Below are 72,089 nucleotides of genomic sequence, written 5' to 3'. Positions count from 1 at the left end.
AAAGCGATTTCTACAGACCAAAAAGAAGATGATTTGGCTCAAATCCATAACAGCTGATATCCAAAACTCCAATTTGGCTATCCTTACATCTGCGACAGAACCAGGATGCTTTTTTCAATATCTATTTTATTATTGCCCTTTCCCATATCATGAAGTTCTATTTTGTTTTTTGAGCTCATACAGACCTAAGTTAATGTTTTGCTGATCAGTTCTATTTTTTTTTTTGACTATAGAGTTTTTAAACATTGCAATGGAGATTTCACCTGTAAAAAGTTATAAGGCGTTTACTATTATGTTATGTGTTGTATGTATTATATTATGTGTGCACACTTGTGTTTTGTGTTATATGTTTGAATATACGTATGTCCATATATCATATATGATGAGCGCTCATGAAAAAATGGATCCAAATAGTTTTTTTATTCACATGATTTAAATGGTTTAATTTAAATTGGGTAAATAACTGTTAAGGATTGTTTTAATATGTAAACAAAAAAGGAGGTTAACAGATCTGTTTGTTTACTTTCACCTTTCCTTTTCATTATATTTAATAATTCTCACCTTTCCTTTTCATTATATTTAATAATACTCTTCAAGATAATGTAAATTGTTAAGAAAATTGTTTTCTTTTAGTGCCTTCTGGAATGTTACATAATTTTTTCTTTAGCCATTATTGCCAGAATTCCTATCTTCATCCCAGTGCCGGTGAAGACAAAGATAAAACTAATCTACAGTTTCTGCAATAGCCATCACTGAACTGCTTGCAGAACTTGCCTAAACTATGTGTCACTTGTATGCATTGTGAACTCACTTGTATGCATTGTGAACTATCTGTTGGTGCAGCGACTTGTGGTAGTGTTGGGGTATTTTTGCTGATGATGTCATTGGTGGTACAATTTTTCCAACAAGAGACATCAATTGGCTTGGTGTATCTTCCTCCCTTCTGCTTGTCATGACAAAGACCTCTCCACAGGTGTGGCTGTATATACTGGACCGGTAGTCAATGACGGGTAAGATCCAATTACAATGGTACCAACCTAAGACAGGAGGCTGACGCCCTGAGGTCAGCTCATCCGAAGACGGGTAAGGACCATATGTAGTATTGGACAACCTAAGGCAGGCAGGGTCCCCAAGCCACATGCTTGTTGTTTAAACAGAGAGGGGGAGATGTTGAGAGCCACAGCCAAAGGGGCCCCAGCAAACTTCCAGCTGCCAGCAAACTTCCAGCTGCCGGCTGATGATTGGTTCACAGCGGCCCCAGCAACATCTAGCTGATTGGCTCCTCCACGGAGCTGCTCATTGGGGGACTTCTTTGGCTCTGCCCACGCAACCCAGCCAATCGGCCTCAAGAGCAGGAGGATTGTGGGAGGTGGAGAGGCTGGTGTGGGGGTGAGAGGCTTGTGGGAAGCCGGTGGTGGCAGTTGGGCTCTGAGGGTTTTTTCCTGAGGAGCTGTTTTGTTTGGCATTTGTAGTTCTAAAAATAAAGTTAGTTTCTTTTGACAAGTGGCTTCTGAATTGTGCCCAGCCAGACTGCGGCACTAATGTCCCCTTTTGCTTTTTCTTTCTGTAGCTATAGGCCTCTCCTTAGGGGTAATCATCATGATCCATTCAGTCTGTGTCTATTGAGATGATTTTTGTGCACTCACATGTGTATTTATGTGCTGTAATATATTTACATAAATTGAGTCAAACTATACATATTATTTTGCAGCTTGCTCTCTTCCTTAATAACAATCGTGGGGATTGTTCCATGTTAACACATATAGATATCTCACATTCTTGAAGTTATGCATAATATTTTATTAGGGATGTTATACAATTTCATAAAAGATAAAATAGAAAATTTATTAAACTCAGCATACTTTCTGCTGCTTTCCAAATATAGTTGTGTAATTTGAATACTATGCAATGTTAGTGATTGGGAATTTAACTACCTCAATATAAAATTTAGACTTCTGAAAGGCATTACAGAGAAAGAAAGATTTTAAAACTCTTTCCATGTGAATTGTTCCAAATATTCAAATTAATCACTAAAGTCAGATTATTTGACTCTACTACAAACTATTCTGTGTTTTGTCTACATTGTTAACTTTGCAGAAATAGGAAAAGTCCACTGAAGAATGAGAATTAGCATAGAAATTGGCAGATTTTTCAGAATGTTTAATAAATGAAATGTACATCAACAATAATGCAAAGTATCCATGTTGAAATATAAATAGAATGCTAAAAAACAGGCTATATGAATATAACCAAAACTATTACACCACAACTGAATACCTGTTATTCAGTTTTGACATGGTGATGCCTAGCATTTTCATGATTATTCATGAACGTGAGTAGGATAATGAGAATTGCCTTCTTTTGGCAAAAAATTGATAATACTTTGCTGGCCTTTTATACAGAAATCAAATTTAACACCAAATGATATCCCACATTATTTGGAAACATTTTTTAAAAGTCATTGAAATTGTAGCACATGTGGTAACTAAAACTATTTTGGTAAAAGTAAGAAATGCTGTTACTAAATTTTTCTTTATTTTTATGTACACAACATGATGTTTTGATATACTCTGCAGGTCAAAGTATATTAAATCTCTGTACAACAGAGCTGTAGATTTATTCATCTTACACAACTCCATGTTTGTATGCTTTGACATATATCTCCCCATTTTCTCCTTATTCCTATTCCTGGTAACCACTATTCTACTCTGGTTTATATGCATTGATTTTATTTTATTTAAAATTTTTTTTTCATGTGGATCAGTATTTCATGCCTTTTGATATGTTACATTTTCTTTACTTTTTATCTTTTATTGATTTTATTTTTTTAATGAATGACAGCAGAATGCATTACAATTCTTACTACACATATACAGCACAATTTTTCATATCTCTGGTTGTATATAAAGTATGTTCATACCAATTTGTGTCTTCATACATGTACTTTGAATAATAATGTCCATCACATTCCACCATCCTTGCTAACCCCCAGCTCCCTCCTTTCCCCTCCTGCTCCTCTGCTCTATTAGAGTTCATCTATTCCTCCCATGCTTTCCCTTCTTACCCAACTATGAATCAACCTCCTTATATCAGAGAAAACATTCGTCATTTGTTTTTTTGGGATTGGCTAACTTCACTTAGTATTATCTCCTCCAAAGCCATCCATTTACCTGCAAATGCAATGATTTTATTCACTTTTAATGCTGAGTAAAATTCCATTGTGTATATATGCCACATTTTTTTGTACCCATTCATCTACTGAAGGGCATCTAGGTTGGCTCCACAGTTTAGCTATTGTGAATTGTGCTGCTATAAACATTGATGTGCCTGTGTCCCTGTAGTATGCTGTTTTTTAAGTCCTTTGGGTATAGTCCAAGGAGAGGGATAGTTGGGTCAAATGGTGGTGCCATTCCTTGTTTTCCAAGGAATCTCCATACTGCTTTCCATATTGTCTGCACCAATTTGTAGTCCCACCAGCAATATATGAGTGTGCCTTTTCCCCCCACATCCTCACCAACACTTATCATTGTTTGTGTTCATAATAGCTGCCATTCTGACTGGAGTGAGATGCTATTTATAGTAGTTTTGATTTTCATTTCTCTGATTGCTAGGCATGATGAGCATTTTTTTCATATATTTGTTGATTGATTGTATATCCTCTTCTGAGAAGTGTCTGTTCAGGTCCTTGGCCCATTTATTGATTGGGTTATTTGTTTTTTTAGTGCTTAGATTTTTGAGTTCTTTATATACCCTAGAGATTAGTGCTCTATATGATGTGGGAGGGGTAAAAATTTGCTCCCAAGATGTAGGCTCTCTATTCACCTCACAGATGGTTTCTTTTGCTTAGGGAAACTTTTTAGTTTGATTCCATTGATTCTTGGTTTTAATTCTTGCGCCATAGGAGTCTTGTTAAGGAAGCTGGGCCTTAATCCCACATGATGAAGATTAGGGTATATGCATTAATTTTTTTAAAAAGTTTACATATATAAAGGAGATCATGCAGTATTTTAAAGTAGCAAGATAAAAAAAATCAACATACAAAAAATCAGTTGTCTTTCTTTGTAGCAATAATGACCTGTATGAAAAAGAATTCAAGAAAATAACCCCATTTAAAATAGCACCAAACAGCTGGGGTTGTGGCTCAGTGGTACAGCGCTTGTCTAACACGAACGAGGCCCTGGGTTCGATTCTCAGCACCACATAAAAATAAATAAATAAAATAAGGTATTTTGTCCATCTACAACTAAAAAACTAAATAAATATTAAAAAATAAAATAAAATCGCACCAAAAGGAATTATGTATTTAGGAAGACAAATTAAGCAAGAGAATAGATATCGTCACACTGAAAGCTAAAGAGCATTGCTAAAGAAAATTGAAGAAGACAAATACATGGGAAAAGATCCATGTTTGTAGATTGGAAGAATTAATATTGTTAAAATGTCCATACTATTCAAAGCAGAAGCACAAACTCAATGCAATCTGTCAATATGCCAATCATATTTTTCAAAGAAATAGAAAAAAAAAGTTCTAAAATTTATATTGAATCCCAAATAGCCAAAGCAATTTTTGAGAAACAAAAACAAAGTTGGAGACATTATATTTACTGATTTCAAATTATATTATAAAACCATACTAATCAAAACAGAATGGCACTGATATAAATAGAGACCCATAGACTAATGTAATGTAATAAATATTTAAATAAAAAACTGAAAAATAAACCCAATCATTTATGGTCAACAAATTTTCAACAAGGTCACCAAGAAAACACAATGGATTGAAAGGATATTTAAAAAAATGATATTGGGAAAACTACATATCCAGAAACAAGAGAATCAAATTGGATGTCTGTTTTACACCATTCCATAATAAATGAGATCCTGCACAAAAAATTAACCTGAAGTGGATTGAAGACCTAAACATAAGAACTACAAGAATAAAATTCCTGAAAGAAAACATAAGGGGAAAGTTTCTTGATTTTGGCCTTGGCAATGACTCTTTTAGATATCATAACAAAATCTCAGGCAACAAAAGCAAATGTAAACCCCAAGGGAGCTATACTAAAAGTTTTCTGCAATCAACAAACAACAATCAACAAAATGAAAAATCATTCTATGGATCAGGAGAAAATACCGACAAATAATATATCTAAGGAAGGGTTTACAATCAAAATATGTAAGTAACTCAACTTAGTAGCAGTTAAATAAATAAAACAAATAAACAGAAAAGAAAATAACCTAATTTAAAAATGGGCAATGACCTAAATAGACATTTTTCTATTATGGGCAATAGTTACATGATGATGTGCCCAGCATCACTAATCATCAAGAAAATGCAGTCCAAAATCATACAGAAAAGAGCATTGTTATAGATTGTTAGTGGGAATGTAAATTGTTGCAGCCACATATACATCATTCTGCTGAGCATATACCCAAAGGAAATGAAATCTGGACCTTATACCAATATTTTCACTGCCATGTTCATTGCAACATCATTCACAGTAGCCAAAACATGAAAATAACGTAAGTGTCCATCAAGTGAATGGATAAATAAACATGGTCCATATATACAAAGGAATTTTTTTTCAGTATTTCAAAAGAGATGCTGCCATTTGTGACAACATAAACGAAACTGAAGGACATTATGCTCAGTGGATGTCCTTTAATTCTTCAACTCTTTTCCTACTAAATAGCCAACATTTTAGTTTTGTCTCAATTTCATTACATCAAATATTTTTGTATTACATATGTTTGAGTACAAAAAGGAGTGGGGTGAGATCGTTTCTCGAAGGAGAATCATGCTACTGATAACTGCAGAAAGGTTTGATAGATGAGTTAGTGGATGAGCAAAAACAGGCAGAAACTCAAGATTTGAGAACTTACTGGTTTAAATAAAATGTGTGCTTGCTTCTGTAATTTGAATGATGAGAATACTGATAGTGTGCTTTGGGTATTAGATATATGTTGAGAATAATTTTTCTAAGTCATGGTCTTTTTAGGGGTAAATTGAGACTGAGCTAAAGTTCACATACACACGTGTATCAGTGAGCAGTAAAATAAAATTATGTGCTATGCTGATATTATTCTACATGAAAGGGACAGTTGGCAGCTCTTTAAGCCAGTCTAGATGACTGAAGAATACTGATTAGTCAGGCTTTACTGTGGAATAGCTATAATAATTTTTTAGTGTCAAACTACAAAACTTGATATTTTTCCAGTGGATTGTTAATTCTACCCTCGACTCTGAGCTTTGTTGATTCAGCCCCAGTTACTCAATACTTTAGATTCAATGCAAGGTTTGAAAATTTTCTGTCCAAGATTTTTACCTTTACTTACTCTTTCCTTTGGATCCTACTGGCTTGACTAAATTGCCAATGTAGTAACGCGGCCTGCAAAGCTGGGCCCTTCTATCTCTGAATGGGGTGACAGTCCCATCATTCCTTAGCTCATGGAGAATGTCTTGCAGCTGTCCGGGGAACACAGATCATTAGTGATTTTGGCAGGATTTTGTTGGAAGCACAATGCTAAAGATGAAAGGTCAGTTTTATTTAACTGATGAAAACAATGAGTAGCAGATTAAGCTAGTTTTCTGGTAAACAGTGCCATTACGTTCCAGTAAATAGTGTCAAGATGCCTTGATGAATAACATACATGGAGATAAAGAAGAACATCTCTCAGTGATGGAAAATTAGGTATCTCCATAAACTCAAAAATGCCTCTAGTTTTCTTCTTGCGATGATCTGTTCCCTAAAACATTCACCAACAGGTCATTTGGTCGTCCTCATGGAAAAAATGAAGTATGTTCTGTTGAAGACACTGTCTACAGAGATGGGCCAGTTCAAGGACTATTCTTTTCATCCTCCTTAAGTGTTAAGACACCAAAACAAAGAAGTGTGTTCGTGCTGCTCCTGCATTGTCCACCCATCTGTTGGAGCTCAGTGATAATCTGGAATGCAGGAAGAGAAGGGCTGGTCTAATAAAAATCTAATGCAGCATACCAACCCATGAGCATCCTTCACTGCAAGATGGCAGACATAGTTTTGGCTTGTTTACGTGAATTTTTTTTTTTTTTTTAAGTACACCTTGACAGCAACAAGGCAAAGCCTCTGAATTTGAAGCAAGCAGCTACAGAATGGAGGGGTAGATTCTTTCAGTGCCCAAGTTTCTCAGTGTTTTAGGTAGGTACATAAAAAAAGACATTCTTCTAAGGTGTACCAGTTAGATTGTCTGTTGTGGTACCACTGACAAGAAAGAAAATAACAGCCACCATTCATTGAATGCTTATGTTTTTGGCATTGCTGTCAATACTTTCCAGGGATAATTATATTAAGTTCTCACAATAACTCTACCAGGTGGAAAAAAATGGCACAGAGGGGTTAATCATGGAAGTTGTGTGGCTAATTTGGAAATCAGAATCTGAACCCCGGAGGTATATAACTCACAGACCACACTGTAATCATTACATCTAACAGAACTAAATGATCTCCTAGAGGCATGAAGCAGCAACCTTGAAACTATTGTGATATTTGTGGTGGCTGATTTTTTTTTCTTTTAACCCATCCTGTCTTCCCCTAAAGGGTTCTGTATGGTATAAATAAATTAAAGGAAAAAACTTGAACCAATTAAATATGTTTTTTTCCATTTATTTTTAGTATTTTGCAACACCCCTGGAGATATTTAGAGACACCCTGCTGAGTGGTGAAGCAGATAGGAGTGCACTGGCCCGTGACCCCAAGTGAATGAATTTCCTGAACATGCAAAATGGCTTTCCCACTTTAAACATTTTGAAAGATCTTGGTGCCTGAGCTGGCCGAGGTGTGGGTGATCCAGCTGCTTACACGTGTCTGCATTATTGCCTCAGATGTGAAAGGAAAAAAGTCTTTTGAAACTATTACTTTAAAATGGAGCCCTTTGGACACTGATTCAGAACTATTTTTGATCTTTTGGCCTTGTTTTTGTTGAAACGATATATTGTTTTACAAGCAGTACTGAGCTCCAACCCCACATTCCTGCTGACATAACTGTTATTATTTCATGGTTTCCACATCTCCTCTGGTAACTCTCTGCTATAATTAAAAAAAATAGCCAGATAAACGTGTGCACACGTGTGAACATGTATGTGTGTGTTGGGTGTGGGTTGGGGTCACGTCTGGCTTTAGAAGAGCAATGCTGTATCCTTGGGTGAGAATTTTTTTCCCTCTTGTAATGTTCCTATAGGACTTTCCCAACTTGTTCTTTTTCTTCTATTTTCCAAATGGAAATAACAATGGAGATGGGAATTTGATTGCCTCTTAGCTGTCTGAGACCCCAAGTGATTTTGCTCAACTTAACTGACCAATTTTTTCTTGACTAGTAAACAAATCTAATACTTCAGCAATACTTCTTGCATTGTAACTATAGCATTACTGCATACTTCTTAACATTATCCAAAGTACAGGCTGGATGAGCACTTTCAAATAATCTTATCATTTGCTTTCCTCTCCCCCAATTCAGGAAAACCAAGGTAAGCAGTATTATTCCCATTGAACAAAAGAGAAAAATAAGACTCAGACAAGCTAAGAGATATGGTGACCAGCACTCAGCTAATAAGCACTGGATCTGGGCCAGACCCAGGTCTTATGATTCTCACGTTGACTCTTTTAGTATACCAGAATTCCTCCACTCCTTTATATATGACATTTATAGTTCTGTGGTTAGAATATAAAGTTATTATAGAAAAACCTAGAAAATATCAGAAAGCAAAACTATCAATAATCATGCCTACCAGAGGCACTTAATATTAATTTTCTTTAAGTTTTATGTATGTATAAGTTAGTGTACTCACATGGTTCAAATTTCAAAAAGTGTATAGAGTACTCTTTCTCCTATCATTATCTCTAGTGTTACAATTTCCCTTTCCACGTGTCAAAATATTAGTTTCTTGAATTGTTCTCTGGACCTATGTTATCCATTTATTCTATCCATTTAAGATAAACATCTATATACATGTATATATACACATATCTATTTAATATATCTGTCATCTGTATATGTGTGTGTGCATGTATGTGTATATACATATACCTGTGTATATACACATACATGCACAAGTATATGTGTGTGTGTTTTATATATATATATATATATATATATGTATATATACATATACATATATATATATATATATATATATATTTTATTTTTGGCCAATATGTATAGCTATATTTTCATCTCTATACCCATTCACACACATATGGAAAAAATCTATGGCAACTACTGTGTTCTTTGTCATTTGCCAGGAAGATCAAATATCTTTTTTTTTTCACTTGAAAATTAGATGAATTCTAGATAGGGCAGAGGGGTGGGAGGGGAAGGGAGGGGACATGGGGTTATTAATGATGGTGGAATGTAATGATCATTATTATCCAAAGTAAGAAGACATGAATTGGTGTGAATATACTATGTATATAACAAGAGATATGAAAAATTATGCGTAATAAGAATTGTAATACATTCCACTGTCATATATAAATAAAAAATTGATCTTGGATAATTTTCCATCTAATAAGAATTTCTTACTTTTTAAAAAGAATTTCTGTATGGATGCATATTAACTTGTCCCATATTGGTGGACATTGAAGTTGACTTCAAACTTTATTTCACATTGTGTAACTACTCACATTGTGTGAAGTTATTATAAAAGCCATTTGGAATACAGGATCAAATTTGAGAAGTTATTTATAAGGTCAAGAGGTGTATGGATGTCTTACTTTAAAACATGTTGACAAATTGGCCTCCACAGAAGTTGAGCCAACGAGCTTGTTCACCAGCAGTGTACCCACATCTATACCAATACACTACATTTTTGATATTTGTAATCTGATACATAAAACATGGTTTCTAGTGTATTTTTAATTTACAAATCTCTTAACTGTGAGTAGTGTTGAACATTTCTTTATGCTATTTGAAAACAAGTTAGTTGTATTTTTTAAATGAACTGTCCCTTTGTCCATTTTAAAAACTCTGTGTATTGGTCCTTTTTTCTTATTGATTTATGGGAGTTCTTTATATTTTAGAGAAATTAATCTCCAATATGTAATATAAATTGACAGTATTTTTTTCCAATTTGTATTTTTCTGAAAAAGAACTTGCTCATGATAGTTTTCGTTTTGCAATTAAAATTTTTTGGTAGCCAAATCCACCAACTTCTTTTATAGCCAGAAGTCTTTCTCATACTGTAAAAGAATTTCCTCTATCATAGAATTTTTATGGTTCAATATTTATATTTAAAACATTTGATCTTTCTGAAAATCTATCTTGAACAATACAAATGATGAGAATCCACTGTTCTTTTTAGTTTTCAGATAAGTACCTCTTAGTTTCTTTACCATTTAATACTATTTTTCTTACATATTTGAGATACAATCTCTACCCCAAAACTAAAGTTTCTGCTACATTTGCATGTGTTTCTTTGCTTTCTATTGTGGTGCAATACTGTGTCTATTTAAGTGTGAGTATCACATTGTTTTAATTCTTGAGTCTATCATAATATAAAATTTATTGTCACAGTGTTTTTTTTCTCTCAAGTATATCCTCACTACTTTTCTTTTTCAGAATTTTTCTGTCTATCCTTGCTTATTTATTTCTCTGTATAAGCTTTAGAATTAGTTCCAGAAAAAAATGTGCTGCTACTTTTATTGGGATTATGTTGTATTTATAGGTTAATTTAGCAGAAAATGTCATTTTTATGGTGTTTAGTCTTCCTATCCAAGAACATGGTATGACTTTCCATGTGTACAACTCTTCTTTCTGTCCCTTAGGAGTATTTAAAATATTTATTCAAACAAAGAACTTGCATGCTTTTTCTAGTACTTTTTTCACTATTATTATAAGTAAACTCTTATCTTTCTTGTCTGTATTAAATCTATTATCTAGATATTGGTTTTCATTGAGCCATCAGCAAAATGTGATAGTTTAACTTCTTTGTTTCTAATTTTATGCTTTTTAATTTTTTTTGTCAAAATGACTTTGAATAATACCAAAAGAAGACAATATTACAGTAAACATTGGTGTCAGAGCAGAAATCTTATTTTTCACATTTTAATGGCAATATTTCTTATTTGGTGAGAGAAATATTTTTATTCTGTTGGGAATATTTTTATCTCTTCTATTTAATTAGCCAAATCTGCAATTATTTTTTAAGATCAAGAATAGACATTGAGGCCTGGCATGGTGGTCCATGCCTATAATCCCAGCAGCTTAGAGGCTGAGGCAGTAGGACATTGAATTCAAAGCCAGCCTCAGTAAAAGCAAGGCACTAAGCAATTCAGTGAGACCCAGTCTCTAAATAAAATACAAAATAGGGCTGGGGATGAGGCTCAGGGGCCAAGTGCCCCTGATCTCAATCCCCGGTACACTCGCCCCCCACAAAAAAGAATAAATATTGAATTTAAGCAAATCCCTTTTCAAAATCCATCAAGGTAATCATAACATTGATTTATTTACATGTATTAATGTAATGAACTATAATAATATTTTAATTCCTCACAAGGCATTTTTATATTGTTGAAATACACTATTGGATATTGTATCATTTTAAAATGAGCAGTACAAGTCTGATAATGAAAATTTCTTTTATATTTGCATCAATAATCATAAGTAATATCGTTTTTGTAGATTTTTGGTGCCATCTTTGTTGAATTTTATCAAATTATTCTTGGTGCATAAAAACATGAGGGCTTTCTTTTATATGTGCTTTGGAACAAGTTAACTAGCTCAAGAATTATTATTATTACTATTACTGCTAACATTATTTAGGACAGGTAAAATCTCCTAGTATTGTTTCAGGATAGGCAAAGAGAGTCCCAGTATAAGCATCCAGGTTTGGTGGTTTGGAAGGAAGCTGTTTATTTCCTTCCTCCATTCCTGCTATAGCAATTGTTTATTTTTCCCTTCCATAATTAGTTACCTTGGTAAATTCTCCCCTCCCCGCAAATTATCCATTTCATGTTAATCTAGTTGAGAATGTCATTGAATATGATACTTTGGGGGGTTTTATGTGTTTGTAATTATTTTTTCTTTGCATGTCTTGTCTCTGAGTTTATTTCTTCTTTCATTTTTTTTTTCTGATCAGGTTACTAAGTAGTTCATTTATTTTATTGGTTTTTCTCTAAGATTCAGCCTTTGAATTTGTGTATCAATTTAAAAATTTGTATGTTTTCAAATAATTTATGTTTTAACTTCAGCAATTTTTCTAATTTCATTTTTAACTTCTAAAGTTGGATACTTACTCCATTTAAAACTCTTCTTGTTAATGTAAGTTCTGTAGACTATATATTTTCCAATGAACACTGGAATGTGACAACACATTTTTGTTGTTAGTTTCCCAATACTCTTCAGAGTTTATTTGGATTTTCTTCTCCTCCTCCACATTTTTTTTTTTTACTCAAATGCATCCTATAGGCCTTGGTCTCTTTCATTTAAAAAAAATTGACACTTCTTTCATATTCTTTTAGTCTGGGGGTTGGCCTGGTATCCCTTTCTTCTCCCCACAGGGTAATCTGTTGAAGAATTGGATGACATGACTTACAGAGTTTCCTACAGTTTAGTTTTGCCAATTGTACATTTGTTTTGCAATTCAACTTGAGCTTTTTTGGACCCTTGTATTTTCTCCAGATTCATAATTGGATCACACCTGTGTTCTGTCCCTTTGACAAGACCATGAGAGACGGTGTGCTCATTCATCAGGAGGCACAGGGTCTGGTCATCTCCTTTAGTGGTGTTGGCAGCCATTGATGCTCTCTGTTTAGATCCATGAACTTATTGTGGGGGGGGGGGATTCAAAATGGTGATCAAATAATTTCATCTTTTTTAAAAATTTATTACTTGTATTTCTCTTATAATGAGATGTTTTTCCTTGCCTGCCAGCCATATAGGAAAGACAGGATAAATCCAGGCCTTTCCCTTTCCATTATTTACCACTATGATCTGAGAATGAACAACTTGTTTTTAAGAGAAAAATATAACATTTCATGGTTTTAAACATATTTTGTGGGTTTTAATCAACTGCAGTTATGATCTATGTGAAGCTCAAGCTCTATTTTTGGCCAATGAGCATCTCTTCATTTTGGGCCCTGGGTCCCGTGGATACAGCTCTAGGAGACTTTGATAGTTTCTCTGCTTTCTGGTGTGCTGGGATGTTCTAGTTTCACCTTGTATATTTCCTTCTCCAGACCTAGACCAGCTATTCCTCCAACAAGTCCTTTAGTGAGAAATTATATCTTTCCCGGTGCTGCACAAGCCTGTAATCCCAGCCACTTGGAATGCTGAAGCAGGAGGATTGCAAGTTCAAAACCAGCCTCAGCAACCTAAGCGAGACCCTGTCTCGGAAAGAAAGGAAGGAAGGAAGGAAGGAAGGAAGGAAGGAAGGAAGGAAGGAAGGAAGGAAGGAAGGAAGGAAGGAAGGAAGGAAGGAAGGAAGGAAGATATATTTTAAGATCACCAAGTGAGTGCTAGGAATACTCATTATTAATGGGGCTGTCTTTTCAGTGGACAGAACTCATGCACATTCTAATTCTAATTCAAAGTTAGTATCATTTTTCCCCCTAAAACTTTTCAGTATTATATCTACTCACCTCCTTTTTCTCACACTGAAAATCCTAATTCTCAAGGACACAGAGGATAATAGAATTAGAATATTCCATAATTACTCATTTATTTTGGCTAACATTATATGCATAACATCTCAGAATCACTATAATACCATGCCAATAAGATTACTAAAAGAAGTCTAAAAATCTTTTTCCATATGTTCTCCCAATTCTCTTATTTTCGATAGTTGTATTATGTATGTTATCTGAGGATGTAGCTATTATATACAGGATTCTTCTCCTTTTAAGCCCTTTTTTATTCCAGTTATAAGCCACTAGGTTTAATATTTGCTACCAGTCTTTGTGATGTCTCCTTATTCATTTTAATTCCTGAAACTATTTTTTCTATTAAATTCATAAGGAAGTGTTCACAGAACAGTTCTCTTTTGTGGTTCTTTCATACTGATGATAGCTGAATGTGTGCAAAAGTAAGTTTTTCTGAATGTAAAATGTTTGATTTTCATTTTTGTTGCAAGGAAATCCTGAACATGTTACTCCTTCTTGGAGTGACGCAAAAAGTGCTGCTGTCAAAAAAAAAAAAAAAAAAAAAAAACAAAACTGTTGATAATTTGCTCTTTCTTGTGTCTTTGTAAGTCACTTGCTATTTTTGCCTAAAAGTCCAAAGGAGTTTTTTTGCCTTCTTTCTCTAAACTCCAGTAATTTAACTAGAATACATTTCCACACTGGTCATTCTGCATTATTCTTAGACACCTGATGTGTTCTTTTAGTATTTGGTATTAAATGTTTTAACTTTTTTAATTCCAGCAAATTGTATTGAATTACAGAATTTAATGTTCATTCTGTTCTCCTGTGGTAGTTTTCTTTTTCAAGCCACACATTTATTTTTTTCTAAAATCTTTTTTGTCCACCCATTCTTTTCTATTTAAAAAAATTTCCTCCTTTACCATAACCTTTTTTCTCTTGAAGCGTTATTCATTATGCTCATTTGTTCTTATATTCCTTCCAGTTTAGTCTTTATTTCTGAAATAAGACTTCCTTTTATTTTTACCTTATTTTCTGAAGTCTATCATCTCATTTCTGATATTTTGTAATTATAATTGGTGTTGATTTTGTCTAGTCCTGTTTATGCCATTGTTATTTTTATCACCGTTATTAAAGGTTATTTGGCATCATATTTTATTTATACAGTGTTATATCTTGTGCAATAACTTTCACATTCTTGTTTTGAAAGAGTACATTTACACATGCCCCAGTTTTTAGTGTATCCTTTTGCTATAGGGTGACATTTCACCTTCTGTCTCTCCCACTCTTCCTTCCTCAGTCCTGATTTTAATATCTTCTATTGTTCATTATTATGTGAAATTCATTTTGCAGAAGAAGGCATGGTTCAGGGTAACTTTTGAAGTTTCACAGAAGCTTAAGCTTCTTTTGTTGTTGTTGTTGTTTGTTAATTGTTTCTTTTAAAACTTTCTTTTTTTAAGTACTAGACATGGAACCCAGGATCTCAGGCATGCTAGCCAAGTGCTGCAACACTGAGTCACACTCCAGCCCTTATTTTTTTTTATTTGTTTTGTCCTTTTTTTTCTCCTCTCTATTTTTCATTCATTCATTCATGTTGGACAGTGTGTTGATGTAGTGCTAAGAAACATGGCGGCTTGCTCTGAGGTTGCCTGGCTCTGTTCTTCCCACTTTTATCTAACCCTATCTTGCCTTGGGCTCTGTGGTCCCTTCTCTCCCCAATTTTGATTCCACTTTCCACAGTTTTTCCTCAGTGTAAATCTCCCTCCCGGAAGGAAGCTCTAGGAAGTCAGTGTTGGCAGTTTACAGACTTTGCCCTCAGCACACCACTTCATATCTTCCTGTGGGCCCCGGGGCCTTCATCTTCTGTGGAGTGCAGCAAAGTCCTCTCTGGCTCAGCAGCTATTCTTCTTTTGGTCTGAGAGGCTTTGCCCTTACTTGACTGCATTTGGGAATTCAGGAATACTTTGCCCTCCAGTTTTTAATATAAATTATGCCCATGGGAATTGGGTTTTGTTGTCTAGTTGCTCTGTGGAGATTTAGAAAGATTAAAATAACCACTAAAATTATTAAAATGATTAAATTTTAAAGTTAAAACACTTGATACCAAATAATAACCATTAAAAAACAAATAATAACCATTAAAATATCCACGGGGACCATGTTATCATCTTCCCAGAATCCCCTCTGGATTTCTTTCTCTTTTCTTTTCTCCTCTCCCTCTTTCTTTCTTCCTTCCTTCCTAATTCTTTCTTTCTTTTTAAAAAAATATTTGTTTTTAATTTGCAGAAAGAATGAACCTTTAATTTTCAGGTGTTAGCATTAAATTTCTACATTTATTATTAGCTCTCTAGTTTTTCTGTATTCAGGGATGGTTTTTGGTGCAAAGGTATTATGACTCTCTTATTTTCATCATGGAAATGTACTACTATAGTATTTTAAAGTTTCCTTTTTGGGTTTTATTTAAATAATTGTGAATCTAAATAGTTTACATTTTGTTTGTATTTCCCACAACATTAAAAAAAATTTAAATTTGAATAGTAATTGTCTTTTAATAGGATTAAAACTGTAAATTTTTTCATTTATATTTCTGGTAGGCAGAATAATGGCCTCCAAAGCTGTCCCTATCCTAAACCTCAGAACCTATTTGTGCAAAGACGGGGAAATTAAGGTTTAGGGTTTGGTTGATGTTTCTAGCCAGCTGTCCTCAAATTAGAGAAGGTATCCTAGATCATAAGGAGAGGAGGTACTACCATCATCAGCATCCTAAATGGAGAAGACAGAGGCAGGAATGTCCGAATTAAAGAGAAAGTACAAGAAAGGCACCCTCATATTGTTGGCCGTGGAGATGGAAGGGGCCATGACCCAAAGAAGTTGGGCAACTTTAAGAAGCAAGAAAAGGCAAGAGAACTGTTTCTCTGCTAGGGTTTCCACAAAGGAATGAGGCTTGCCAACACCTTGATTTCAGGCTCATTTGGCCTATTTCAAAGTTCTGACCTCCAGAACCATAAGAGAATGAATCCATTGTTTTAAGTCACTAAGTTTGTGATAACTTTCATGGATACAATACCATTCACCTAGGCACCATTTCTGGACCTCTGCATTCCTTTGTATAATTCCAGATTTCTATTTGGCATCCCTCTATTTCTGCCCTGAAGAGCTTCCTAGAAATTTTTTTTTTGTGGGCAAGTTCTAATATCTGAAAAAATCTTTGTATCACTCTCAATTTTGAAAGATATTTTCATTTGGTGTAGAATTTGTGTTGAGTATTTGTTTTCCTTTAAGTATTTTGTAAATGCCAACTCCTGGTCATGTGGTGTATATATTTCTAACAAGAAATATGATGTCATTCATATTTTTGTTTCTTGATATCTAATGTGTTCCCATTCTTGCTTTGTTTAAAAATTTTCTTTATCATTGGTTTTGAGAAATCTTACTACGTGTCTTGGTTTAGGTTCTGATATGTTTACATCATGTATCCATTGACCTTTTTGGTTCTATAGCTTTGTAGTTTTCTTCAAATTTGAAAACATTTCAGCCATTTTTTTTCAAATATTTTTATTCTTCTTTCCTCTTCAAAGATTTTTTTTTCATACCAAAATTAAACCATTTGCTATTGTCCTGAATGTCACAGAATGCTCTCTTGTTTTTTTCTGTTTGTGTTTTATTTAGATAAGATCTATATCAATTCGTTCAATTTTATTAATCTTTTCTTCCTCAGTATCTAATCTATAAATCTCCTTGTAGTACATTTTTATTCAGAGACTTTATGTTTCTTCTCTACATGTTCCACTTGAATATTTTTTAAAAATCCATCTTTTGAGTGGTAGGCACCTGTAATCCCAGCAGCTCAGGAGGCTGACAGGAGGATCGCAAGTTCAAAGCCAGCCTCAGCAATGGTGAGGCACTAAGCAACTCAGTGAGACCCTGTCTCTAAATAAAATACAAAATAGGGCTGGGGATATGGCTCAGTGATTGAGTGCCCCTGAGTTCAATTCCTAGTAGTCCCCCCACACAAAAAAAACAAAACAATACATTTTCTGTTTCTTTCCTAATAATATTAATGCTTCCCTTTATGTCCTTAAGAATATTTGTCATATTTATAAAAACTTTTCAAAGTTGCTATACACTAATCTATCTCCTCCACCCTATCTGGATCTATTCACAGTGAATGGAATTTCTCTTAATTATAGTTTATCTTTTCTTGCTTCTTTGCATGTTTGTTAATATCTTATTGGATGCTGAACATTGTAAGTTTTACATTGTGACATGATTTGTTGTATCCTTTTATGAGCTGGACTTTATTCTGGAGTACAACTTTATTCTGGAGTACAAAACTGTTATTTCGAACCAGTTTGATCCATTTGCAGCTTGCTTTTAATTTGTTAAGTCAGGTCCAGAGAATCCTTTATACTAAGAGTAATTTTTTTTATAAAGGTGAAAGTCATTTGAGGACCATATCAAATTCCACGTGAATTACAAGATCTATACACACCAGCTCTCCTTTGGGAGCTACAGAGATTGCTTGGCCTACATATTCCAGTATTTCTTTTCCTGGCCTCTGGGGATTTCCACTCATGCATGTGCCTCTGGCTACCTAACCAAGATTGAAGGGGACTCTGCATGTTTTTCAGAGTTCTCACTCTGTGCATCTCCTTCTTTTCTAGTACTGTCCTCTGTGATGCCTAGACATGAGAGCTTCTTGGAATGACACTCTCTGATCTTTTGTTCAGCAAGGCTGGTTGGCTCTGGGTTAACACTCTTTGAGCTGAATCCTAGAAACTGCCCCCCAGGATGTAAGCTGTTGAAATTGTAGGGCTCACCAGATTTGCTTCCTTTTTTCTCAGGAATCAGTGCTATGCTGATTTTTAGCCAATGCATGAAAACAGTAATTTTATCTATTTTGTCTACTTCTCTATGAGAAAGACTATTTCCATAGCAATTAATCCTTTGAGTGGAAAAACAAGTATACCCTACTCACTCCTTTAAGGACAAATTTTCATAGCCTAAATAATGGGACAAAACTCCTGCTACAGTATGTTCTGGTAGTTTATTAAAAGTATGTGCTCTTCTATGCACACATGTGGATGGGGGTGGAGGGGAGAGAGAGAGAGAGAGAGAGAGAGAGAGACTTTTGGCTTAGTATGAGTTGTTTGGCTTTTCCTAAAATCTGATGATGAGTCTAGGATTTGGGTACAGATACTTTATTTGGAAAGTAATTCCATGGAATGATAGGAGGTAGTGGGGAGAGTGAGACAAATCAGGAGGAAAAAATCCACCATACACAATGAAGTTTCATTCTGCTGTGATGTCTCAGAAATATATGGAACTATGCAGCAAAAGGATTGGGAGCTGGATTTTCTCTGGGAGCATCAACTTCTGTGTACTCCCTGACTGCATTTGCTCTTGTTCTGATCAAACTCCTGTGGCAGTGGCAAAGGCCCTGGGGTTAGAACATGTAAAGAAATCAGGCACAATCTTGAAGTGGGTGCTAGCAGTGCATGGGGAATTGCAGATTCTCACTAAAGCTGCAGCTGAATCAAAGTGAGCCAAGGAGCTGTGTACAGACACAAGAAATGTGTGCTACATGGTAATTTGGGGATCAGAACATGGTGTGACCTCAGGACAAGACCATGAAAGCAAATCAGAGTAGGCCATATCCAAGGCTTGGTTTTAACAGAGTTTTCTGTTGAAATGCGTAACCTTGGAGATGAAGGGATCCTATAGCAAGGCTGTAAGTTTAATCATTTACACATCTGCCACCAGAGGACAACAAATAAAAAATATAGCAGAGCAAACGTCTGGTGGAGGGTGGAGCACTCATTTGATATGGTAGGCCAGGACTCTCTTAGGGAATAGACTTCCTTTGGCTTGGATTCTGAAGCCTCTTTTCCAACCATTTAATATTCTACATCTCTTCCCCTCACTCCTCGAGTTCCGGTATCTTTTTGTCCCACAAAACAGCACCCGTAAGTATAGTTCCTATGAGAGTAACCTTAAGCCCTCAGATTTATCCTGGCCAACCAGATGCTGATCTGCTGTTATCATTGAAGAATACTTTTTAAAAGACTCGAAGCTTGTTTAAAAGCTACAGAACATGAAAAAAAAATGATTTAACAACCTAAGCCCAAATTCTTTTTTTTTTCAGATTAAGTAAATTCTTTTTTTTTATTGATTGTTCAAAACATTACAGAGCTCATGATATATCATCTTTCATACATTAGACTCAATTGGGTTTTGAACTCCCATTTTTACCCCAAATACAGATTGCAGAATCACATCTGTTACATACTCACATTATTACATAATGGCATATTAGTGACTGTTGTATTCTGCTACCTTTCCTATCCCCTACTATCCCCCCTCCCCTCCCCTCCCCTCCCATCTTCCCTCTCTACCTCCTCTGCTGTTGTTCAATTCTCTCCCCTTTTTTCCCCCTCCCCCTTGCCCCTCATAACCTCTTATAATTTTGTATATCATTGAAGGTCTCCTACCATTTCCATATGCTTTCCCTTCTCTCTCACTTTCTCTCCCCCCATTTGTCTTTGTTTACTGTTAGTCTTTTCCTCATGCTCTTCCTTCCTGTTCTGTTCTTAGTTGCTCTCTTTATATCAAAGAAGACATTTGGCATTTGTTTTTTAGGGCTTGGCTAGCTTCACTTAGCATAATCTGCTCTAATGCCATCCATTTCCCTGCAAATTCTAGGATTTTGTCATTTCATAGTGCTGCATAATACTCCATTGTGTATAGATGCCACATTTTTTAATCCATTCATCTATTGAAGGGCATCTAGGTTGGTTCCACAGTCTAGCTATTGTGAATTGTGCCGCTATAATCATTGATGTGGCCGTATCCCTATAGTGCGCTCTTTCTTAACCTCCATTTCTTCCACGTAGGCAGAGGCATTTCCCCTGTGTGTCCTGATTCTAATACCAGGTCAGACTGGATAGCCTCTCCTCCTTGAAACTCAGCTTCTTTCCCCTAGAATTCAAGTTCTTATCATAAAGTCTTCTCTGGATCAAAATCATCAACCTTGAATTCTTGATTTCATAGTTAATAGAAGAAAGAGTAACCAATGAAACAGAGATGAATGTCATGCTGAAATAACGGGGAGACCAGAAAATGTATCAGAGTATCTTGACATTGTTTGTTGAAATCTTGATCTGTCTATAATGACAAGTTGGTACCTATGCCAAAAAAAGGAAGTTAGTTATGGTTTTAGGAAACATTTACACATGGAAACTATGATCTGGTCTCCTGACAGGGTCCTCTCTCATTCTAGAGCTTCATTATATCAGTATGCTGGTGGAATAGACTCAATTGATTATGCTCATCCTCATCCCTCTGTGATTGACCTTAACTTCTGAAGAAACCAGTGAGAATCCCCACGGCACCTTGTGAATGTACACAATTTTCAGTATGGATTGGGTAATGACATTAACCAAATTAGCCTGTATTAGGGTGGAGTCTGAGGGCATGAACTGAATTATGTCAGGATATTACACAGAATATTCAAGTTCTACATCTTTTAACTCTAGGTAATCATCATATTTAAGGGTGGAACCAACAGCTGGCCCCAGAAGAGATTGTGAAGCCATTCAAGACGAGATCTAGTGCTGAAAACTCAAAAGTGTTAGAAACAATGAAATATTGATAAGTCTGGGGTAGTAAGTTCAGGTCAATAGTTTGAGAGGGCAAGGAATTTCTTGATGGATGGTGGTCACCTGGGGGTGAGGAGTAGAAAGAAAGGGTAATTTTGATTGGTTGGTGTAGCTAAAAGTGAGCTGGTATGAACAGCTTCTCATACTCTGCTTTATATTACGGTGGGAATGCCCCATCCAGATGCTAAGCACTTTAGGGGATAATGTAGTGTTGTGTAATTTTCTTTAACCATCATGCCACCCAGAACAGTTTTTTGCTCATAGCATGTTTCCTAGCTGGCTGCAAACCCTCCATACATATCTGCCATTTCATTCGGTCTGGCATAAATAATGCTAAGTGCTAGTTCATGTAAACTACATTTGACAAATCGGTGTTAAATGTTTTATGATTTATTATACCTGGCAATATTTACTAAACCCATTTTACTCTTTAAAAAGTAAATCAAGAACATATTTGCAGGAGGTGTGTGAATTTTAAATCACTTTCACCCACATTAAATGGTCTCATTTAATTTAATGAGAATAGTCTCATTTCCATTAGGAAGTTCTCTTGTGTTTTACTACCTCAATGCCCCAAAGAGGGAGTCAAGTTTATACCCCAGCAAAGGGGCAGAGTTCCATCAAACGTGCGCTGCCCACGTTATATTGAAAATTCCGTCCTACATTGATTACTGGTCTCAATAAACACACTATGAAGGTTTTTATGGCTACCAGTGCTTGAGAATTATTAGAAAATATAATGAAAAAAATATTGAATATTGCCATGTGATCGCTCCTTACATTTTTTTTTCCTGTTTTAAAGAGTTGGTTAAAATAGTAATGTTCACCTCTAATATCCCAATACACTACAGTTTATTGTAAAACTAAGAGACACACAACTTTAAAGAGCAGCCAGACAGCTCAGGTTTGATGCTTTCCAGATGACTCGGTGTCAGGCAAAGTGATCTCTCAATCTCAAGGCCATCAGTGCACAGGGGGGACAGTGAGGACAGGCACACTCACTTCACACGGGACATCCCTGCCAAGATCTGACATTTACTGAATATTGAAAATACATGAAACTTGAAACTATACAACTATGCTAATGGACTGCAAATTAGTATGCGTTGGTGAGCACGTGCACATGTGCAGGACAGAGGGGTGTTGATAAAATCGATTGACTCCTATGCCCCTGGAAATGGTCTTTCTTCTTAAGAATTCAATAGAGATTTCTGGATAATCAAATTACTTTTGAAGTTAATAGTTATTTTTAGTTTGTGAATAATATGATGAGGTAAGGAGTCTTTATTCTAATGGACTTTTCAATCATCCTATATTGGAAAATGCATTCTCTGAAGAGGATTTACACAGAGGTGGGCAGCAGAGGGTCTGCTAGGCATTGGTTTCATGGTGTCAGCGTGGCTGATACTACATTGGCCAGAATTCCCATTCCTGTATGTTTCCAGGAATGGTGGGCCACAGGAGGGAGTGTGGGATTCACAGGGTGGCAGTGAGCAGTCATTTTGTACATTGTCCTGCTGTTGCTGTTCTATGAACGCCCCTCAGTGGTGTGGGGGCATAGACTTTACCTTCTGGAATCCTCCTTTAGCTTCTCCAGGTGAATGTACCTAGCTCTATAATGAAGGGCTCTAGAAGTTCTATCTCATTGATGTCAGAGGCAAGAAGAACTGACACAGGGGTCAGTCTGTCCTTGTGGGGCTCAGGCTTGTGGATTCTTTTACACATTGCATCCATCTTTCCTCCTAACTGTCTGACCTGTGGAATTCGTGCTCCAGGGAATTGCTGTAACAAGTGTAAGTGTGTGTGTGTGTGTGTGTGTGTGTGTGTGTGTGAGAGAGAGAGAGAGAGAGAGAGAGAGAGAGAGAGAGAGAGAGAAGAATTCACACAAGGGAGCAGAATTCACACAAGGAAGCAGAACCATAGGGTATTCTTATGCATTGACTCTCCATGTCAGTGGGTTCTGCACTGACAGATTCCACCAATTTTGAATAGGAAATATTCAGAGAAAAAAAAACAAGAAAGAAATTGCATGTATATTGAACATGTAGAAATTTTTTTTCTTGTTTTTCCCTAAACAATACAGTATAATTACTATGTATATTGCATGTATGTTATATTAAGTGTTATAAAAAATCTAGAGATGACTTAAAGTATAGGGGGAGGCAAGCATAGGTTATATGCTGAATATTGAAAATACTTGAAACTGTACAATACTATGCTATTTTATATTATGGATTTCAGTATCCACAGATTGTGTCTGCAGGGGAGTCCTGGAACCAATGTCCTATGGATACCAGGAGATGACATGTATATGTCTACATACACATGTACACATGTATGTGTATGCACATGTATATACATATGTATGCACAGTTACTTGCCTCTGTGAGTGACTTCCAATTAATATACCATCTCTATATGTCACACTGGCATTGAGGCTTGACTTGAAGGCTCAGACTTGTTATTGTTTATGTTATTGAAATACATTGTTCATTTCATTTTGGGTGATCTGTACTGGTGAAAGAGTTCTTGTAGTGGTTTTCCAGTTCCTCCCTTAAGGGACTACTTTAAAAAAGCTACAGTTGTGAAATCTGGGAAGATTTCCAAGACTCTTTTCTTAACCTCTCCTTGCTCCTCTTCTCGACTGGTGTTTCTCTACTGAAATGTCTACTTTATGTCTACAAAAAGGAGATTATGTTTAAGAGAGTGGGTGTGGAAACAACATAATTATTTATTCTATGATTTATAAATCAGACTTTAGAGAAGAAAATGCCAAAAAAAAAAAAAAAGTTCCAGTGGTCAATCCTGAGAACTTGGTCTGAAATTTGAAAATCAAATTATGTGTAGTGTTGCACATGGAAAGTTGCCTGAATTCTCTCTTGGTTTCTTTTTCACTATGATATGATATCTGGGATACAGGACACAGTTGGATACAGGATTCTAGACCTGATGACCTGGACTGTCAACTCCTTTGTTACTTCATCACTCAAAAGAGGGGACATTTGGAGTTTTGTTGATAGATTGGCTTGTATATGAACAAACTTAAGCGTGATCCAGCTTTCTCGTCCAAATCAACATTGGCTTGGCGATGCTGACAGTAGCAAAAATTGCTTGTGATTGCAACAGTGATTACCTTGAGCCGTACAGAGCAGATCTGCTCTCTCTCTTCAACTGACGTGGTGCTCCGCCATTAACGTCACCAGCAGTCATCCCGAGGTTGCCAAATGCTTGAGACCAGATGGGAAGGCACACTGAGCTTGGGTTGATTTGGAGCTTCTTGAAAGCCAATCCAATTTCTAAGAATCTAAATCATAACAGATCACTTTAACAAAGTGCTGATTCAGGCTCAGTGCCAAGCATTTTACAGGCATTTTCTCATTAGAGCAACTCTCTGAGGAAGGTATTACTATCCCCAACGTAGAGCTGAGAGAACAAGGACTCAAGGGGCTAAATGACTTGTCTGAAATTTACATGACTAAGAATTTGGAGAGCTAGGATTTGAATCCAGAATGTTGAAGGCAAAGTACATGTGTGGAATCTCCATGCTGCACTGGAAATGGGGGGAAGTTCAGTGGGAAGGAATGAAACACCCCACATGGTTGACCTATAGTAATAGAAGATTGTTTTATTCTCCACCCCTCATCCTATGTCACCCCCAAATCTGAAGCCTTTTTCATAGTCATACAAAAGACTTCGGAAGAACTGGGTCATGAGTATTTTTCACTCTGTTTCAGACAAAGGAAATATTAAATTGCACTCAGCAGGTGAGTGCATGCCACACAGGCACTGCCTGCATCCATCTCTGCCTCATAGCTGCAGCCTGGCTCTCTACTAGGACAACAGATTAGAGCGACGGTGCCATTTCTCTGATGTTTCACTAAACAAATGGGGAACTTATGCATACACATTTTTCTCAGGCTATTAAATTACTCCTAAATTAGGGGGTGGGAGTGAGGAGGCAGAGTGAAAAGATTCTACTTCTTTTAGCAAGACAAGCAAATAAAAAAAATCTGGTCCACATGATTCTAGTCAAATATGCTAAATGCCCTGTTACCTACCTAGAAAGCACATTTTCTGCTCCATGTTAAACTGTCAGGGCTTGTTCTGCTGAGTGGTCTATGCAGAGGAAAGCCAGTCATGCAGGCTGCTCCCCAGGCAGGCAGTCCCACTCAGACCAGGCCCTCGGTGCAGCCCGCCCCTGCTGGTTCTCATTAACATTCCCGCTGCCTTCTCAATGATAATGAAATAAAATCAATATGATGACTCTCGCTTGACTTCTAATTTATGGCTTTCAGCATTACCTCTTTCCTTCAGATCCCTGAGAACTAATGAGATTCAAAGTCAGGATTCCAGTGGGTGGTGCCACCATTTTGAAAGCACTAACGTTCCAATGTAGTGTCCCCGTGTCGTCATTCTCCTGTTATTGTTTTCTCTAAAGGAAATCCATTTACTCCTGAGACATAGATTTTAAGGGTCTCTCTGGGTCGGATGCTGGAGACACCCACATAAATTCCGCATGGTCCTTCCCTCAGGGAGGTTGGAGTCTGCACAGGTGACATATGGCTCTGAATGACTTGCCATCATCAGATGGCTCACTTGCACTGGAGCTCTCTGGGGGAAACTAGGGTCTCTGAATGGGGGGGGGGAGAATTTCAAGGAAGTCTTTATAGAAGGAGACAACTGAGCTGCATTTTGAGGGAGGCAAAGGAAAAGAGGCTTGAGAAGCAAGCTATGGGAAGTGAAATGACTTTGAGCAGTAAGCATAGGCTAAAGGCATGTGTGGGGCAGAGCTAGAACAACTCGGAAAAGCAGACAGGAAGTCAAGAGGAATCTTGAATACCATGCTAAGTGATTTTTGTGATGTGGGAAACAGAAACTATGGAATCATCTGAGGCAAGGAAGAAACACAATCAGATTGGTATTTTAGGAACTTGGTTAATGTTGAGGATGGGTTGGAGCATCCAGTCTGCAGATATGGAGACTGGTTAGAAACTTTTGCATTAATTCTTCTTCTTCTTCTTCTTCTTCTTCTTCTTCTTCTTCTTCTTCTTCTTATTACTATTATTTACAGTGGGGGAGATGGAACCCAGGGCTTTGCACATGCTAGATGAGAGCTCTACCACTGAGCTCCAGCCCCAGACCCTTTGTATTATTGTTGACAAGAGATGATGAAAAAAAATGAAGAGCCAGGAAGAAGACTAAAAATGGTGTTCCGTGGATGGAACACGTTAGGTCCAGAATTGAGAACATTTAAAATTTAAACATGGAATTTTACACCATGGTGTGTGTGTGTAAGAAAGAGAGAGAGAGAGAGAGAGAGAGAGAGAGAGAGAGAGAGAGAGAGAGAGAGAGAGAGAGAAGGAGGGAGAAAGAGAAAGAATTTCATGAAGTAATTGACAGTGTCAAATACCGTAGGCACATCTGAATCCAACGGACAAAGCCATCGGGTTTGGCGTTTGGTGGAGGGCTGGTGACCCTGGTGAGGTTAGTTTCGGTGAAGGGGTGAGTGCAGTTGAGTGGGTTGAAGAGGGCGTGGGAAATGAGGATGTTGGAAAAGTAGCATGAACTGTTATTTTGAGAGGCTTAGCTGTGATGACTAGGATGACAGGGTTTGTTTTCTCTCTCTCTCTCTTTTTTTTTTCCATTTTAAAAAATAAGCAAAGAGAAAAAATGGAAATTGCTGTGAAAATGGAACCGAGTCAGCTCCCTGTTGTCTTGCTAGTATTGGCTCTTAAAATCTGAGGACATACTGCAGCTTCAGACCAATGGACCAGTTGGACTGAGCCACCATGACGATAACTATTTTTTTGTCAAGGGCAACTGATCATTTTTCTGCCTTTACTCCCATCACCTCCCCCTTTACTGAAACTTCCCCAACATCTACTTGGTTAACATTGTGCCTTGAATTTCCCTCTAATTCTACTGTTGACAACATCATACTCCTCTGGCTCAGGTTTTGACTCTCCTAATCTGGGTCCTGAACTGTGGGCAGACTTTATAAGGTCATCCTGGGTTGAGGTTCCACCCCTGCTTACGAATGAGGCCAACACATGAACTTCTCTCAGGTTAGTGGCCTCCAAAATGAATATCAGATGGCAGCAGATAGTCATAGGTTTGAATAGGAGCTCTGTGGCCATGTTGCCTGGGTTCGAATGCTGGCTCTGCCACCTGCTAGTTACGTGATCTTCAACAAATTTCTTCACCTCTCTTTACCTCAGTTTCCTCATCTGACCTATGCAAATAATAACAGAACCTACCCAATTGCATTGTGTTAAGGACTAAATGTATTAATATAAGCAAAGGGCTTAGAAGCTCTAGTGCTTGTCCTTAAGAACAGGACAAGTTTCAAGTAGTTCCAGAGAGGGTTCATACCTTTCTGCTGCCCTCTGGTGGCCAGTGAACATATTGGAGGACTTAAAACAGTTGACCCCTTATGTGCTGGACACAACACAGACGGATGAAAGAGATGATGATAACAATAACTACTTGCTTATTTCATTTACTCCTCTTGGTAAAACTCTACTGGAGAAGGTAGGTATCATTATTACCTTGGTATAAAATAGGAAATTGACACAGAAAAAAATTGCCCGTAGATTGGACTAAATATCATCTGCACTAAAGTAATCCTTATTTATAGCCAGGGATTCAATTTGAAAGGAATAGAAAATTTAGTTGTTTAATTTAAATTAAGTTCAGGGAACATTGTGATCTGATTTTGTTCCAGTTCAATAGTTTCATAAAACATATAGTTTTGGCTTCAAATCAAACTGCTATAGTTTTTTCTTTTTTCTTTTTTTCTTTTTCTTCTTCTTCTTCCTCCTCTGGGAAAGTTGGTTCAGTTCATGGTTTAGTGAAACATTAACATTTGGGTTCAGTTCTATTTGAATATTGATTTGGAGTTACGTTTTGTTCAAGTCCTGCTTCCAGGAGTCTGGTGAGTTTTAGATTGATGGACATCTCCAGGAAACAGCCAATGGCCAACAAGAATGCACTGTGCCTGTTTCGTCAAAAACATTTCCATGGCCCTCTTGTCTGGACTGGTATGATATCTGGTTCTCTTTAAGTTGGCTGTCCTGAGACAGAATAATAATGCTAAACATAGTAGTGAGTGGTGATTTTGCAACACTGACAAATGATCTCACTTCGCTGGATAGACTTCTAAACTCATAAATTCATGAATTTAGTCACGCATTCATTCTAAAGGATTGTACCTCACAGATGGGCAGAATCTGAGAGCTCCTACTTCTTGTGCTTGCTATCTTGTCCCTATTGCAACTGCATAGCGTGTGACTGTGACAACTCTTTCAAATATAGATGATATCTCAATGGTAAGTTATTATTATTTTTATCTTAAAATGTTTATTAAATTCTGGGGTTCCAACTCTATTATATCCAGAATCAAAAATGTCTTGGGGAGTACCGTGTTATCAATATTATAATGCAATTTAACTGGCAAATCAGACTCAGTTTATGGAAAGATGTTTATAACCAAATTAGCCAGAAGATATGCATTGTATTAAGTAAGGGAAGCCTGAATTAAGAATTTGTTTATATTGAGATAGTAGTTAATGTGTGAGTGCTTTGAGAAGAATTATGAAACTGTAATCTGAAAGCAGAGACTGAACTGGGATCTTCATGAAATCATGACAGTTGTATTATTTATTGGACACAAACCATATGCCAATCCCCCATCAAGTGGATACTGTAACTATTTCATTTGATAGTTGAGAAAAGCAAATTTTGGAGGAATAATATCATTTATCCACAACGCCACAGTGAAGAAGAAACAGGATTTGAATGTGGGCGAATCCAGAGCTCAATCACTTCACCATCATAGTAAATTTTCAAGTGGTTAGGAATTAGGTGGAATATAAATTAAGATTAAGGCAAAGGAGAAATTCAGACACCAAGCAGACAAACAAAGAGTCAGGGCATGTGCAGCAACCGGGAATCAAAGGAAGTCAAGGGTCAGAACCTTTTCATGCAGATGGAAACCAGAGAGGGGAGAAGTCTGATGGTAAAAGAAGAAAAAAGGTACATTTGGCCAGATGAGACAAGGGGGCTAGAGGACAGCTCTAAGGTCAGGCCATAGAGAACACTTGAGGGAGAGGCATCTTCCACCCCAGCCAGGTGCTGTCTGCTCACATAAGAACCAACCCCAGTACTGGGCTCATTTGGCCTGATTATAGAATGAAGAATATAAATTCATCCAACTTGAGTAAATATGTAAGGCCACAAGTAAGAAGAACTTTGCAGTAAACACGGTGCCAAAAAGTTTTCAATTTTGTCACATTCCATCTAGTCCACTGCCTCACTCAAAGTGGGAATTTCTTGTCTGGCGTCTCTGATAGGCTTATCAACTTTCTGCTCACATGTTCATTTCCAGGGATGCAGAGGTTTCTCCCTTCCAACTCCTTCTTTTTGTGACAGCATTCTAATTGCTGCATCATTATTTCTTTATAGGCCCAGGATTTCCTTGTTCTGACTGTGATTATACAGGATTGCATCTATTCTTTTTTTTTCTTTTCCTACATAAGGATGGTAAAAATGTTTAAGAAGAGGCAAACCTGTTTCAAAAAATATCCAAAATACAGAACTTTCCAAGAGAGAAGAATAAAATCAAATAAAAACCAAAGAAATCCAGAGCTCAATAGAATATAACTCTGGGAGAGAAGAGGTGTCATACTTAACAATAGTGCAGTATCTCAACTTTCACCCCATTCCAAGAAAAGTTCGCCTTCCCAGGTCCTGCTACCAAAGCAAGTCCTAAGTAACAGTCTGCTGTCTTTGCAGAACTATGAAGAGTTAACGTGCTATATATATTTTTTTCTGTTAGCTCTGTGGCAACAGCTAGCATTTCTTTAAAATAATTATATTAAGAGTCAGTGAAAAAAAAACAGCAAAAGACAAAAGTAAAAAAGGAAGATGAGAAGCATATGATCAAGAGACGTCACCACAGACTTGGCGAGTGTTCCTTTCAAGTCAGTGTGCCTCCTTCTGTGCATTGGCTGTGAAGTTGGGAAAGGACCATCCCCTGCGGAATCTCACCTTCACTTGGGCACACTATGGTAGCGTCATATCATGCATCCAACAGGGGGTGCTGCAGTGGTCTTGAGTTGAGATAGGCAATAGAAAGCAAAGTGGGACTTTGCAACAATAGGCCTTTACTAAGCACCGCTGATGGGCCTTTTAATTGTTATCTGAGGAGGCAGGACATTATGAAACAATTGATGGATGAAATAGCTGAGGTTCATAGAAGGTAAATGGCTTCATGTGCACGTAGCTAGCATGAATAATAGTCAAGAAAATAAAGTTGGCTGCTATGGTTTAAATAATGGTGTTCCCTCCAAAATCCATGGTGAAACTTAATCCCCACTGCAACAACATGAAGAGGTAGAGGCCACAGAAGGTGATTAGATTTTGGGGGTGGAGCCCTCATCAATGAGGTTGGTACCTTATGAAAGGGCTGGAGGACACCAGCAAGGCTCTTTTGCCATTTCTATTCCTACTGTTAGGTGAGGACACAGTATTTTACCCTCTGGAAGATGCAGCTTTCAAGATACCAGTTTGGAAGTGAAGACCAGGACCTCAACAGACACCAAACCTACTGGTACCTTGATTTTGGACCTCCCTTATTTCTCCTCTGAAAAATAAGTTTCTGTTACTCAGAAATCATACAACTGTGAGTACTTTGTTAGAACAGTGTAAACACATAAGACCATGATCATCATTAATTAACTTTTATACTGCAGTAGATGGTAGATAATTGTGCAGTTATTTTCTTTCCCATTCATTCATTTAATTAACAAAATTTATTATTAATTTAGAGCCAATAATTGACCACCTGGAATTTAAAAGTAATCAAATGAATCAATGTATACAGATTGAAGGCTCATGGATAAATCAGACATTGTTATTATGCCAAGCACTATGTGTAGTCAATAAAATACCATCCTGTTCTCAAGGAATTTACCATCCAATAGCTGAGGTCAGCAAATAAAGAAAAATTATAATATAGATTGATGAAAGTTGGACCAAAGGCCATGTTCTCTTCTAACACACTGACAAACTTTAAATCTGGGAACAGGCTCATGGTCCCCTAGTTTGGGCCCCAAGAAATTTGTCCTTTTAAAATCATTGGGTCATGTGGTCTCCTTTGCCCACTCTGCATTGTGTAGCCTCCAAAGAGGCTAGAGCGGGCACTGGGATGGGACATGGCATTTGGGAGTATTAGCAGACAAGGACGTGTGAGTGACTGTGCGGATCTGTGTGTGTGGCTGTGTATTTGTGTGTGTGTGTGTGTGTGTGTGTGTGTGTGTATGCATATGCACATGCTCATACACACAGAGTTTCCAAACATCTCAGCCCTTCCGGTGAACTACTTGCTGAGGCATGAGTGACCTCTTCTTGTAGGGCACTGGAGAATTGGCTGGGCTTGGGGGTGAATGAAGTGGGGGGTGAATGGAGAGGGCGTCAGGGGGAACTGGTGTGCTGTGGTCCATGAAGACAGGAACATAAATTTTTTTTCATTAAAACAATCTTGGAATTGTTGGCAAGCCCATAAAAAGACTTAGTTAGAGCCGTCTTGGGGAAGCTTTTCTTTGAGTTCAGTTTATTAATGTAGGTTTTTACATGGCTTTTTATTAAGAAACATATGGTACTTTAGGCCATTTAACACCAAGGAAAAAGCTTCATAAAGAAACATTCTGAACACCAATATAATATAAACTTGTACTGCTGCATTTTACAGAAAGGCAAGTTATGGGGAGATTTATGAACAATTTCTCTATTACTTTCTAATATTCGGCAATAACATTTTATTTTCATTTAGAAACATATTAAGCCTTTTGAAAGGGAAAAGCATAATCTGAGTAAAACAGTGTGTGTATATACAGTTAAAGGAGGATGGAGAAGAATGGAATTTTGACAATGAATAGAAACCCAAATGCCTCATTGACCTTGGAGGGGTTTTCTCAAAGGAGCTGAGGAACCTGTCTTGTTTGGATCTAGGGCAAGATTTCATAAGATGAAATCTTTCAGAAATTTTTGCAAAAAAAAGGAGTCTAATTAGAAAAAGAGCCTTGCAGTTGAGTTCATTTGCCTAGTTTGTGTCCCTTGCTATGTCCTACTTTAGAGGCAAGAACCTTCAAAGGATCAAACGAGCTGAACAAAAGAGCTGTTGGCGACATGCCCCTCTCACCCTCTGTACTGTTGACGATCACTTCCAGCATCACATATGACAACCTTGCCACCAACCCTGGAGGGATCCACCCAGGAACATCCACAGGTCAGGGCTGAGCTATGGTTTGTGACCCCAAAGGAGATATGATATGCAATTGATCATAGGCTACTATTCGCAGAGCTGGGGCTGAGACCAGTAGAATCTCAGCTTTACAAGGGTCACTTGGTACCAGGAAAGTTTTATATCAATGCTTCTCAACTGGGGGAGAGTTTGTTACCCAAGGAGAATTTGGTAACGTGCAGGCATTTTTGCCTCTCACAGCTGAGGAAGGGGGTACTATTGGCACCTACAGGGAAGAGGTAAAAAATGTTGCTAATTTTCTTATGATGCATAGGACTGCCCTTATACCCAAGAATTAGCCAGCTCTAAATACCAGTAGTCCTGCTGTTGAGATATCCTCTCCTAGGTTAATGCAGGGAGATGCCTGCTGGAGATTGGATTGATGTGCACACACCTGAAGTGGAGCTAGCAAGAAAAGTCCCAGGAATTAACCTTGACCACCCTCAAGAGTGCTTTGACACACTACCTCAACTCCATCTTCTTGCCGTGGAGGAGGGGGGGGTAGGGACTTTTCAGGTAATTGGCAGTCAATCTAGAAAGGTGAATGAGTGGTTCTGTTTTCTTTTTGAAGGCTTTAAAATGAGACAACAGAGACAAATAAACTAGGGTGGTAGAATGAGGGATAGGGAGGGAAAAGATTTGGGGGGTTTCAGATCTGTGAGGTGAATCTTGCTTCTAGAATCAATTGCAGTCGTGGAAGTGGCTGGCTGTGACCAAAGGCAAGATTGCAGTGAAGGGCAGCATCACTATCCTGAGTCAGCGGAGGAGGACAGAGTCAAGATCAGGACCTGAGAACCTGACTTCCCCATGGCAGCAGCGGCTCTCCCTCATGTATGTCCCCTTGTAGCCACAACACAAGGGGTTCCCTTGCTTTCCAAGTTGACTCTCCTTGCTTCTCCCATTACATTCCTAGTTGATGGAGGAAGTTGGCATTCCTGTCTTCCAAGAATAACCTAGGAAAGAGGAGATGAACTACACTCAGTTTACATTATTTTCATTGATATCATCTAATGATAAAATTCACATATTTATTCAGTTCCTGTTATTAGCATGACACTATCCTCAAAGACTCATTCTGTAGTAGGAGAGACAGACATATCTCCCACAGCATAGAATATAACTGTAATAAAAAACAGATTGTCTTAAGCGCTATAATAAAAGAATTACAAGTCAAATGTAGCGGGACAACAGATTTATTTTAACTGGGGGCATGTACGGAGACTTTACAGAGAAAGTGGCATTTGTACTGGACTTTGAAAGATGGTAGGACTTTGACACATGGAGAGATGGGTGTTATATAGGAGTAAGAGAGTGCATCCCTGTTTGAGAAACCACGATTAATTTGGTGTAACTGAAGCAGACAAAAGCTTCAAGAGAGCTGTAAGGAAGACTAGAAAGGCATTTGGAGCTGAGCACAGGGACGTGAGATCCAAGATGAGGACTGTGTTTTTTATTCCATGCAGTAGTAGACAATTGGAAGGTATTTGAGCAGAACATTGTTTGATCAGCTCTCTGCTTTAGAAAAATGAGTTTTCTTTTCTGATGGGATGGAGAGATGGGAGGCTGGGCGACCAGGCAAGGAACTTTGGAAGCAATTTCTGGGCTTTTTTTTTTTTTTTTTGACACTGAGGAATAAATTGAAAGGGCAAGTCCATGGTCAAGAGGCTGGCAGTATAGCACAGCAGAAAAGAGCAAGGGCTCGGAAACCCCATAGCCTTGTCCAAATCCTTATTCTGCCACTGGTAACTGATCTTGGGCAAGTTACTTAACCTCTTTGTGCCTCAAGAGGTAGTAAGTAGAACTACAGGCTGCTGTCAGGAGTTTTAAGTGTACTACATAAAAATCACTTAGGATGGAATCCAAGCTGATTTGTAAATACACTGGAATTTTGCAAGTTAGTGCATGTCATGTTGGTAGCCAGAAATAAGCCATGATGAGAATATTTATACCGTGGAAATTAATTAACACTACAATCAGAAAGTTGGAGAGGAAATGGGGATAGGGAGGAAAGGGGGTGGGGGAGATATGGGATATATATATATATATATATATATATATATATATATATATATATAGAGAGAGAGAGAGAGAGAGGCATATTTAGCATCTCAAGCAACTTTAAACTCTTTGAATGGCAAACATTTGATGAAAAAAAAGAGTCTGAAAAATTAGGTTTGACAATATGTTCTGAAGTGTCTTATTTCACTTCCATGGGACTTGATATATATGGAAACTGGAAAAGTAGAATTTGAAGTGACTTTGAGGGGTTAGGTAAAATGGGTTAACTCAAGCAGCAAGTACTAGAAATACAATAATACATAAATACATAATGCAATAATACATAAATATATAAATACAATTCTTGTTAGATTAATCCCAGGACTGCTTAATACATAAAATACCATAGTTTAGTTGGAAGTGAGGTTCAAGGAAAGAATATCTGGTTAGAAACCAGACTACTTGAGTTTGAGTCCTTCTTGCACTACTTATTAGCTTGGACAATTCACTTATCTATGCCTGAGTTTTGCATTTAAAAATGGGGCAATAATGGCACCTCTCTTGCAGGCTTGTTGTAAATATCCAATGGATTAGAATATAAATTATTATGTACTCCATATAGGACAGAGACACCACAGCACAAATACTATAGCAATGTTAACTATTATTATTTTCCAAATATGAACCATGTAAATTTCAGCTAGTCATTTTGTTTCTTTGAGGTTTAGTTTTCTAATCCATAAAATGGAAAATAATATTAACAACTGACTCTTCTACCTTCAAAGATTGTGGTAAGGAGTGAATGAAATATATTGAATATGAAAGTGCTTTGGGAAACATAGCACTATGAGAAAAAAATGTATAGTACAGAAGGCAATCTTGGAATGAGATAACTATGTTGGAGCAAACCCCACAAAGTGATTGTGAACATAAAAGAAAAATTACAACAGGCTGTGCAAATCACAAATCCCTCTATCAAGCACCTGTTGGTATGCAAGTGTGCTTAGTTTGGAAAGGAGTCTGGCCACCTTTGGCTGCAAACCTGTAAACAGATAGCAGTTTCTGTAAACAGCCTTGACACACAGTAAAGAGCTCCTCTGCTTGGTTTTATCTGAAAGTGGAAGAGCTGCCCCACTGTGAGCCATGATATCACGTCATGAACTCTAGGAAAGCCTCTGGACTCCCCCATTCCCTCTGCCCAACCCACTTATTTTGGCTGAAAATGTCTGACCTCGGTACATAATTGCATCCTTCATTCCTAGGGAAGCTAACACTATAAGCCATCATCAGCTGTTTAAACCTCAGAGGGAGTGAAAAATTGGAGAAGAGCCTTTGTTCAGATATGGGTAGGTGGGAGTGAACACTCTCTACAGCTCTGCTTGGACTGCTTTGCTGGTGTGGCCTCTCTGTGTTTTATGATAGTTAAACCTCACTTGACCCCACTAAACTTCTTTCCCCCTGTATTATTTGCCTTTTAAATCTCTCTCTCTCTCTCTCTCTCTCTCTCTCTCTCTCTCTCTCTCTCTCTCTCTCTTACATCATTTTATTTGGTTCTTCTCATTCTCTCTGGCCATTCCTCCTTCATTCCATTTATCGATATCCCTCCTTTTGAATGTTGCTATTACTCTTTCTGAATTAAATGTTTTAATGAATGCGTTGTAGTTACCATGATAGTGGGTTCATTTTGACATAATCGTACACGCATGGAGTATAATTTCCTCCATTTCAGTTCACAGTACTTCCCCACTCCCTCTTTTCCACTACTCAATTGTCTACCTTCTATTTATTTATTTACTTTTAAATTGGTGTTTTATAGATATAAATAAAGGTGAAATTTACTGTTGTATATTCATACATAGCATAATTTGGTCATTTTTGTTCCACATTTCCTCTCTTTTCCCAATCTTCCTTCCTCCTCTTCTACCCTCTGCCTTTACTCTGCTGATCTTCCTTCTATTTTCATTTTTTTCCCTTTGCTCTAGATTAAACATATGAGGGAAAACATATGAGGGAAATCATTGACTTTCTGAATCTGGTCTACTTCAGTTAGCATGATGTTCTCCTGTTCCATCCGTTGCAAATATCATAATTTCATTCTTCTTTATGGCTGAATAAAACTCCATTGGGTATATATAGCACATTTTCTTGATCCATTCATCTGCTGGTAGGCACCTGGGCTGTTTCTATAACTTGGTTATTGTGAATTGTGCTGCTATATTCACTGATGTGCCTGTATCACTATAGTATGCTGGTTTTAATTCTTTTGGATAAATACTGAGAAGTGAGTTAATTGGGTCTTATGGTAGGCACATTCCTAGTTTTTCTGAGGGATTTCCAGATTGCTTCCCAGAGTGGTTTTATTAATTTGCATTCCTATCAACAATGTGTGAGTGTACTTTCCCCCCACATCCTCTCCAGCATTTATTACTATTTGTACTCTGATAACAGCCATTCTGACTAGAGTGAGATGAAATCTTACTGTCATTTTCATTTGCATTTTCCTGACTAGTAGGGGTATTGAATATATTTTCATATATTTTTGGCCATTTGTATTTCTTCTTTTGAGAAATGACTGTTCATTTTATTTTTTGTCTATTTATTGATTGGGTTACTTGTTTTCCTGGTGTTGCATTTTTTGATTACTTTTATATTTTCAATATTAATGCCCTATCTGAGGAGCAGATGGCAAAGATCTTCTCCCATTCTATAAGGCTCTCTTTTCATGATATTGTTTCTTTTGCTGCACAGAAATTTTTAATTTGTTGCCATCCCACCTATTTATTCTTGGTTTTATTTCTTGAGCTTTAGGGTTTTATTTAAGGAAGTGGGTGCCCGCCACAATATGTTGGAGTGTCAAGCCTATATTTTCTCCTAGAAGTTGCAGAGTTTCTGGTCTAATTCTAAGGTCTTTGATCTACTTTCAGTTGACTTTGGGGCAGGGTGAAAGAGAGGGACCTAGTTTCATTCTTTTACCTATGGATATCCAGTTTTTCCAGCACCATTTGTTAAAAGGTTATCTTTTCTCCAGCATATGTTCTTGACACCTTTGTTGAGTATCAGACTACTGTGTCCACGTGGGGTTTGTCTCTGTGTTTTCTGTTCTGTTCCACTGGTTGTCATGACTGTTTTGATGCCAGTGTCAGGCTGCTTTTATTATTAGAGCTTTGTAGTATAATTTGAAATCAGATATTGTGATTCCTCCAGCATCACTCTTCTTGCTCAAGACTGCTTTGGTTATTCTGAGTATTTTATTCATCCAAATTAATTTTAGCATTGCTTTTTTAGTTTTGTGAAGAGTGTCATTGCTATTTTGATGGGGACTGCATTAAAATAGAGTCTGTATAACACTTTTGTTGGTATAACCATTTTGACAATGTTAATTCTGCCTATCAGAGAACATAGGGCATCTTTCAGTCTTCTATGGTCTTCTTTAATATTTCTTATTTAATATTTAATGGTCTTATTTAATATTTCTTGACATACTACTCAGTTCATATTTTTACAATCTCTTTTGGATGCTATCAGCTATATATTGTTTCCCTAATATTTAAACTAGCTCAGTTCTCTCCTATGAAACCCTCCATTATTGTGGAAAGCTTGAAAGCACTTTGAAGTCAAATATCTAAAATAAAACTCAATTTTTCCTTTCTATCCACAACCTTCTCTCCCAATTGTATTCCTAATGTTATCAACCATAGTTGAGGTCTCTATCACCTACCTAGTAATCTAGATGATCTAGGTGAGGAAACTTCATGTCCTGGAGGGTGTATTTCCTTTCATCTCCCACATTTAAAAAAGCACCAAGTTGAGATTATAAATTAGTACAGCCACTATGGAAATCAGTATGGAGGTTCCTCAAAAGACTAGGAATGGGATCACCATATAACAGAGCTATACCACTCCTTGGTATTTATCCTAAAGAAATAAAAGTCAGCATACTATACAGTGATACATTCATACCCATGTTTATAAGAGCACAATTCACAATAGCCAAACTATGGAACCAGGGTAGCTATTCATCAATTTTGCATGAATGGATAAAGAAAATGTGATATATATACGTAATGGAGTTTTATTGGCCATAAAGAAATATGAAATTATGGCATTTGCAGGAAAAGAGATGGAACTGCAGACCATTATGTTAAGCAAAATAAGCCAAAATCAGAAGGTCAGGGGTCATATATTTTCTATCACATGTGGAAGCTAGAGAGGAAAGAGTAAAAGAAAAGTGGGAGGTGATCACATGAAAAGCAAAGGGAGATCATTAGAATAGGGAAGGGAACCAGGGGTAGGAGGAGGAAGTGCTGGAAGTGATATTGGCCAGATTATATTGTTATATTGTTTGCAGGTACAAATAGGTAACAACAAATCCCACCATTACGTTCAAATAAAATGCACCAATAATTTTTTTTAAATTCCACCAAGTTGCATCTGTCTTCCTGCCTGTGTTTCAACTAATAATTCCCCACTTAGTAACTACATTTATATCCTCACTCCATTTGCCCAATTATAATGTGTCCTTAACCTATTTTCCTGAATTGCATCTCTCTCTTCACTGGAATTCAATTTGTGAAGGCTAACAATTTATCTTTGTAAAGTGAAAATTTTATTATTCTCCTATTACTCTCCTATTACAGTTATCTGTTAGCCCTCTACTATCTGTTCCTAAATGCCATTCTAGCCTGTCCTCTAATCTTTGTCTAAACACACCCTCTATGCTCTAGTTGCAGGAAAATACTTCTCATTGTTCTAAGTCTTTCAGGCAGTTACAGATGAGATTTCTGCACCCTGTCACCCTTACCCCCATCCCCACAATTCAGCCAAATAACATCTTCTGTGGAAAGGCTTTCTTGACTTTCCAGTCTCAAAGTTATGGTTGGAATGACAGTAGGCACTATGATTCAAATACAGATCTACAAATGATGGCCTTGCCTCTGATTTTGCTGGGGAAAAAAAAGGATCAGTCATGAGAAAACTTCTCAGAATCCTACCCCATCATCTTGCTACCCATCAGGATCTGCATGCATAGTTTACATATTCTGCCTTCCTGCCTGCTACTGTAGATTTGCATTCTGTGTCCCTGTACAGAGCCCATTCCTCTGATTACACACTCAATCCCACCCTGACTAATCCTGGTGAGCAGCACTCTAGCAATTCTTCCCTTCTCTCTAGAACTATCAATTATTTTTCCCTCTTTACTGGATTACTCCCATCAGCACTCAAGACTTCTAGTATTTCCCCTATCTCAACAGATAACATAAACCTTTTCTTTAAAAATAAAATTCCACTTCCCTTACCAGCTCATTTCTTTATATATTCAGTCTCTTATTTCTTTCCTTCCATTTTATTTAAAACCTACTTCCATCTAAGTTTTCCCTCAGTCATTGCCCAGACCCTTTCTTATCAAAGTCACCAATGATGTAACACAGCTCAGTCTTTGATCCTGTTCCCTGTCTTTACTTACTCCCTTGGTGATTCATTAGCCTCAATGGCTTTAAATGTTATAAATATACCAATGATGGGTAATTCTATATCTCTAATCCAAAATGTCTCTCCCAGACTCTGAATTCTTGCCCAAAAACTGCCTTGAATGTCCAGTAGGAATTGCAAAATAATGCCTGCAACCAACACCCCTGATCTTCCTTATTATGGTTTAGATATGAGGTATCCCTCAAAAGCTCATGTTAATATAGGAATATTCAGAAGGGAAATGATGGGATTGTGAGAGCTATAATCCAATCAGTTCATCCTAGTTCAAATGGACTTACCAGATGATAACAGTAGGCAGGTGGAGTGTGGCTGGTGGGGTGTGCCCTGGTAGAGTGCATTTTCCCTGAGGCCCTTCTCCCCAACCTCTCTGCTTCCTTGCTGCTATGAGCTCAATAGCTTTCTTCCACTGGGCCTTTCCCCCATAATGTGCTCTCTCACCTTGGGCCTATAGCAAGGAAGTCAGCCATCTATGGACTGAGACCTCTGAAACCACGAGCCCCAAATAAATTTTTCTACCTCTAAGTTGTTCTGATTGGGTGTTTTGGTCACAGCAATGAAAAATATAACTACAACTCTCCTCCCAAGTCCTTCTTTCCATAGATCTGTCTCCACCTCAGGTGACAGCAAGTCCATCTCCCTAATCACTCAAGCCTAAGATTTTGGAATCCTGACTCTTGTCTTTCTTTTGAATCTCATTTCCAGATTGTAGGAATCATCCAGAATTTGATTGCTTCTTACCACCCCCACTTGTGCTCCTGGCCTAGAGCAGTGGTACTCTCCCACCCAGATAATTGTGATAGTCTTCTAACAAATCTCCACATTCTGTCTGCAATAAGTGAGTTCTTCAAAATGCAAGGTGTGTTACGTCACTGCTCTGCCCCAAACTCTGCCATGCCTCATGATTTTATTCAGATATGAAGCAGAATCCTTACCTTGGCCAAGGCTTGATCTGCTTGCTATCTGTAGACCTATTTGCCCCCCTCTCTTCCTCCTTTTTAGCTCCTGGCTGTACAGCTACCCCAGCCCTTCCACTTTTTAAAGCTCTAGGCATGTTCCTGCCTTAGGGTCTCTGTCCAAGTATCCTCTGCTTATGGAGCTCTTTTTTCTCCAGCATCCCTGGGCCCCACTCGTCTCCCTCATGTCTTTGTTTAAATACCTACCTTCCAATAGCCCTCTATGGCCTCAGATGCTTATTTTACCACTTGTACTGATCCTCACTCCCTTTTATTATTTTCTACTTTTGTTGTGTCCCCTTTTGACTCATTTATTTATTTACACCATTTATTGCATTTTCCTGCTCTCTCCATTAGAATAAAATTCTCATATAGGCAGATATATTATTTATTTTATTCCTTAATAAATCTCAAGCATCCAGATAAATATACAGACACTTTACAAATAAGAAACCCAACTAAAAAGTAAGCAATGAACAAATACCTCTGGAAAGAAAACATAAAGATAACAAATAAGCTATGTAAAGATGCTCAAAACAATTTGTCATTAGGGAAATGCAAGTAAAAAGAACAATAGCATCCTACCATACACCTATCAGAAAACTTCCAGGCCAATGATACTAAGTTTGAGCAAAGATGTGCAGCAACAGAAATTACCATTTATTGCTTGTAGGGATGCAAAATGATACACAGCTTTTAAGACACTCTGCACTTTCTTACAAAGAAAAACTTGGTCTGAGTCAGCAACTGTACTCCTATGTATTCACCCAACTGACTTACATGCAAATTTATCTTCATATAAGAAGATTCATGAAAATGTTTATAACAATTTAATTCACAATCTCTAAAAACCAAAGTGAAAGAAAATATCCTTCAATGGGTTAATAAATAAAAACCTGTCTTACAGATCCAGAAAGGGATTCTAATTCAATAAGTGGGAGCGAGATAATGAACCATACCAAGACATAGAAGAATCTTACATGCATTTTGCTAAGTAAAGAACCCAGTCTGAAAAGACTATGTACTATGTGATTCTAATTATATGGCATTGGGGAAGGGAAAAACTACAGAGATGATAAAGAGGTCAGTGGTTACCAGAAGTTCAGGGGCACAGGGAGAAGGATGAAGCATGGGATTTTTTAGGATGTTGAAATTATTCTGTGATACAACAATTGTATCTACATAACAATATACCTGTCAAAATCCACAGAACTCTCTCTCACTTTGCACAAAACTCAAAGTGAAATGGACCAAAGACTTAGGAGTTAGACAAAAGCCTTGCAACTGCTAGAAGAAAACATAGGGTCAAAGCTACATCATATAGGTATTAGCATAACTTACATTACAAGACCCCCAAAACACAATAAATAAAACCAAGAATCAATAAGTGGGACAGACATTGAGAGTGTACACACACACACACACACACACACACACACACACACACACATGCACACACACACACATGCACACACAAGAGCATAAATTCTCACCGAGACCTCTGATTCTAATTCAAAGGCACAAAGTTCATTCTAGTCTCCTCTCTGTATGTGTAACTCCAGCAGTGACAACTCTGGCGCCTGTTACCTTTCTCGTATTTTCTGATCAGATCAGTTTTCCTCACATAACTGATCTTGCTCATCACTGCCTTTGCTTTCCTGATGCCTGTCTGCCTTTCCTGATTTGGGTTTGGATTCTTATTGGGAGCCCACCACCTGCCATACAGAGGCCCTCCTTTGCCCCTTGACAGCAGGCCACATCTCCCTGTGAGTGTTCTCCCCACCCCTGCAGGCTCCCACCCAGTATGCCAGGCCAGTTCTCATGGGGTGCCTTCCTTAGCACTCCGTGGCTAACACCTGTGCAGCCTGTCTTCCTTTGCTGATGCTCTCCTCAGTCCAAATGGGCTCTGACACCCCCACCTCCAGCCCAGCACCCTCCTCCCGAGTCAGACTCTGCCACTTGCTCTTGGTCTCCAAACTTCCTCAACCCTGGTAAGGATACCTACCTTGTTAGCCCCTGAGAAATGTATTCTTGACTAAATTGTTCTGAAAAGTAACAGAAGAGAAAGAGGAAGAAGAAGCAACACATATTTCTTAAGTAAATGAATAAAAAAGTTCCAGGCTTCTTCCAAACAGGATGCTTGTGAGTGTTGTACAGAGGTTGCTACGGTGCCCATGAGGAGGGGATCGACTTGGAACTGAAACCCAAACTACAAGGCAGATCTCTCCCCTAAGAGGTTTTAAAATATCCTTCCCAAATCACAGTTCTCTGTGTTTGAGGCTACAACCTCTCCAGCTGTTGAGCTTTCCTTGTTGAGCTCTCCAGGCTACAGGAGGTGATTAAACACAGAAGCCCTGGGATAGGGAAAGGTTAAAGATATTGCACAGGAAGTATCAGATGTCATTGCCAGAGATCCATTTTCACCTCATACTCTATTCAGGAAGTGCCTTTTCCTGCCGAAAGGATTTCTAAACCTCTCCTTCATCGCTTCAGTGAAGCCAGAGAAGACAAGGTCTATAATGATCATAAAAGGGCTGAATCACCACACAGCCATTTTGTTGAGCAAGTGAAATGTTCAGCAAACCGTGTCCAGGACACAAAGGAGGCCAAAAATCCTTTGATGGTGATCACCAACAAGCAAAGGCTGACTTTGAACCATGACTAATAAAAGTTGGAAAAGTTTTTAAAAATCAATAACAGCATAAAGTAAAATCTAGTCAATTCTACTCAAATGGAATAATCCAGACCAGACTAGAACTATTCCTGTAGCCATATACTAAAAGGGTCATTACCTGTTCGAGTTCACCGTCTGGACTGTCTCTTATTTTTCTCTTTCCATGTTGTGCCCTCTAATACAGTAGTTGGATGCTTGGGGAAGGGATTCTCGAAATCTCTGCTAACAAATTCTAGATTGTTTCTTCAATGAGAGGCACTGAATGAAGATGTTGATTTTTAACATTATTCAGGTATGGTGAGGCCAAGAGATCAGGAAGTGATTGCCGTTAAAAAGATGGTGTTATTTTAGATCCCAAGAGGAGGGAGTATGCCAGACCATGATAGCAGAGGGTGGTGGTAGACTGCAGGGATGGTCAAGGAGCAGAGAAAGTGGGTGAAAAAGTGAACAAAAGCCTTTATTGTGGTTTCCATGGGAAGGAACTGGTGAGGCCCGACAAGCAGGTTCAGGACTGACTGGTTTGAACAATCTCAATGGCTCTGGAGGTAGGAGCTGTCCTTGGTTGTCTGGTTCTGGGCCTGGAGTGATAATGGCAGGTGGATAGTGGCCCAGAGCAGGAGCAGCCAATAAAGGAGATGGTTGGGGTTCAGCCTCTGGATTGGTTTGGTTGCAGTTGAAAGGCCTGATCACAGGTAATGTGTTTGTCATCTAGAGGAATTAGCTAACCCTGGGAGGGACAGCCCCTCTTGAGTCAGCAAGACCTCAAATTACCAAAGTATCAGAAAATAAAGGCAAGGGTAATATAGCCACTTGCATGAGATCTGGAGGGCTGGACAGGAGCAAAAGTCATATTATTGTTCTTTCAGCAGCTGTAGGTGAATGCATAGGCTTTTATACATGTGAAATTTTATGGCAGCTCCATAGACATTTCTTAGCAAATACTCAGCATGTTATTGTAATCATTGCCAATAGTTTCTTGGTGTTTATACTATTTGGTGACTGTGTTACAGCTGCCAGCACCCCTGAGATCTCCAGTGGTCTTCTCTGACCTTTCTTTTGCTAGTACTACCAGTGTTTTTCTAAACTCCTGATTCACTGAATTAAAGAGCTTTCTGCTAGAAATATCTAGAGTGATTTCTGTCTTTTTGACCCAACCCTGACTGATACATTCAGGAAGTTGTGATAATTATCATGCACCTGTTATAGTTCATGGTTGATAAGTATGCTTATGCTAATTGGATTTCTATTGAGTTTTTGGTGCCTAGGAAGGGCAAAATTTGTGTACAGTTGTCTTTTTGGAATTCTGACTTACGGTTGATTCCTGTTTGGTGACTGCATGTTACAGTTTTCTTATCCTGTATATTTCCAAACCACTGCCTTTATTTCTAGTATTACATGTAACCATAGCACTGTAACAATCTGTGTATACACTTGTCCTTTTTGCAAGATTAGGACAGGGTTCTTTTAGACTTCACTGTTACTGCTTTAGAATTTTGTCCAGTTCTTGACACGCTGCAAATGAATGGCTAAACTTCACAGGAAGTGGGCATGTCCAGCCCTAGTATGAGTAGGGCATGTACACAAATGATCATAAAAATGGCCATTGCTCATTAGTTGTACTCCTTGCTAGGTGCTTTACAATCATTTCCCCATTCAGTACTCACAAAAATCTGCACTCAACATTGAAATAGTAAGAAAAACATTGAGAGTTATGTAAAACCAGTGAAAAGACCATCATACTATGGAGAGTAGTTTTAGGCAAAGTAAACTCAAGGTTACCTGCTCTTGGAATGAGAACAAGGAAGAAAATGAAGAACTTGTCTTTCAAGGATTTAGAAAGTTGCACAGAAAAATAAATTCCCAGTTGAGTGGGGATTTGTTTTCTCTTCTTATCTGAGATCAGAGATAACTGTCCCAGTGGTTCTGAGCTGTTTCTTTCCACTTGGGTGGAGCGGTTTTGGCCTATTTTGAACTGGATGCACATTCTATCTTACTGGCTGCTCATCTACATCCCTAAAAGCTCTTTGAAGGAACATGTATTATTCATCTGTACATTTTCATCACTCAGCATAATTCCTGACTTGTGACAATTGAAGAAATGAATGATAATTAAATCAATAAATTAATTCAAACAAATAAACAAAGTCATTTCCCTGAAATGTAGATTATTTTTTATTATATATAAAAGAATGAATAAAATAATGATACTAGACAGGCTTTGGAAAATATTCCTAGCAAGCCAGGTTTGAACACTGATAGCTTAAAAAACTTGATCTGCCAGACTATTTCTCATTTGGTGGTCTAGCTATTAAGATCTTAAGATTGTCACAGGCAGGTGAGCTGAGAGAAGTAATATGGAGTTTTCTCCTCTAGTATGAAAGTACAAATGAAACTCAATCTCAGAAAAATACTGAGTACTGAGATTTGACAAAAGGAAAAATTGTGCCTGCAGTGACCTTAATGCTTCCTCTTAAAACTACCAGCATTATTTCTTCCCTTTACTTTTTCTGCCAGCTTCTCACAGAACAGTATGCACACATTACCGAGTTGTACCATAATGTGTATTGGTTTTCCAGGGGAGAGTATCAAAAGGCCCTCATGAGGAAAGAAAAGGTTTTTGTAGAACGATACTGGATACTCTAAATGTTCTCATGTTCTTTGCCTTCCAAAACTGGAGCACTTTTTTGATCTGATTTTACATTTGAATATTCTGAATATAAGACATTTAGGGCAGAAGAACAGTGCCCTCATTCTGCTAACATTTGGGTGTGTTTTAGGAAAAAGGAAGGAAACAAGAAATCCTCATGGGGAAAAAAAGAAATCTCCCCAAACCACCAGAAAGGGATTTCTTGTTTTTAATTCTGACACACACACACACACACACACACACACACACACACACACACGTGTGTATATAATTGGATATGCCCCAAATAATCTTTCCTTTCCCCTGCCTAGGACCTGTATTATTCCACATCAACTCTGACAACACTCATCTTACTCTGTTTAAAGTTATCCAAGTGATTTACAGTTGAAACGTCTCTGTCTTTCCTTTGGGGAGTTAGAAGAACAGAAACACTAGGTTTGACTTCTTAGGACTTTTGTTTGTTTGTTTAAGTGGATGTGGACAACATGCCAAATTTAAACCACTTGTGGTTATCTACACTGAGTAGTGAATTCTATCCCAAAATTTCAGTCCCCTAAATTATTTTGAAGAATATGTGGTAAAGCTGCAATTTCCAACATAGTGCTCATGAATGAGATTATTTCATTGATATTATTAATCCCCTGCTCTGTTGATCAGTGTGCTCTCCTTGTTGGCTCCCTTCCCTGATTGTCCAGAGCAGAATGAGCAGAAGAGAATGATCCCAGAAATATGGTCCTGATAGATCACTAGCATTCTGTGGGACACTTTTTCTCAAAGGAAACTTTCCTGATAGGAATTGAGAACGCTGGCAAGGAATGAGCAGATTAGAACATGAATATTTACTTAATTTAAAAAATGTTCTTGAATGCTAAGATTGAAGCTTGAAATTGAGACCAGTATTTTTATGCTTTCCAGTTAAGTCTATAAATAACATTTCCTCACTCACCTGAAATTGTTTTAGATGTGCTCCAGCTTCCAGAGGAATTTAAGAGCAGGGGTCATGAATATGACATGACTTCAGATGACCAAGTAGTCACGGGGTCTTTTTATGCAAGGAGTCTAACAATGATAATGTTTAAAAATATTCTGTGCATCTATCAGTATTTTTACCAGTCCATAATTGTACTTAGCCTACACCCCTACCTAATCACTGCTCTAATCTTCCTACTCCTGCCAGCCAAAGTGTTCCCCAAAGTGGTCCAACTCATAAAGGAAATAAATTTTCTGTTTAGACAGGAAAAACTGTGCTTAGTGATTCACAACTTTATTTTTTCCCATCTCTTACAGGAATAGGAAAAATAGGTATCTATAGTAAAATGCTTTAGAGTTTCCTATCACAAAGATAATTCTAACTCAAGAGGACTCCTAACTTTGAGTTTAGTGTATCATCCCTGGTCTTTGCTCTCTGGGATCATATAGTCCAGTACCCACAAATATACTCCTAGGTAACACTCAACAATGCAGGGTAGAAGTTGTGCTTGGCTGCTGTAGAGGGGACCATGGTGTCTGTAGGGCAGGACTAATGGGAACTGAAATTCAATTTGATTTTTCAAATACAGCGTGTTTTGCTCCTGTAGCTACCACACCCCAAATACCACCAATTGGAAAGGTTAACAACAGTTACTAATATGGCATTATGTAAAAATGTGGATGTGTAACTGATGTGATTCTGCAATCTGTATACGGGGTAAAAATGGGAGTTCATAACCCACTTGAATCTAAAGTATGAAATATGATATGTCAAGAGCTATGTAATGTTTTGAACAACCAATAAAAAATAAATAAATAAAAACACTGGGAGTTAGAAATTAAAAATCAAGGTGTCACCAATGTCATACTTTCTTGGAAGGATCTTGGTAAGAATCCTTCCTTGTCCTGTCCTAGTTTCTGTGGTTGCTGATAATCCTTGGTGGCCCCTTGGTGGCACAATGGTCTTCTCTCTGTGTGCGTGTCTATTTCTGTGTCTCTCCTCTTGTAGGGATACAAATTGTTGGATCAGGATATATCCTAATCCAATATGACCTCATCTTAACTTGATTACATCTACAAAGACACACTTCTAATAAGGTCAGGTTCACAGGATTCAGGAACTAGGATTTTAGCATATAGTTTTTTTAATTTTAAAAATTAGTTCACTTTAGTTACACATAATATTAGTGTTAATTTTGAAACAATTATATAAGTATGGAATATAATTTGCTATAATTATGTTTTTGAGGGATAAAAGTTAATCCAAAGAGATAGTATCCTAGATTAGTTTTCCTAGAAGCCTAAAATGAGGTCTCTTGAGAAGAATGTTTTGGAGGATGTGTTCTCAGGGTACAGAGAGTGAGGTTAGCAGGTTCAGGAAGCTAGCCAGAAAAGTGGGTTCAACTGGAATCCAGTTTCAGCCCGGTTCCAGAAGAGCTCTGGAACACAAATGTCACTACAGCGTTGTCCCACCTTGAGACAAAGGAGCCAAGCCTTATCGTTGTACCCATCAATCCTTGGCCTTAGCTGTGATCCCTCAGCCTCTAGGGAGAGTGTGTGTGTAAACACTGGAGAAGGAGACAACTATGAGCAGCTAGCAGCCTGCATACATAGCAGCTGGGGATGGGGACATCAGCCTGGTGAAGAGGGTCAGATGGGACTCTAACAGCATCTAACTTGTTCTCCCAGGGCCTGCTTAGATCTACTTACTGGTCCATCCAACATGGCATAATTTCCTCCATATTCTGGCCAAAGTATTTTACAGTATAGTTTGTAAACAGAGGATTGGTGGTTAGTGGCAACCTCAGTGTGTCCTGAGGTTATAGCTGATTCTCCTATCTCCTTCCCTTCTGTATTCCCTGTAGCCATGGATTGAATTTCTGCTAATCTAAATGGCTTGTATGGTGTTATGGTTTGGATATGATGTGTCCGCTGAAAGCTTATGTGGGCAATAACAAAAGAATGTTCAGAGGAGAAATGATTAGATTACAAGAGCTATAACATAATCTGTGTATTCATTCATTTGAAGGATTTAGTAATTTGAATTGATAATGGGTACAACTGTAGGTTGGTAGGGCATTGTGGGACAAAGTAGGTCGCCGAGAACATACCCTTGAGAATTATATTATCCCTGGCTCCTTGCACACAAGCTCTCTATTTCCTGGATGTCATGTCCTTGGGCCAAGAGCAATGGAATCTACCCACCATGGACTGAAACTCTAAAACTATGAGCCAAAATAAACTTTGTGAAACCACGATCCAAGTAAACTTTTCCTACTCTAAGATGTTCTTGTCAGGTTGTTTTATCACAGCAATGAAAAGCTAATTAGCACACATGGGGTAAGGGTAGAGTCTGAGACTTTCCATCATCCCCTAATCAGGCTTCATTTGTTCTACTTGACCACTTATAGTGACAGCCTGGAATAGACTATTGAGTGTTGAGTGACTCAGTAGATCACAGGTGTTCAAATATCTCTCACTGCCTCTGTGAGATTATAGTAATCCTACCATTTTGGGATTAATTACTCAGGTTGGTATCAGGTTGGTGTTGTGATGCCTTTCTGCACCTACTGGTCTACTGGCATAAGTAACCCAAAGGAATCAAGATAACAGCCTTAACTTTAAGTTGTCCAGGACTTAAGACTTACAGACACACATAACCTAAAGTTGTGAACTGGGAAGCACAAATTCCTCAAGCACATCATAGGAGTGATGGTTATCCCAGCCACCTTGCTTCCTTGCTTGGTTCTCAGACATATGTATTCTTCTTCCTATTGGGAACACTGCACCATATGGTAGTAATGATTTAAGACAAATACAACATCTTTAAGGATAGCACCCTATCATTTTAAGGAAATCTCCAGCGGAAGCCATTCCAATACTGATAGCTTCTGGATGATTTCATATGTGGTGAAGTGAGTGGATTCCCTTGACATATATCCACTACCACCCCTCCTTGGTCATGAAATAGGTGCCTCATTCTAAGGCAGTATTATAAGGAATCCCATGTCAAGAGATCAGTCACCATGAGGCCTCAGGGAGTGGTGTTGGTCGAGGCAGTGCAGCAAGAAAGGCAAACCCACACCCATAACATGTGTCTGTCTGTGTTGGGATAAAACATTTGTTTCCCCTTCCAAGGTGGAAGGGTTATGATGTAATCACTTTGTCACCAGCTGGTTGACTATCCTCCTCAGAGGTGGTACCAGATTGAGAGTCATCTTTAGTTTCTGTTCTTGGCATGTTAGACATTCAGCTGGGGTAGTAATTAAATAATTCAGTCTTGGTGAGAGGAATATCTTCCAAGACCAGCATTCCAGAGATCCCTCTTAGGGAGGTTGCTCTAAGAAAGGACCACTGAAGACTTTTGAACAGTAAGAGGAACTGATGAAGTTGGCATTTTAGGAAGATTAGTCTGGATAATTGCTGTAGGTGTGTTAGTTACTTAAATAAGTAGCTACTCCTTCCCTTTTGGTTAGAAAGAAAATTCCAATTTTGATCAGAACCACCTGTTCCCCTTCTCCAGATCTTGGATAATGATGGTCTAAGCCAGCCATGATAGTCCCAAACCACATTCCCAGCCTCGCTCAAGATCTGGCAATAAGACATAATGGGAAATCTACTGGGGAGATTCCTGGGAATGTTTTTTTTTTTAATGTAAATACTCAGATTTGGTTGTATATATCCCTCTCTGTAATTCTTTGAACGTGGACATGATGGCTGTAACTGTAGTACTATTTTACCATTATTTAGGAAAGTTTAAAGCATAAAACAAGGGTGACAGTACTGTTATTATCTTAATAATCACAGATATCAATTGCCGACTTTTGAACTTCTTATGTAAGGGAAAAAAATCTGTATTCTTTCAACCAGTATAATAAAGTTGAAGCTAATTTTATTTTAAACAGTAGCTTTTTTAGAGGAGGAGTTAAAATAAGATCAATAGAAACACCATCTAGACTACTAGGGTCAAAAATATGATGCTGTTGGGCTGGGGATGTGGCTCAAGCGGTAGTGCGCTCGCCTGGCATGCGTGCGGCCCGGGTTCGATCCTCAGCACCACATACCAACAAAGATGTTGTGTCCGCCGATAACTAAAAAATAAATATTAAAAATTCTCTCTCTCTCTCTCTCTCTCTCTCTCTCTCTCTCTCTCTCTCTCTCCTCTCTCACTCTCTCTTTAAAAAAAATATGATGCTGCAAAGGTACTGATGGATACAAGAAAACACCCTAGCAAAGAATTGGTGTAAAGTCTATAAGAATAGCTATAGAAGCTGATAAACTTATTTTTTTGCTCACTACCATGCCATAATAAAACAAAAAAAACATTCTTCAGTATCACATACTACTTTCCGTATTCAAATTTTTGCAATTGCTTTAGAGCTCCCCCACTAAATGGTTTGAGTCAGAATTCAAAGTTCCCATATTACATTCAAATCTATCTTATTCTAGACAGCTTCTATCTCACTCTTCTTTCAAGATGTTGATTTGTTGGAGAAACCAGGTCATTTTTCCTATTGACTCGCCTACATCCTGGATTTGGCTCATTACTTCCTCCTGGTGTTGTTTAACTGGATTCTTCTATATCCTGTATTTCCTCCAAATTGGTAGTTAGATTTAAAGGCTTTATTAGATTCAGTTTTAACTTTTAAGAAAGTTTTGTTGCATACTTCATATTGCATCACTTATGACATATAAAATTCTTATGGATGTCAACTTAGCCTGATCCTTTTACTGTCAAGTTTCACCTAATGGTTTTTGCATCCAGTGAGGATAATTGCCTGCAACCATGATTTCATCAGCAATGGTACAAGTGCAATTCTGTAATTCCATTATTCATCCTTTCTTTATTGGTTGAAATTTTTCTATAAAGAAGAACATTATTTTGACATCTACTTGATAACTTCTGAAATACAGCTTATACAGAAAGGTTAAACCAATTCTTGATTATTTTCCTTTATAAAGATTGACAGCAAATCATAAATTTTTTGTTTTCTTGTTTTCCATTTGTAAGGTAGCATTATCAGATCATGGAATTTTATATATTTGGTGTGTTAAAATTCTTTGTAGTCATTTTGCTTATCAGATACTTTTGTCAGTAGGAATTCATTTAAGTTTTCCTTTTGACACGATGTCATTAGTCCGATAGTTTTTATTGCTCTCCATCACAAAATAGTACCACAAACCAGAAGTCAGAAACCTTTTAATTTTTTTTAAGATTTCTAGTTTCTTTGTCATAAATGACATGACAGGCCATTCAGTTGAGTGCTAAAGTTATTATTCAGTTATTATTGCTTGAGTTATTATTGCTTCCAAGACTTTTCAGTGAACAATACCAAGAAATGTCTTCTTTTAAAAAAAGATAAAATCACACAACAGGACTATTATACCTATCATGCGTTGGGAAGAATCAGATGTAATAGTCGAAAAATCATGGTGGGAGAGCCATGAGACCTGTCTTTCTGCCTTTACATAGCAAAGTTCCAGTGGAGAAGGCTCTGTGCACTTAGATTTGATGATCACTGTATTCCATCTTGCCTTTAACATTCTCTGCATCAGTGAATTCAGACTCCATAAAGAATAAGCATTTTTATTCACTTAACAAAGATTAATCGAAGAAGTAAATGAATGGACAATGTGCTTAAAAACAATCCTCTTATTAAAAATTAATTTTTAATGTCTTGTGACTGATAAACATTTGTTGAATTTTTCTGTTGAATTGTTATTGAAGGTATTGTATTATTTTAGGTATGCTGAGAGATTCAAATAAAAATAAAGTGAGATCCTATTTCAGGGAAATTTGGACCTGGGACAGGAAACAAGACATGTCTTGGGGCAGTTCTTCAGGCAAGCCTGCTAAGACCCGGGCTGGGCATTTATCTGGTGTGCTGCCTCCCTGATGTGGGGCAGGCAAAGGCTGAGAGCAGTGTTGGGATTTCCATTTGCTGATATCCATTAACTTTAACATGCTTCGTCCATGCTAGAAAGTAAGAGCAAGACCTGACAGAGAATCCTACCAGCCTGGAAGAAGAAGCTGAATGAGGGTGACTGTGGAGAGTAAAAAGTGGGGCTATATTGAGGCTCAGGCAGGTAAGTCAAAGCTGTGGCTCTACAGGGTCTTGAAGGTGGAAAGCAGAAACTAACAGGGCCGGTTTGTGGGTGATTTACTATGGCATCCAATCAACTGTGCATTCATGAAATACATGACTTGCTGCTGCTCCACATTACCATGCTTCCTTTGCCCAATTAGGGAAAATACCCTTTTCATTTATGAAGTGGTGCGTGGGCATCCACGTGATCCCACAGTTGAGGGGAACTGATGGGGGTCATTTCAACATGACCAAGGTCAAGTGGTCAAAAGTTATTTATGGCCCATTAGGCACGGTTCATGTCAGCCCGGCATATCCTGCTAAGCTTTCCTAAATGAAGTAAATATGCTGGATCTCAGGTTTTCAGCATGGCTGTGTGGCCAAGGACGTTTCCAAGTTAGCTGGGAAATGCAAACAGCAACAGCCAACGTGCTGGAGTGCTGTGTTCCAGAGCAGAGTCATGGAGTACCTATCTCATACTGACTTAAGGGCAGAATTCTTTTCATTGTATCATCAGATATTAATTCTGGAAGGGACCTTAGTCTAATCCAATCATTTTGGAGATAAATAAACTGATGTCTATCAAAGCAAAGGAAATTGTCCAAGGGCACACAGCTCATTAGTGTCAGAAGCTAGATTTAGAAAGATGATATTTTGTTAATTCTTTACTAGTTTTACTTTATAATATGTGGAGATGTAGGAATACTTAGTAAATGCCATTGGAATAACTGGATATTAAATTAAGTTCAACTCCTCTAATAGTGCAAAACAAACTCCTGGTTCATTACAAAGAAAATAGTACAAAATACATTTACTTTGTTTCCAGTCATTTTGGACTAAAAGAATAAGAGAATTTAACATATTTGACTTATAAAAAATGGAAAACTATGCTGGGCATGGTGGTGCACACCTATAATCCCAGCACCTCAGGAGGCTGAGGCAGGAGGATCTTGAGTTCAAAGCCAGCCTCAGCAACTTTGCAATGCCCTAAGCAACCCAGTGAGACCCTGTCTCTAAATAAAATACAAAAAAGGGCTGGGGATGTGGCTCAGTGGTTAAGTGCCCATGAGTTCAATCCCTGGTAGAAAGAAAGAAAGAAAGAAAGAAAGAAAGAAAGAAAGAAAGAAAGAAGGAAGGAAGGAAGGAAGGAAGGAAGGAAGGAAGGAAGGAAGGAAGGAAGGAAGGAAGGAGAAAAGAAAAAATATCATATGTTAGGAAGACCTTTTATGATATGATAAAGGGTAATAGATAATAGGAAAGAAATATAAATAGACAATTTGCCTGGGTAGGATATAAGCATTAAACACATGGGAAAGTGTCAACCCTCATTAACAAAGTCACAATAATTAAAACAAAATAAAGCTCTATACAGTCAAGCAACACTTAATGTGGGGATATGTTCTGAGAAACATGTTGTTTGGTGATTTTGTCATTGTGTAAACACCATAGAGTCTACTTACATAAACCTAAAGGTGTAGCCCCATTATACACCTGTGTTATATGTAGCCAATCATATATGCTGATCATCAATATATGGTCCATGTCCTTTTCTTTCATCTTTATATAAAACTTGTCACAAATTTTTGTTCTTCCAAAATGTGCTCTGTTCTCTCTTTTCTTCCCATGTACTTCTATCCAGGTCCCTTATGACCTTGTATTTTGTTAAATGAAGTAGCCTCTCATGTTTCTCTCTTTCCTAATCCCCCCATGAGAGTGTAACCCTCAATTCATTAGTATCCATTAGAAAGCATTGCTACAAGCAATGAAAATCAATTCTGGACAACTTTAAAGAATAAAACCAGTTTATTGGAAGACTTCTGAGGAGCTTATTCAATGGAGGAATAGCTGATCAACAAAGTAAGACAAAAGTCAGAAACTGAGGCTGTTCTCTGAATTTCAGCAACATGAATTTGCGTTCTATGTCCTTGGGGTACTCCCATTAGATGACTAGTTCAAAGTGCTTTTTAGGGCAGTAGTAACTTTCTTAATGTTTAAGATGTTATGCTTTCCTAATGTAAGTCCAAAAACAAGGATCACGTAATTTATTTTGCAGGCTTACATAGTATTGTGCATATGGTATAGATTTGACAAATGGTTAGTAGCATTTGTCATATGGCAAGACCAATGAAAAGAAAAATGATCCTGGCTTGTGAAATAGAGTAGGATAAGACATTGGGGTAAAGTGACTCTAGTGGAAAGACTTACCTGAAATCCCAGATTGCTGATCCTGACCCACATCTGCCGGAGTTAATGTCTTATCTTCTAGAAGAGAGAAAAGAGGAAGGGAAAGGAGGAGGAGGAGGAGGTGTGGTGGGGAGATACTCTGAAAATAATGCCTACTTATTATTACTAGTTAGTATTTTTGGCTTACAAACCTTTGTAACTTCAATGAACAGAGGTGTATCAAATGTGAGAGGGGGGAATTCTTTGATACCTTTACCCAACAGCAGGCAGAGGAAAACTTGTCCACCATTTCCACTGAGTCATCCATTGTGTGGTTCAGAGGTCTTCTAAACACACCCCCATGATATAAGGAGGAAAGAACCCCATTAAGAAATTCAATAGAAAACGCTTCCAGAAGAATAAAAAGATTACCCCCGAATGGGCCATCCTAGTGGAGGTCAAAGTTTTCCTTCTCTTTGCTCCTCTCTAAGATCTCCATCCTTTGCCCTGGTATAACTGGGAGCCTTGGTGCATGCTGGTGTCACTCTTCCTGAAAAGAGAAAATCATATTGATCTTTTTGTCCCAGGACAATGACTCTCCATAGTGGCCATGAAATCACCCACGGTAATAAAATATGGGCCTCATTCCTGGTAGAATTCTGAAGAGGAACCAAGGATCCTGATGATAACAATTTCCCCACATGATTTTTAGGCAGCTATCTCAACATTGATGCCTGGTTTGGGGACACTACTGCCCTGGAGTTAGCCCAGTGCTGTCGCATACTCTGTTCTTTTATGATTTAAACCAAGAACATCAGGGTTCCATGCTCAGAGTTGTGGGAGCCCTTTTTTCACAGACGGGATCAGTAGAGTATCAGAAATTTTCTTGAACACAATATTGTGAGCAATTCTTCCTCACTCTTGCTCATATGCCTTCTGTTGTAATAAATATAACTAGAATATTATTTGACAGTATGATTTCTTGGTGGATTTCGGAATATAGTTGGTATATTTACATCATCAGAATACATTTTCTTACAAAACAAATTTAGATTAATTTTTAACATGTATGTTTAAAACTATATTTTTCTTCAAAATAGTTTATTTGTAAAATTAAAATATATTTTCCAGAAAAACAGTATATTTAAGTAGTTTTAACTTTCAAATTTTATCTTTCTTTTTTTGATTTCTTGAGGCATGTGCAATCTTGGCAGACATGTTTAGTGACTATTTGTTATGTGCCAGAAATTATTTTAATTGCTTTACAGGTACTAATTTAATTTAATTATATTTTTATTTTTATTAGAGTTTAATGGTTATTCATAGTAGTTGGGTTCATCCTGCCAAACTAATATATGCATGGAAATCAATTTCAGTTCATGATTCCCCCTTTTCCCTCTCCATTTCTCCTTCCTATACTAAGCTTTCCTTCACTCATCTATTGATTTGTATTTGATTGGTTCTTTATGGAATCTTATTTAATTTCATTCTTCCAAACTCCCCATGAAGGATACACAACATATTCTACAGAGGTTAAAGGATTTTGCCCATGTCAGTTCATGGTTTTGTTAAGATTTGAACCCTGGTAGTACTGGCATCTAAGCCCTATTAACCAAACTATGTTGCCTTTGTAAGATTTATTATACCCATGGTAGGGCAGGCCTCTTTTCCTGAAAATACCTCTGTAAAAGCAGATTCTGCCTCTTACTTCTACCTTAGATCTACAGCAAGACAAAAAGAAAGAGAAGCTGAAAAAGTGAATACCATGCCATTCACCAAACCAAGAGCCTGCAAGAAACCTTTCCCTGAATCTAGCCCTGAGCTCTTATTAGTGCCAAGACCACAGTCTTCATGATTTTTGTGAGATGTCACCTAATCATCTAACCAGTTGGACTTACAGGTGAAGGATACCCATTAATAGTGACTCCATCTTTTCAAGTCTCCCCAAAGTGTCTGGGACTTTGTTCATGAAAAGATAAGTTGTTCTGGCCTCAGAATAAATGAATATTCATCCTGATTCCAAATTATTTCCATCAGTCTCTTTCCCAGTGCAGAAGTCTTGCTTCCACCTTGGAATTTGCCCCAATGGTCCATCTGTAGATGCAGCATAATATCCCTAAGTGGACATGCATTCAGATTCTCATCCCTCATGCCCAATGTTTGCTTGATCTGCCAGATATGCACCATGATAAGCGAGACAAGACTCACAGACCTGGAAGTTCTTAGCTGCTCCTTCCATGGGATTAAAAAGAAATGCACAAGAGGAACAGAGAAGTGAACATGATCTATGTAGCTCAAATCAACATGGAGACTCATGTAGTGCAGCCTCAGAACACTGTGGTGTCTCAGACATGAAATTGAAGAGTATATAATAGGGATTTCCAATCTTAATATCCCAATGAACATTCAAAGGGATGCACAGAAACACTTGTAAGAATCTCCTTTCTGCTACCATGTTTTTCTTCTATATGCAGCTGCTTCAGTCTCCTTCTGGCTCACTTTTCTCCTTGTCTCCATTCCTGATCCTCCCCTAGATGCTACCTCATTATGTCAACTTAGTTTTCTTTCCAAGGAGGAAGAAACCTCCATCTTTAAGGGTTGGCAGGAGGCTTTGGAAATTCAGCTGATAAGTGAAGGCTTTCTTAATCCCTTATGTTTGGGGGCTGAATCTCTGAATGCTGCTATTTCAGTATGATTCTTGTCGCATATGACTAATTGGAGCTTTCCTAATTAGCCAATTTGGATCACATTTGAGTTGTAAGCACTTATTTTGCCTGGATTACCACTACTTGGGCAGGAAGAGAAAGAAAAAAGGGAAGTGATTTTTATAAAGGGTTTCTTTTCTTTTTTTCTATTTAGTTTGATCAACTTTATTTACCATTATTTGACATCCATTTCTTTTTAACAATGACATCCATTTCTTTTTATACAGTATAATTTTCAACATTCATCCTGTTTATGTATTTATTTATTTATTTTAAAATATTATATTTTCTATTTTTAGTTATACATGGCAGTAGAATGTATTTTGGCAGAATATACATCCATAAAGTATAATTTATTATATTTAGTTTCCCACTCTTGTGGTTGGAAAGAATGTGGAGTTAGCCTGGTTGTGTATACAGATACAAGGCTAAGAAAGTTATGTCCAATTAACTCTATTGTCTTTCCTATTTCTCTCCCTATTCCCTTCCCTCATTTCCCTTTGTCTAGTCCAGTGGATTTCTGTTATTCCCCTCTATGACCTCCCTTGTTCTGGGCTACCATTCACAATTCAGAGAGAATATTTGGCCTTTAGATTGTTGGGATTGGTTTATTTCACTTAGCATGGCATTCTCTAGTTCCATCCATTTACTGGCAAATGCCATAATTTTATTTTTCTTTATTGTTGAGTAATAGTTCATTGTGTATATACAACACAGTTTCTTTGTCCATTCATCCATTGAAGGACACCTAGGTTGTTTCCATAGGATGGCTATTGTGAGTTGAGCTGCTATAAACATGGATATGGCTGCATCACTGTAGTAAGCCCTTCGGGTACAGATCAAGGAGTGGAACAACTGGGTCAAGCAGTGATTCCATTCCAAGTTTTCTAAGGAATATCCATACTGATTTCAAGATTGGTTGCACCAATTTGCAGTCCCACCAACAATATATGTCAGTACCTTTCTTCCTACATCCTCACCAACATTTATTGTTACTTGTATTCTAACTGGAGTGAGATGAAATCTTACAGTAGTTCTGATTTGCATTTCTCTAAATGCTAAAGATGTTGAACATTTTTTTAAAAATATTTTTTGATAATTTGTATTTCTTCTTCTGTTAAGTGTCTATTCAGTTCATTTGCCCATTTATCAATTGGGTTATCTACTTTTTTGGTGTTAAGTTTTTTGAGTTCTTTATAAATCCTGGAAATAAATGCCTTATCTGAGGTACTGGTGGTGGACATTTTCTCCCAATCTGTAGAATTTCCATACAATTTCTTGTTTGTTTTCTTTTCTGTGAAGAAGCTTTTCAGGTTGATTCCATTCCATTTATTGATTATTGATTCTACTCCTTGCACTTTAGGAGTCTTGTTGAGGAATTTGGTTCCCAAGCTGACATGTTGGAGAGTGGGGCCTACTTTTTCTTCTAGTGAGTGCAGGGTCTCTGGTCTAATGCCTAGGTCTTTAGTCCACTTAGAGTTGAGTTTTGTGCATGGCAAGATATAGGCATTTGTAATGATTAATTTGAATTGTCAATTTGATTGGATTAAAAGATGCTATTGATTAAGAGGGTGTGTGGATGAGGGTGTGTCTAGGAATGTTTGGCATGTAAGATGGCCAACTGAAATGGAGACCCTCCCTAAACATGGGCAGCACCTCCAATAGGATGATGGCTTGGGTGGAATAAAAGTTGGAAGAACAAGCAAATGCAAGCTGAATTCTTCTTGAACAGGTTCTTGATTGCTTCCAATAATCCTTTGAGGATATCAGACTCTCTCTTCTCCAGTCTTCCAAAGTGGACTCTGCGAGTGATTCTCCAGAAGCCTTTGGTCTCAGACTAGGGCATCACTGTTGATCTTTCTTGTTCTGGGGCTTCAGCCTCTTGGAATGTGCAGCTATTGGTTCTTCCAGCCCTCCAGGCTGCAGATGGCCATTGTGCAATATCTGAGCACAGGCTTCAGACATTGTGCAGATATCCAGCTTCTGTAATCTGACCTGATAAATCCCCTTTCTATAATTATACTTCCTGTTGATTCTGGTCCTCTAGAGAACCCTGACTAATACAGGGTTCAATTTCATTCTATCACACACATATTTCCAGTTTTCTCAGCACTATTTGTTGAAGAGGCTATCTTTTCTCCAGTGTATGTTTATGGCACCTTTGTCTAGTATGAGCTAACTGTATTGATGTGGTTGTGTCTCTGTGTCTTCTATTCTGTTTCATTGATCTTCAGGTCTGTTCTGATGCCAATACCATGTTGTTTTTGTTCCTATAGCTCTGTAGTATAATTTAAAGTCTGGTATTATGAGGGTTTCTAATGAAGCAAAGGATAAGGGAGATCCCAAAAGGGGAGGCAGCTCACAAAGGGCGCCAGGCACTTCATAGAAATTCATTGGTCTTAACACGAAACACTCCCTTCTAGACACCTTGGTCCAATTTGTATTCTTGACCTACACATCCCAACAAAACTCTTTCTCTTCAGGGTCTGAGGGTTTGTACACCCTCTGAAGGCTGAAGTATGCCACTAAGAAGCAAATCATGCATACCTGTATCCCTCAGGTGGGAAGAAAGCCAGGCGACTCAAACATGAAGAACTATGAGAATAAGAAAGAAACATTGATTCAGTCTAACACAAAAATCCAAGAAGACTCCACAGATATGATGAATGAGTGAGTGCATGACATTACTCTAGTTTAACCTGAATGCATAATTTTTCTCATTCTGAATGCTTGAAAATGTGTCCACACTATAGACTGTATTCTATTTGGGGGATGAGATACATCTTGAATTTTTTATCTAGAAGTTCTCTAGGTTTCTCCTTGCCATTTTCATTCCCAACCTGCCTGGCTTCTGTGTAGGAATGCTTGGCTCTCCCTGATATATGGTGCATGTTAGCAGTTCCTGGGGCTTTCTAATGAGCAGGTATGGATCCAACTTATGTCTGCAATCTTCTAAAGGATTTTGAAGCTCTTAAGTGCTCTAAAATCAGAACCAGATATTTTGAAATAGGATAATGAACAAAGGAAACTGAAATATATTCCCTACCCACATTTCTTCCATTTTGACTTTAAGTGGCGCAATTGTGTTTGGAAAAGAGGAACCAACCAATAAGAAACATGGAAGGGTTCTTTTCTTCCATGCTGTGACAAAAATGTTTCTTTGAATGTTATGTGTAGGGGTTGGTGATAGTTAAGGAATTAAACCACTTCCCAAGTTGTTTTTAACCAAATTCTTGCCCCAGGGGTTCAGAAATCTCCCTATCTAATTTTATGTCTTTAGTCAGTGGCAGCTTATAATCAAGAAGATAGCACTTAAAAGGTATAGAGGCTGCTCTTATTATTTGCAGTAGAAGACTTTGCTTTGTAATTACAAGCCAGTCTAGAACCAGTGCACATGCTGCTGAATTTAAGGTCTCATGCAGAGATAGTTGCATGTATTTTCATGTAAACTGTTCATATTTATTAACCAAAACTTCTCTGTGCTATGCTGTGTCTAAGAAGAAGTACCATTGGCATTTCACCATTGCAGCTTCTATAGTCTTATTCCTATAATGAAATTATTGGTTATATTCATTCATTAAGAATCTAGAGGCCAGGTGCAATAATACATACCTGTAATACCAGTGACTGGGGAGGCTGAGGCAGGAGGATTGCAAACAAGTTCTAGGCCAGTCTCAGCAATTTATTGAGGCTGTAAGCAACTTAGTGTGACTCTGTCTAAAAATAAAAAATAAAAAGGGCCAAGGATGTGGCTCAGTGGTAAAGTTCAGTACCACACATACACACATACATACATACATACACACACACACACACACACACACACAAACACACAAAAATCTAGTATATGATCTAGTATCTCAATCCTCATTAAGAATCTAGAATGTTTTGGGCACTAGATAAAGAGCCTTGTAAACAATGAATTTAGGACAATTAGTTTGTCAAGGCAAACAAAGAGACTGTTCTGGAATTTAAGTCATTATGATCTGGAAGCCTTGGGGAAGACACATCAGAGGTCAGCAAAGTTTTCCATTCAAAGCAAGATAGACCACATTTTTGGTTTTGAAGGCCATATGGTCTTTGTTACAACTACTCAACTCTTCTCTGATAATGTGAAATCATCCATAGATGACACACATATTCATGAATATGGTTATTTTCCAAGAAAACTTTATTTATGGATATTGAAATTTGAATTTTATGTAATTTTCACATGTCACAAAATACTGTTCTATTGTATTTTTTTTTAATTAACAAATTTAGGACCATATTTAGTTCACAGGGCCTTATAAAAAGAGGCAGTAGAAGAGATTTAACTCAGGGACTGTAGTTTGCTGACCTCTGATATGAACTAACCTCTAAGACCACCTTGCTGCTGTTTGGGAAGCCCCAGATCAAATGGAAGAAAGAGCAACTAGTGTACTTCTTTGCAGCACCCTCACAGAGGCACAGAGCAGGTAAAATGTCAACATATCCAGAGGAGGACATTTTCTGCCCTCTGTACATCCCCACAGTAACTGAGCTAATGCATAAAATCCTTCACATGAGGAAATGCTTTCAAAGGTCTAAACTGAATCCATTGAACTAGAGGTAGAGCTTTCACACCCAAATAAGACAAAACACTAATGTATCAGTTATTACTCCAGGAGACCTGATAGCCCTGGAAGAGCTTAGCTGTCCATATGAGTTATAAATAGAAGAGCAGCTTCTGTAGCATGGATTTAAGTGAGCACAGGCTTCGGGCAGCAACACATCAGCCTTACTGCTGCCACTAGGAAGGAAACTTTATCAAACTTAGAGTCTATCTCACACTAAAGTTGAAGATGCAATGAGCTAATTCCAGAGGTAGTGAGTTCCCCCTGCTGAAATTAGGGGAAGAGGGGCTAGAGAGCACTTCATGATAATGGAAGAAGATGATGTGGAACCTGCAATTTGAACTTATAAACTCAAAGATCACCACAAATGTTGACTTTGCAGTTCATGTCATCTTGCCTCGATTGGAGAAACACCCCAAAGAAAAGAAAAATTAAAATGCAATATTTCATCATGTACATGATCTTACCATTGAGAACACACAGGCACAAACTCTCAACTTGGCAAACACAATTACCAAAACCTACCATTTCTTTGGTCTCTGGGATGGGTAGATAATCACCAAGAGTGTAAGTATTTATATCCAGGTTGGGTTTGTTTTTTTCTCAGTCTCGTGAGCAAAACGCCAGGTATTTTAGCAAAAGAAGATGAAAAAGTGGAGGCGTTTCATTTCATTTTATAACCCAGACTAACATTTTCTCCCCTGTTGATTTCCGATCTTAGAAACCAAATATCTGCTAAGGGGGATGAAGTCCAAACAGGGAAAAATTAAGCTGAGTTTTAGTTAAGTATGTCCCAATGGTAAGCATTTAAATTAGAGCTCAAGAAAAAAAAAAGTCTTATAAACTAAGTGGCGAAGCCTTCCCTGCCCTGAATTCTTTGGGTCCAAACCTAAGAGAAAGGGCAGGTCCCCATGGCAGCTCCCTCTTGCAATGGCTGGATGAACTGCTGTGTCAGCAGCTCCATGCATCATTAGCTGACCTGGAAAAGCTCCAGCTGCCTTCCTCTTACACTCTCTCTGTACCTCTCACTTTAAAAAAGCTTTCATCAACATCATCCCAAACATCTTTTGTTTTCCCAGCTGGAGATGACTTTCTTTCTGTTTGCATCCCATCTCTAGCTAACTAGGTTCTTTGGCCCTTAAGGTCTGCAGTCATGAATCAAAGGGAATCATCACCTGTAAACTCTAAAGTGAATCTGAGCACTGTGGGATTTCACATCCCATCTATCTTCTTGGAGTCACCATATTGGGTTACCTTTTCCTATCTACTGTTGGTGGTCATTAACTTCCCCTCTTTCCATCCTCCATATTGGAGACAAAATATGAAGATCTTCCTTGCAATAATTTCTTCTGAGATTTAGCTCCAATACAACATAATCTTTTTTTTTCTTTGTGTGTTTCCCAGTCTCTCAGGACAGTGTGAGATATATGTCAGGCTTATAGTTGGAGTTATTTACTACATAAAATGATCTCCTGTTCCGGTCTTCCCCCAAATTTCTCTGCAAGTATTTTTACAATAAACACAGGAAAGAGAACGGGAGCTTTTGCTTTTTTAAAAGACTGATACCCATTCTTTGCCCATGAAGCTTCATAAAGAATTTTAGGCTTTTATTGTTGTTAAGATTTTCATTTTCATCTTACAAAACTGTATTAAACTTTTCTTTTGGTACTAGGGGTTGGGCCTGGGGGCACTTTATCACTGAGCTATATCCACTGGCTTTTGAATTTTTAAAAAAATACAGAATCTCATTAAGTTGCTGAAGACCTCACTAAGCTGTTGAGTCTGGCCTTGAACTTGGGATCCTCCTGCCTCAGCCTCCCAAGTCACTGGGATTATGGATTGAACTTTTGAAAGTCATTAGTTCATCTTCCTGCTCAGGCTCCTGTCTCCAGAGAAGAGACTTATTCTTTGATTTTTTTTTCTTTTTTGTACTGGAGATTGAACCCAGGGGTGCTCTGCCACTGAGCATTCTCAGCCCTTTATGTATTTAAAATATTTCTCTAAAATTTTTGAGAGAGGATCTTGCTAAATAGCTGAGACTGGCATCAAATTTGTGATCCTTCTGCTTCAGCCTCCCAAGTAGCTGGGATTATAGGTGTGTGCCACCATACATGGCCCTCTGTGCTTTGATTTTAAACATTGTAAAAATAGCAAATATCCACTGTTTTACTCAAGAGCTGTGGCATTTCTGGAATGCTTTCTTCTCATTTTTTCTAGTGCCCTCTCCTTGTTATTTTGGATCATGGTAGAAATGGGGAGCAGGCTACCATCATTTTCTGGGTGATATGGCTAGAAGTGATGAAGATAATTTCTAGGTGAGCTGAGGCCAAGCTGGGGAGTTGGGACAGTCAGTCAGGCTTTATTACTGTGGCCTCTGCTTTGCCTGCCACTTGTTGCATTTTTAGACTTGAAAAATCACACTCGGCTCACAAGATGGGAAAACTAGGAAGTGAACACAGTCGAAGCCAGATACACACAAAATGGTTAGTGCACAATTTCTTGCTTACTAAGAGATTTTATTTGTCCAAGCAAGAGGATCTTGTCTCTCCAATAAGACTGATCATTCTTCCTCATCCATGGAAAACTTTCTGGATTTTTATTCTCAAAGCATCACCTGGTCAATTTCAAAAGATAACCTTATTGTGTCAAGCTAAAAGTAGTGGTTCTAATTAGGGGAGAGACCTCCATTATCCTCTCCAATAATTTCCGAGTGTCAGGAAGAGGAAGGGGAAAGCAAAGAAAACCAAAGGAAATTGACACCATCTTGCCCTTGGTAGGTGGGTCTTTTGTGCCAGAGAACTTTGGCAAACACTACTAACAGGAGTGTCAGTACCTTAAAACTTTAACTGCCCAAGCGTCATGGGCAGGCAGCTTTTACACAGATTAAAAAACTAAAACCTGTTGAGGTGACATTATTAGACAATATATCAGATTGCTAGATATCTCAGAAGTGGTTAAAACTCAATTCTCCTTTCTAGTAACAGTGGCTAACACACAGCTGGTATTCACAGGTGTAGCTGAACTCTTTGTTAAAACTTCTATACAGTTAGTAAATAACTGTTTCCTTCCGTCTCAGGCTACCTCTGCTGCCCTCCTTCCTCCAGTGTCTTCCCTGAGATTAACCCTACCAGTAAGCCTCCCCAGTTATCCTTAACTGAAGTTAGCCCTGGACACAGTAGGAAAACTCACACATCCTGCTTGAGCTCAGAAGCTGATATCCTACTGCTTCGTCAGTGCCTGTAGCATCTCAGCTAAACATTTTAGACATCACTTCCACTTCTAATTGAAAAGCTTTGCCTCACCTGCTACACTACCAAGTGACCACAGCCTCCAATGACTGCTACCGGGTGAATTTGAGAACATTGGAATCTTGGAGTCCTTGATCTTTTTGGTTCATTTGTTTTGAATGCTTGAATTGCCTTTATAAGTCATTGGTCTTTGTTTAGGAATCAGTATGTGTTATGGACTGAATTGCATCACCTCAAAATTTCTATGTTGATATCCCAGAATGGAACTGCTTTTGGAGACAGGGTCTTTAAAGAGGGAATAAAAATGAAATAAGCTCCATAGGGGGGCCCTGGGATGGGGCAGATCTGTGATGTTCCCCATGTGCTGAGACAGAGCTTTTGAGAAGCAATTGGATCATGAGGATTAATCCACTGATGACTGAATGGACTACTGGGAAATGGGACCTAGAGGTGGGACCTACTTAGAGGAAATAGGTCACTGGGAGTGTACCCTGGAAGGTTTATCTTTCTCTGACCCCTTCCTTCCTCCTCCTCCTCCTTTTTCTTTGTCTTTCTCATCCCCTTTCCTGGTTACCATGAGCTGAGCAGCTTTCCTCTTCCATGCCCTTCCACCCTGATGTTTCTGCTGTGGAACCCAGTTGACCAAGGACTGAATCCTCTGAAATTGTGGGCCAAAATATCTTTTCTCCTCTAAGCTGTTCTGGTCAGGTATTTTGTCACAGCAATGAAAATCTAACTAACACAGGCCCTAATCCAGTATGGCTGGTATTCTTATGAGAAAAGGAGATTGGGATACTGACAGGTATTGTGAAGAATGTGTGAAGGTTGAAGATGGTCACCTGCAATTCAAGGACAGAGCTCTCAGAACAAAACAACCCTACCGAAATCTTGATTTTAGACTTCTATGCTCCAGAATTGGTAGAAAATAAATTTCTGTTGTTGAAGTCATCCAGTTTGTGGTGTTTTGTTGGGCCAACCTTAAAAATGAATACAGTACTTTTTTTCCTGACCTTGCCATTATTTTATGTCTTTAATAGATACATTTTCTTTGCAGCATTCAGTCTCTGCTAAAAAATATTTGCTTAGGGTGTCCACACATCCTAAATTGAGATGACAGTTCTAGTTTATGTCTGCTGGCCTGGCATGATGGTTATAGTACTTCCCTTATCTCTCAAAAGTATTTCAGTTTGGAAAAAAAAATTACATGTTTACTCAATTCATTTAACTCTTGGCTCCTATATTTATAATTTCCTCCCCCATTCTCAATCTCTTCTTTGTTATTTACTTGCCACTGCTTTCTTCAAACCCTGATATTGGCTACATTTCCTGGGCATCCCCAGTTTGGTTAAGTATCAGCTTGGTTCATAACATGGTTCACCACATAATGGTATTATGCAGTAAATGTGCACTGTGAGCAGGGTATTGAACAAGTTTCTGTTACTCTGAGTTATATGAGTTACCCTGAGTTACATGGAATGAAGACTTCACTCCTCCCCTTGAGAAACAGTCACACTGCATGAAACACACATAAATCACAGTCATCCTATGTCATCTTATTTCTGTCCTATGAAAACCATTATTTTATGCTCAAGTAATTTTTTGGAAAATGTTCTTAAATGCTGTTTAATCTCCCCATCCAGATTCACTACAGTGAATTTATGATAGGCTTCAGAATACAATTAATGTACACTTCTATCCCATCCCATCTTGTCACTGGCCATGGCCATATAATGCTTTTGGCAAGATGACAGGCAAGGGAGAGAGGAGAAGCTTTGTTCTTAAGGAACATGGCAGCAATAAGTGAATTGGCAGTGGTTCAAATGGCACTAGGAAGCTAGTTTATGGTCCTACAAATGTGGCCTTACCCCAACATGTCTACTGAATCATTGCAGTAAAATGCCTTGTCTTCCTTGTCTCCTATGTTAAATTAAAATAATAATAATTACATTCACGGATAAAGAAGGCATGAACCTAACAGGTCAAAACAACATCACGTGTGATGCTTGAAAGTTGTGACTGAATCAAGAATGACCAGCAGACAATAAGCTGTAAAATTCCTCCTTCCTTTTCGCCATGTTAGTTCTTTCTGTGCTGTTGAACAGCTGCATGAGGCACAGGTTGGCAGGCAAGACTTAGGAGGCTCTATTCCAAATCAAGTTCAAGATTTCTCAATGGCAACATTCCTCTGGCCAGATAGCAATCTTACCCAAAAGTCCATGTGGCTAGTGAGGATATAATCCAGGGCTGCATCCTCTTTTAAGTAACTTACATGAATTTGGATACATGAATTCACCTTCTTGTTTCTCAGTCCCACTGTTTGTAGGGTGGAGATAGTTGCAACCAATGGCCCATTAATAAGGATATATAGTTCAAGACCCACTGAGATCTGCTGCATACATCCATATGGGCTGGGGGCTCTGGACCACCCTGAAAATACGTGTTAATGATTCTCTTATCCAGTTTCCTACTGATATTATTTTCTTCATCTGTCCACAAGTAGATTTGGAAAGCCATCATGGTGATATAAGTATTGGTGCTGCTAGAACCAAGAGGTAGTTTATGTAATTAAGATGAGGGAAATGAACAAAATACAGGATGTTTTCAAGTCTTCATGCCCCGTATTTTGTTATCGGACATTCTGGCAAGACTGCTTTTTTTTGGTAACATCTTTATTAGAGAATTGATACAAATCTACTTCTCAGTAATCCAAATGCATTTGAAAGGAGTTATGGTGGTTGGACACTACTGCTGTCAATAATTTGATTTGCTCTTCTCCTTGTTTTAGAAATGAACTGGTACTGTGATTGACAGTGATAATAACTCCAATCTGCTCATTTAAACATTGTAACTTGTCCCCTTTCTCTGAACCAGATGCAACCTTGATTCTCAATGACTGCCCCAGAATTGGGTTATTTCAGTTCTACTTCTAGCTGTGGGTTTAGAGCCCTCTCCTTAGGGCAGCATTTGACCCTAGAGACCTTGGGAAAAATGGAAAAGGCTTTGGGACACTGGAATTTAGCCTTTTTTTTTTTTTTTACCAAACCAAGGAGGTATAAACTGCCTTGATTCCTAAGGATGAATGATCTTTGAGAAAGGTGTGGCGATTGTTCACAAAGATTGTTAAGAGGGAGAGTCAGACTCCTGGTATCCAATGCTTTTCAGGTCACAGTCTTCCAGTAAAAATTGATTTTTTCAAAACTGGGAAGAAGATATAGAGCACTATATCTTAATTTCCCAAAGAGCGATGAACAGGATTGCTCTAAGAGTCATGGTAATGTCTCTAGGATTCTGGATTCTTAGAATACAACTATAGTCTAATTCCTGCTTCTGCAAGCCTGTAGCATGACTTCATTTTTTTATGTGGCATTTTCTAGAAACAGAAAATTAAAGTGGAAGCTGAAACTCACCTGAAGTTGGAGGCTTCAAAAATTTGAATAGCTATAGTAATTTATATCCCTGAGTATGAGTCATGGTTTTCTGGAGAGACAGAACCAGTAGAATATATGCATCTACGGACAAGGATTACTGTATTATAAAGAATTGGCATATGTAATTATGGAGACTGGCAAGTCCAGTGTGGCCTAACAGCTGATGGTACAGATGAAATCTAAAGGTAGGCTCTTGGAGAATTTCCTCTTGCTCAGGAGGAAGGTCTTTTTGTTCTACACAAGTCTTCACCTGATTGAATGGAGCCTATCTTTGTTATGAGCAGTAGGGAAAGGGGGTTATCTGCTTTCTCAAAGTTGACCAATTTAAATGTTAACTTCATGCCCACACATCCTCTAAGTTGAACAGATAAAATGAACTAACACATTCTTCATAGTTCCAAACAAAAAGAGAACTTCAAGAGAGAAGTTAGCATCCGCTCTGGTATCTGGTTGATTTTGATAGGTATCCAGAGTGGAAGGGAGATGAAGGCTTGGAGACAGGATGAATGTGTGCAAGTACATACATGCTCAGTGCCTCTATGGTGTGCTCGGTGGACATCCTTAGCTTCAACCTTGGAAACAGATCTCAGAACCAATTATTGAGGCCAAGGCCAAACATCTCAGTTTGCTCCTAGAAAGAGAATGAGTCTGCATTCAGCTGCTGCTTTGTTCTTGGATTCCTAAGGAGTTGGTGAGGACAACAGGCAGAGATCCCTGTTTAAGGCTGCCTGGGTGAATTCTTGATGACAGTCACCTCAGGTCACCTTTGCAGTAGCCCAGAGGAAATATTCAATTTAAGCAAATGTATCAGACATGGGTTTCCCTTTATCAATCCATGCTGACTGACCTTTAATGAATTAGAGAGAAATCCATTCCACATTGCCTGGATAAAGATGTAAGGCTGATGCATAAATCTTGACTTTAAGAAAAGGTAAATTCAAACCAGAGTTAGGAACTTGTGCCTTTTGAGGCCATAGCAAGGGTATTAATAACTCACAGTTACGTAATTATTTGAGCCTATTTATACCTCAGGAACCCTAAATGCCGCTCATGTCACTCTCTTCATACCCACTCAGACTCAGGTTTGGGCTATCGGTGAGACCCCTGCCTTTCACCGCAGTCCTGCTCAAACTTCTTCACTGTGTTCCTTTGTTGGACAAGAGCCTTTGGATTCCTTTGCTCTTTTGTTTATTTGTGTTCATTTGGTGGAAGAATAACTCATTCATCTCTTGCTGAGCCAGGCTGATTAAAAAAAGAAATTCAGAACTTGTTTTCAGTCTGTTCCTTTTAAAACCATCCCCTTCATCCCAGTTTTGCTCTCAAGAGATATGACCATTGTGGAAATTAAATTATAATTAGGGTTAAGGACTTTGAAATAATGACCCTGCGACTGACCCCTGTGTCTGTACTCTTAAGCGTCTCCTGTCAGTGCACCCAGCATTGGGTTCTGGGCCATTTTAAACCTGTTTCCAGAATCACCACCTGACACTTAGCAGTCACACAATGCCTTGACTTAGTAAATGCATCTGTTATATGGTACAGCACTAAATGCTTTCCTGAAATCCAGATAAATTATGTCTGCTGATTTGGTAATGTGGCCCAAGAATTCAATTTAGGTGAATTTATCAGACATGGCCTTTCCTTTATCAATCCATGCTGACCGACCTTTAATAAATTAGAGATAAATCCATTCCGTATTGGTGGATGCACAATCTGAGTGGAAGAGTAATCGGCACCGGATCTACAAACATGCCCCTGCCTAATTTCCTGCCCTTAATGTGCTCCAGTCTGTGACAGGGCACATGGAGGCTCATTTCGAATTACTTTAGACTCCTGAAGAGCCAAGTGGGATGTGAGTTGGAGGAAACCCAAGGTTCTTTATGCCTGTGAAGTGCAGGGAGGGGGAGCCCGGTTTAGTGCTCTGGGTGGGCTTCTGAGCCTTGATTCCTGGGAAAAGTGGCTATGAAGCTTTTAGGCCAGTTCTTTCCCATCTTTGCTTCTCAATTTTCTCAGCTGTAAACTGAATTCGCTGGAATAAGTGATCTCTCAGGCCCCTCTCAGTTCTTGTAGCTTTAAGCTTCAGGGAAACAAAACAGGTAACAATTACTTGCTCTCCAAGATCAAATGAGACAGGCACCAAGACTGGCCTCATGCTCAACTGGGATCCTGAATGGGGTCAAACTAACCAGGCCACAATTAAATGCATCCAGTTCTGAACATTGGGGGGGTTGCAGATGCAAGCAACATTAGTGTTCCTTTTATCCCATAAATCTTTTTTAGAAGAAATGATATTTGAAAAAGGTATCAGAGCTATTCTTTGTAATCATCATTGAATTTCAATGTACTTAACATATTGACACCTGCCAGTTATAGAGAAAAATCTAAGCCAACTAATACCCACATTTGGCAAGATATTCAACAAAATAATCAATCCTGTGGTGGTAGAATTTTACAAGGGTAAATTCTAATTTACACTAGTAAATTCCATTCCCCTTCCTTCCCCTGCAAACTCTGAGATTCACAGTTCCCATAAAGGATCAGAAAAGGCCTACAATAAAAGAAC

Source organism: Spermophilus citellus, assembly GCF_964194105.1.
Source record: "Spermophilus citellus genome assembly, chromosome: 14".
Classification (NCBI taxonomy): domain Eukaryota; kingdom Metazoa; phylum Chordata; class Mammalia; order Rodentia; family Sciuridae; genus Spermophilus; species Spermophilus citellus.
The sequence above is the reverse complement of the archived record's forward strand: the minus strand, read 5'-3'. Positions refer to the sequence as shown.